We start from the raw sequence: 70,761 nt of genomic DNA on the forward strand, positions 1-70,761 counted from the left end.
TGTGTTATCAACATTATTCTAATCTTAAATCCCAAACACACCACCCTACCAGTGGCTAGGAGGAAAATTAACTCTATCCTAGCTGAAACCAGGACAAGTGAGCAGCTCCTTGGGTGTATTCCTGACACCAGCTTTGCAAGAAGCAGAGATGTGGCAGAGATGCCACTGCAGAGACAACTTTCACCAAGGTACACGAGACCTAAGGGCTTAGTGAAGTACAAGAGCTCAAGAGAACAACTTAGAAGCCAAAAGAGAGCAGCAGTGAAAAGGCCACATCCTGCTGCTGGCCATGGCTCCAGGGAAGCAGCAGCCCCAACCTGAAGGCGGCAGAAAGGCAGAGCCCAGCGGGCAGTGAGGGGCAGTCTCAAGGTCCACTGGGGCTGCTCCTCTGTGTGGCAGCAGCTCCAGAGGACATGGGAAGAGATAGCATCTGAGACCAATGAAGTTCTCGTGGATTCTTTATTCTCCTTTTCCACACAGGAAGCCAAGTTCTGTAGGTACATAAGATGATTGGGTGAAAGTAAATAAATTTAAAAAAAAATAGGATGCCATGAACAGAATTCAACCAAAATCACAATTTTAAGAGATAATATTAATAATAATAAAAGAATTGCAACCTACTGTACAAAGAGATTGTTCAGATAACCTGTGTGTCCATTTAATATTATAGGCACACTATTGATGCAAAAGAAGCATGTATCCAATGAGTTTCCACAAGGCGTGCTTGAGCTCCTGGTTCCTCATGCTGTAGATGAGGGGGTTCAGTGCTGGAGGCACCACCGAGTACAGAAATGACACCACCATATCCAGGGATGAGGAAGAGATGGAGGGGGGCTTCAGGTAGGCAACCAAGGCAGTGCTGAGAGTCAGAGAGACCACAGCTAGGTGAGGGAGGCATGTGGAAAAGGCTTTGTGCCGGCCCTGCTCAGAGGGCATCCTCAGCACTGCCCTCAAGATCTGCACATACGAGAAAAAAATGAAAACAAAACAACCACAGCCCAAAGAAACACTAAACACAAGTGCCCCAACTTCCCTCAGGTAGGCATCTGAGCAGGAGAACTTGATGATGTGGGGGACTTCACAGAAGAACTGGTCCACAGCATTGCCTTGGCAGAGGGGCAGGGAAAACGTGTTGGCCGTGTGCAGGACAGCATTGAGAAAGCCACTGCCCCAGGCAGCTTCTGCCATCTGGGCACAAGCTCTGCTGCCCACGAGGCTCCCGTAGTGCAGGGGCTTGCAGATGGCAACGTAGCGGTCGTAGGCCATGATGGTGAGAAGGGAATACTCTGCTCCAACCAAGAAGAAGAAAAAGAAGACCTGTGCAGCACAGCCTTGATAGGAGATGGTCCTGGTGTCCCAGAGGGCATTGGCCATGGCTTTGGGGACAGTGGTGGAGATGCAGCCCAGGTCGAGGAGAGTGAGGTTGAGCAGGAAGAAGTACATGGGGGTGTGCAGATGGTGATCGCAGGCTATGGCGGTGAGGATGAGGCCGTTGCCCAGGAGGGCAGCCAGGTAGATGCCCAGGAAGAGCGCGAAGTGCAGGAGCTGCAGCTCGCGCGTGTCTGTGAATGCCAGCAGGAGGAACTCACTCACAGAGCTGCTGTTGGGCATTTGCTGGTTCTGGACATGGACACTGCTAAATGAGAAAAAAGTAAAATAAAATAAATAGAGAGTGTTACGAGTAATGTCTCTGAGCAAAATTGAGAAAATTCACAATTAAATCCTTACATTCCCTGTTGCCAAGAAGACCTTTGCCTATATCCCTGTCTGGAGCCCTGCTTTCTGCTTGCTGAGTGTCCTGTACACTGCAGCCTCCTCTGCCCAGCAGCTCCCAGTGAGCCTGCTCTGCTCCATTCAAGGTTCCAAAAGGGAAGGTTCCTGGGCAGTGGCTCCCTCTGCTGAGAAACGGGTGTTTGGCTCTGTGCCTCTGTGTGCATCTTCCCTGTTCAATACCCAGGAGACAAAACCAGAAGGTGGATTGTGCGTGTCTGGCTGGAGAACAGGGAGCATCTCCTCCTGCTTCACCCTTCATGCACAGCACTCCCTGTCAGAATCAGGCACCACCAGCTGCCACGCTGGGCAAGGGAGAGAAGCAGGCATGGGCAGGCAGGGCGGACCCAACCCAGTGCAGAGGCTGTGGTGTCGGTGAGGTAGCGCCTGTCCTCACAGCCCTGTGCCATCTGCCCTGCACAGACAGCAGAGGGACAAGAGCTCTGGAGTGGAAGAAGAGTTTGGAATATGCTCCTTGTCATATGGTAGGAGTTTGGGAGTAAGACCTCTGTGGAGCCAGGAGCTGGACTCGATGATCCTTGTGGGTCCCTTCCAACTTGGGATATTCTATGATTCTGTGATTCTGTGCCTTCTTCCATGGAGGAAGGTGGAGGGGGCCTGCAGCAAATGTGTCTACTGACACAGAGATTTAGGGTTCAGACACCCCATATTCTCAGCCCCCCATATTATACAAGCCATGACAGAAGCTCTGAGGGGAAGAGAGGAGACCAGGGGCTGCTGCAAGGAAGGTGCCTGCACTGCAGGGGAAGGCAGGGAGGGAGCAGCTCCCTCTCACTGCCTGCCCATGTCCCTGCTGCCTGCAGTTGTCCCTGCCAGCAGCTCTTTCTCTGTCCCCACGGCTCCTCCTGTCCATGATCACAGCCCCCATCCCACCTGCCGTGTGCCCAGCTCTGCCCTGCAGAAACCTCCTGGGGATGGGGACAGCTCCGGGGACATCTCCCTGTCTGCAGCTCCTAAAGAACAGCTCAGAAAAGCCCTGGTGCAGTCTGTAAGCAGAGAGAAGGGAAGGGATATTTTGAGGATCTTCACTAACGTGTTCATGTCTCCGTTCAGTGCAATAGGAAGCTCAGTCACTTGTGCAAATCCAACTACACCGTTAACATAGAGCTGACACCACTATCAGGGCAGGAAGAGGCAGGCAGAGAGTAAAGAAAGTGCCTTTTCTTTGCAGGCAGCCCCTGCCCTTCCCTTCCTACGCCCAAGCCCCTGGGCTCCCTGGGCAGGCTGAGTGCTGAGCGTGGCAAGCAGCAGAGGCCCTGCCCTGGCACACAGCCCCTGGGGCACAGCAGGGACCCTGCTCTGCACCACAGCCCTGGACACCCCTGCCTGCACCAACAGCTTCTCCATCGCCCAGCAATTGCAGCTGCATTGCCCTCCAGCCAGAGACTTACCGGGTTCAGGGCTGGGAAGTGTTCTCCCCCAGTGAACTCTGTGCATCCTGCCACTTCTGCCTGCCTTTAAGCACTGTGTCTCTGCAGGCAGTGCCCCCAGCCCTGCTGTGCTGTGCAGAGGAGCTGCTCCTGGGCACAGCTGTCTCTCTGCACCAGGGCCCTCTTGCCACGAGCTCTCTCTGTCCCATGAGCCCGGCCCAGCTCAGCAGCACAGCACCAGCCCAAGGCACTGCAATCACCCCTCTGGGGGCTTGGCTGATGAGCCTATGAACCTCAGGCACTCAGAGACAATTGAAGACATCTCTCCAGAAGTCCAAGTAAGAGGCAAGTTTCCTGCAGAGTCCCCCTGAGGGCCAGCACTGACACAGCCTCCCTTGGAGCTCGTTAGAGCAGAACCCTGGAGGCAGTGAGGACAAGGAGACAAAGGCAATGTGAAGGTGACACTGATGTGTAGACAAACTGGATGTGTGTCACCAAGCACAAGGGCCAGGCCTTGACCCTGAACCTGTGGGAAGGGAGATCCTTTCTCTTCACACCTTGCTCAGGGCTCTTTGTGGGGCAGTAGGAGATGGGGATGTGCATGGCCAAGTACAGGAGAATGGTACGACCCCTGCCTGCTTCATGGGTGGGGGGTGAGGAGGCAATGAGGCCCTGGTGCTTTAATGATAAGCTGTCTCCTCATGGGCGTCAGTGGCAGATATAACAGTCATAGATATGAACACAAAGACCCGGTCCTGTTGGGACTTTCAGCCTTGTCACAGCCCTCTTTCTTGTCTATACATGGCTTTGCTAGGGACTCCCAGACCTCCACATCTTTCCTTTTTGGCTGCATACCATTATCTCTGTGGTGTCACAGCAGATCTGAAATGAGTCTGATAACTCAGATCTTCTTGGTGGCCATGCTCCTCGTAAGGCAGCTCTGTAGGAAGCTGGGCTGCTTCCTCGTGAGGAGGCACCACTGCTCGTATGGCATCCCTCGTTGTACCCAGGCCCTCCTCCTCCTGGCCACTACTCACTCAGCAGGGTCCCAGTCTGCCCTGATGTTTGGGGTTTCTCTCCCTCTGGTACAGGACTGGGCTCTTCTCCATGTGAAAGTCAAGAGTTTTCTGAAGTCAAAATCCTGCAGTTTCTCAAGGTGCACCCACAGTGATGCTCCATTCTATCAGCTGTTAGTGTCAGCAGTCAGATGGTTCAACCTTCATGTGACTGTGCTATCTCTGACCAGACATCAGCACAGCAAGAGTTGCAGGGAAACTTGCATAATTCAGGAGTAACAAGTTGAATGGAATTGCAGCACAATCACAGAAGGGTAGGGGATGGAAGGCTGTCAGGTTCCACATTTACTGCGCTTTCTTCTCATGCATGCTGTCAGTTTCTCTGGAATCGTGTCCTGAATGTTATGGGGCTGTGCAGCTCAAAATTAGACGGGCCAAAGCCCAGCTGGACCTCAATCCATCTATTACTGTCAAAGACAATAAAAATAAATAAATAAATAAATAAATAAATAAATAAATAAAAATACTTTAAATGAAGGAAGATTAGGGAGAATCATAATGCTTTATTGGAATTTGGGGGAAAAATCCTGGTGACAAGGGATGAGACACTTAATGTCTTCTTTGCCTCTGTCACTAGCAGCAAGACCAGTTGTTCCCCTGGATATTTCTTCCTCCTCATGGCCAGTGCCAATCTTCCAATGCAAGCTTTGTGGCAGTTTTTTCTCTCCTGCTCTTTCCTACGACCAAAGAAAGCTCCATCAGGGTGGAAACCACTCCTGAAGTAGGCATCCCAACCCAGCAGGCTCCTTGCAGCCTCTCAGCCAAGCAGACACAAGTCACCTCAGCAGCAGCTTCCAAGCCAGGGGCCTGCTGCTGGCCTTGCAGCTTCTTGGCTAGACACAGCCAAGCCTTGTGCCTCCTGCTTTCCAGTCATAGACTCAAGCAGAAGGGACAGGACAACCCATCTGGGGGCCTTCTTTCTGTCTGGGTCCTCCTGGCTCTGGAGGCAGAGGGGATCCCCCAGTCAGCATGCCAAGCAGGTGCCTTCTGCTGGCCTAGCAGGGCCACTGCCACATGTCAGCCCAAAAGTGCAGATCCCAGGTCTATGTCAAGACACAGAACTGTAACCTGACACCTCCAGATAGAAGTGACCTCCCAGTCCCTTTGCGTGACATGTTCCTGCTGCTGCCCTATCAAGTGCAGAGACAGAAGTGACCTCACAGTCCCTGCCACAGTCACATTCTTGCTGCTGGGGCAGGAGATGCTGAGGCAGAGCTGAGCTCTTTAGAGAATTCCCATCTATCTCCTCTTTGTGGCCCACAGGCTGATCAGATCCATGGCCCCTCACTATCAGCTTTGTATGCCATGTGACTGCAGAGCAACCTCATGGTTCCTACCCTGCATCATGGGCCAAGCACCTTAAGTGCTTAAGATAAGGGTTAGGAAAAGGGTTGGATGTGAAGAAGTGAATGCAAAGGAATCAGGGCTTTGATTGTTAGCCATCCATGTATGAGGTTAGGGACTAGGGTCAGCCAAGCAGACACAAGTCACCTCAGCAGCAGCTTCCAAGCCAGGGGCCTGCTGCTGGCCCTGCAGGTTCTTGGCTCGACACAGTCAAGCCTTGTGCCTCCTGCTGTCCAGTCATGGACTCAAGCAGAAGGGACAGGACAACCCATGTTGAGGCCTTCTTTCTGCCTGGGTCCCCCTGGCTCTGGAGGCAGAGGGGATCCCCCAGTCAGCATGCCAAGCAGGTGCCTTCTGCTGGCCTAGCAGGGCCACTGCCAGATGTCAGCCCAAAAGTGCAGCTCCCAGGGAGAAGTCAAGGCTGACTTGCCCCCTCCAGACACAAGTGGCCTCACAGTCCCTTTCTGTGACACGTTCCTGCTGCTGCCCTATCAAGGGCAGAGACAGAAGTGACCTCACAGCCTATGCCACAGTCACATTCCTCCTACTGGGGCTGGAGAACCTGAGGTAGAGCTGAGCTTTCTCTAGCCCCTTCGGTATCTCTTTTTCACTTTCTGGTTAGAGATTAAGCCAAGTTTTAGTAGGAGTTTTTGGTGTTCTGCTTGTGCTGTCACATCTGTGGTTAAGGTATGGACAAGCTGTGTTGTTTACGGGTGTTTTTTGTCTGTCAAGGAGTCTAGGGTTAAATAAGGCATTTTAATGTTAGCGTTAAGTGAAAGGATTATGGTTATCAAGAGAGAAAATTGATTTCTTTCAGTTTGTTGTAGTAGCATTTAGGTTTATTTAGCGTTAAATTTACTGGCTCAAGTAAGGTAAGGGCCATATATGACTGTTTTAAGTCAGTCTTACTGTACTACCAGCATTGCATGAATGCTCTTACCTGTATGAAATCATTAATTTCTTCTGGCCATGCTCCTCTTACCACTCCAAAATCTCACATCTCTTGTTCAGGCTGCTCCTCACCTCTCCATATTTTACTGGGATCAGCTTTCTGATGACATTTACCATCTCAGTGTATCTGTCTCACCTCTGTTGGCTCCTCCATTCCTGAGAAGGAAGTGGCATTGTGGTCGGGAGGGAAAAGGACACAAAAATCTTTAGGCGCATCCTGCGCAATGTGCCCATCAGCTCTGCACCTCCACAAAATCATGCTTCCGACCTACAAGTTTTGTTTCCCAAGTGGCTTCTGTGGATCCAGGGTTACTTTTCCCAGGCCCTCTCACATGTTTCAGTTTTGGATGTGTAGGGATGGGATAAGGAAAGCCAAGGCACAGATGGAATTCAGCTTATCTGAGGATGAAAAGCATAACAGGAAGAGATCCTATATGTACTTTGCTCAGAAAAGAAAGGCCAAGGAGAGCGTACCCCATCTGATGGATGAGAAGAGTGAACTGGTAATGACAGACATGGAGAAGACCAATGGACTCAACAACTTCTTTTCTTCAGTCTTCCCTGCCAGTCAGGCTTCCCAAGTCTTTCATTCCCTGAACCCATAGATAGAGGCTGGGGTGTGCAAATTCCCACCTGTTGTAAGTGAAGAGAAGGTTTGAGTCCACCTGAAGAAGGTCAAGAAGTACAAGTCTATGGGGCTTGATGACTTGCGTCCAGGGAGTGGAATGCTGTGGCTGAGGCTGTGGATGTTCCATCCTTGGGGGTGTTCAAGGCCATGTGAGATGAGGCCCTGAGCAACCTGATCTAGGGGGTGGTGTCCCTACCTATGGGGGGTTGGAACTACATGATCGTCAAGGTGCTTTCCAACTCAACAGTTGTATGATTCTCTGATTCTGTGATTGTGCTTGTTATAAATGGCTCAGGATTCAAATTAGGATTAAATAAAAAAAATAGGATTTATTAAAAGAATATAAAGGAATAGAGGTAAGCAAACAGCGCTGGGTGCACCGGGAGTCTCCGCTCCACCAGGACGCACAGCGGTTACATCAAGCAGCTGATTTTTATGCACCTAGACTAATACATATTCATTACTACTTCTAAAAAAAACAGGTTATTATAATTAGCATTTATAAGCATTTACAAATGCTTTCTCCTACTTTTACTGTTCCTGTTCAGTTTAAACAATATATACCTTTCTCTGATGAATGCAATTGCCACGGGTCCTCCTCCTCTTTCCAGAATTGTGTTCCATTATGAACTTCACTCAAATTACTAACCCACCACTTAGGTTCGACTGGGCCAGCTACCCAAGGCCAACTTTCAGCTCCTCCTGGTCCCCTACAAACCCAGCAATTGCTAAGATTAAAAACCTTACCCACTTCCTCCCCCAAAATGAAAAAATTATTTCCATGGCTCAATTGCCCTTGTAAGAATCGTACCAGGAAGTATAACATCCTTCTGCGTCGTCCAGAGAGTATCGTAAAGGTGTGAGAAATGCCTTGGGGTTGGATCCACCTCCAGAATCTATTTAAACTCGTGTCACTGTTCAGCCTTCGAGGGTGGTTCAGCTCCTGGAAAACTAATTACAATAGGTTAAAAAAACCAAAATTCTTACTATATACATACATTTTCCGTTTGCTCGTTTGTTTCTTTCTCTGGGACAGCTTGATTTCAGCGCGGGAGAAGTCCGGTAGAGGCCCTCACACTCGGCAGTCAATACCCGTGGGGGTTGCCTCCCTCGGTAGACTATACACACCACAGTGGAGAGTCCTGCCCCGGTCTTGCCTTCTCACTTTTCTTCATTGCAGGCTTGCTTGTCCCCTTCTTCTGGTATTTCATGTAGAGCGTGCCCTATTTCCGGAACATTAGTTCTTTTTAGTTTTAACTTCAGTTCCCCAGGAGCGGACTCAACCCTCCAAGTTTTGGTATTTATTGGTCCTTTTACTCTGGATGCATGGGTCCAACCCCTTTCTGCTGTTCTCACAGCTGTTTCAGTGGTAAGTAAAACAAGGTACGGTCCCTCCCACCGGGGCTGTAAAGATTCTTCTTTCCAAGTTTTTATTAAGACCTCATCCCCTGGTTGTATTTTATGGATGGCAAATCCTAAAGGTGGTGTTTGAACCAGTATTACAATTTCTCTTAGTTCTTGCAACCTTTTCCCAATAGTAATTATATATTTCTGGATACTACGATCCTCAGCTACATTGTCTCCCAGAGGCATTCCCTGTGAATAAGGCATACCATATAACATTTCATATGGCGATAATCCAGTCTCACTGTGTGATTTAGTTCTTATGTTTAAAAGTGCCAATGGTAAACATCGAGTCCAAGGCATTTGTGTCTCAACCATTAATTTAACCAATTGCTGTTTTATTGTTTGATTCATTCTCTCTACTTTCCCTGAGCTTTGTGGGTGCCACGGAGTATGATATTCCCACTGAATACGTAATGATTGACATAATAATTTTATTATTTTAGAAGTAAAATGTGTGCCTTGGTCAGAATCAATGTACTGGATTATCCCATATCTAGGTATCAGGTGTTCCAATAAAATTTTTGTCACCACTTGTGCCGTAGCTTGTGCCACAGGATAAGCTTCTACCCATTGTGTTAAATGATCCACAATTACCAATAAATACTTGATCCTCCCTACTTTAGGCAATTCGGTAAAATCAACTTGTACTCTCTCAAAAGGCCAATATGCTGTTTTTCTTCCTCCCGCTGCTGCCTGTTGGAATATTTTCTTATTTATTTTCTGACAAGTTAAACAACCTTGTGTGACTTGCTTTGCTATTTCAAAAACCCCTATACAACCAAATTGTTTAAGTAAATGATTACTTAATGCTCTTGTACCCCAGTGTGTTTGTGTATGCAAACGTTCCAATATTTGTCTTGCATAAGCCTTCGGTAACATCTCTCGCCCGTCTGGCAATGTCCATTTTCCTTGCTCTAATTAAGCACCTATTTTCTCCAGTTTTGTTTGTTCTTCAGGAGTGAACCTCTTTTCTTCTTCTTCTTTTTCTTCTTCTTGTCTTTCTTCTTCCTGTACTATATTAATTTTAGCAGCCTGAATTCTTAGAACTGCTTCCTGAGCTTCTTTGTCTGCTAGATTATTTCCCCTAGTGTGGTATTCCAATCCTTTCTGGTGCCCTCTTACATGTACTACTGCTATTTCTTTAGGTTCCCTTAATGCTTTTAAAATTTTCCTTATTAATTCTTGATGTATAAGATTCTTCCCTTGAGTATTAATTAAACCTCTTTCCTCCCAAATCTTTCCAAAGGTGTGAACCACTCCATATGCATATTTAGAATCTGTATATATAGTTCCACTTTTTCCCTTCAGTAATTCCAGGGCCCTGTGTAGGGCATACAGCTCGCAAGCCTGAGCTGACCATGATGGACTCAGGGGGCCTGATTCCACAGATTCCAGGTGTTTATTAATTATGGCATACCCTGATTTTCTTTTTCCCTCCACTACTCTGGAGGAACCATCTATGAATAGTATCTCCCCCTTCTCTAATTCAGTATCTCTCAAATCAGGTCTTACTTTAGTCTGGGTCTCGATTACCTCCAAACAATTATGTTGTAGTTCCTCTGATGGTTTTCCAAATAAAATTTGTGCTGGGCTCTGAGCAGAAGTTACCTTCAGTTCTAAATCAGGGGAGTCAATTAGTATAGCTTCATACTTTAGGATCCGACTGTCTGTTAACCATTTCTCCGCTCTCTGTTGTAAGACGCTTCTGACATTGTGTGGAGTGTACACTTTTAAGGGAGCACTGAAAGTAATCTTTCTCACTTCTTCTATTAATAATGCTGTAGCGACCAAAGCTTGAAGACAAGCAGGCCACCCCCTACTTACTGGATCAAGTAATTTAGAACAATACCCCATGGGTTTTTTAATTCCTGCCCAATCTTGAGTAAGGACTCCATATGCTGTCTGGTTTGATGTGTTCACAAAGAGATAAAAGGGTTTCTCTAGATCTGGGAGACTTAGTACAGGTGCTTGTATTAATGCTTTTTTTATTTCTTCAAATTTTTGGTCATCTTCTGTGGACCACTTAAATCGATCATCAATTAATTTCTCATATAAAAATTTAACTTTTTCACTGTAGCTTTCAAGCCACGGTCTACAATATCCTAATAATCCCAATGTTTGCCGAATTTCCTTTTTAGTTTGTGGGGGTCTTAAGGAGAGGATCCCTGATACCCTGTCAGGATCCAATTTCTTTTCTCCCCTGCTTAACCAGTGTCCTAAGTATTTTACCTCCTGTTCCACAAATCGTAACTTTGATCGAGACACCTTTAATCCCTTTTCCCCCAGGAAATTTAACAAATTAATAGCAGCTTTTTGGGTTCCTTCTTCAGTCTCTCCAGCTATTAATAAATCATCCACATATTGCAACAACTTTACCTCCCCAGGTAATGTAAAATCTTGTAAAACTTTTTCCAAAGTTTGACCAAATAGATTTGGTGACTCAGTAAAACCTTGTGGTAGCACGGTCCACCTTAATTGTTGTTTTCGTCCTGTTTCCGGGTCTTCCCACTCAAAAGCAAAATAATCCCTGGAATTTTCATCTAGAGGACAGGTCCAAAAGACATCTTTTAGATCTATTACGCTATACCAAGTATATTTGGGAGAGACGTGACTCAGCAGAGTGTAAGGATTTGCTACCACAGGGAATTTAGTGATTGTTCGCTGATTTACAGCTCTCAGATCCTGTACCATTCTGTACGACCCATCCGATTTCTTTACAGGGAGGATGGGTGTATTGTGAGGTGACATACATGGTTCTAAAGTCCCTTCTTCCAAAAGTCTATCAACTATGGGTTTTAATCCCCTTCGACCCTCCATTGGTATAGGGTATTGTTTAATTTGAATAGGACGATGTGGATCCATTATTTGCACATTTATGGGGTCCATTTTCATTTTTCCAATTTCCCCTTCCTTATACCACACTGAAGGGTTAATAACCTCTTCATCTTTTCGTGTTAAAGTGTATAATTTAGTTTGCAATTTATCCCCTTGACTTTGAATGCTTAAGTTTAATTTTAAAATCAGATCCCTTCCCAGTAAATTGTACTCCGCTTCAGGGAGCAGAAGTAAATCATTAAGACAAATCTTTTGATCAGTTTCTATTTCCACATCTTTTAAAACAGGAACCTTAAAAGGCTCTCCTTTTGCCCCTATTACAGACGTGTAATTTTTCCCTTCTTTTATTCCCTCTGGGAGTTTTTGAATAGTGGATCTTTCAGCTCCTGTGTCTACTAAAAATAGTACTTCTTCTTTTTGGGGACCAATTAATAATTTTATCAAGGGCTCTGTTGATGTTGAAGTCCCCAGAAGATATAGCCCCTGACACCCCTATTCTTCTTTAAACATTTTCTCGTCTTGTTCCCGCTTACGGCAATTCTTCTGCAAATGTCCCTTCTTTTGACAATAGTAACAAGCAGGGATCGCTGAATTCCCTTGAGACGGCTGACCTCTAGGGGCTTCTTCGATACTTCTTCTCTTCTCCCTCTCTCCTGACAAGGGCTTTTTCTGACTCTCTTTTATTGCTGCTACAAAGATCTTGGCTTTTGCTTTTTGTTTCTCCTCATCTCTCCTGACATATACTTTTTGCGCTTCTCTAAGTAACTCTTCTAATCCCCTCTCTTGCCAGTTTTCTAGCTTTTCTTATTTCCTTCTTATGTCCCCCCAGGATTTGGCTACGAATTGTGTTCTAAGGAGTGCGGTTCCAATTGCTGTATTCGGATCGATCCCTGAATACATTTGCAGGCTTTTCTTTAATCTCTCCAACCATTCTGTTGGAGATTCCTCTTTTCCTTGGTGTTCATTGAATGCTTTATTAATGTTTTTTCCTCGTGGAACCGCTTCTCTTATTCCTTGTATAATTATTGTTCTCAAATCTCTCATATTTTGTCTCCCCTGGGGTTGCTGGTGGTCCCAGTGGGGATCCACATTTGGCCATTTTTGATCTCCTGGGGGTCCTGCTTGATTTTGTCTTTCCCAAATTCTCATTCCAGCTTGCCTGATCATTCCCCTTTCCTCAGCAGTAAATAAGATGCCTAAAATGGATTGTATTTCTTCCCAGGTATAAGTGTTAGGACCCAGGAATTGATCTAGTTTTTCGGCTACTCCGAGGGGGTCATTTAACAGGGTCCCCATCTCTTTTCTAAAAGTTCTCACCTCTGTGGTGTTTAAAGGGACTGCCACAAACCCAATACCTCCCTGATTGCCTCCGAGAGGTACTTCTCTTAATGGATATAGAGAGGTTTCTTCAGATACGGCAGTCTTACTTCTTGTGCATGCAGCCGGAGGCAGATCTAATTCTGGTGCTGTTTGTAGTGGAGGCAGAGGCCTCGGGGGCCTTGGCCGCACTGCCGGAGATATTACCGGTACCGGAGGGGGAGCAGGGGGAGCCGGGAGGGTGCTATTAGGACCCAGAGGTAGTAAATTATCCAACGGCTCCCATTCATCATTCTTTTCTTTTTCCTGCTTTTCCTCTCCTCCAGAATCCTCCTTTGTTTTTGTTTTTAGTGCAAATATTGAGGCTGGACGTGAAGTCCTAATCCACAATTCTGCGTATTCACTTTCTTCCTGACAGAAAGGTTCTTTTAAATTAACGTATATATTCAAAGCCTGACAAATCCAATCATCAAAAGATCCAAAAACAGGCCAGAAAACATGTGGTCTTAAAGGTTTTTTTTGGCCATTCCATCATACAGTACTGAACCAATTTTACTTTATTTTTCCCTTTTCTGGGGCCCCTATTGTTCCAATTTCCAATCATTATTCCTAATGGACTTTCTGGTGGTATATCTGGTATTTCGCTCCCTTTATGGTCCTTGGTCTTCGATTTTATCTGACCCATCTGGGAATTTTACTAGTGGCAATTCCCACAGCCCTTGGTTGCCCAGTGAGAGTGTCTTGCAGGGGGTTTAGGACCTATCACCCACCCACGTATCCCTCTTCTCACCAGTCCAGCCCCCCCGACAGGAGATTAGAACCAGTGAGAAAACAAAAAGACCTCCACGCTGACTTTAGAAGTCTCAGTTACACTCTCACACACAAAAACTAGCAACCGTACCTTTAACCAACCGGACCGTATCTTACGAATCAGTCGTCTTCGTCCAGACTCCAATCGGACGGTATCCACCAGCGTCTCTGCTGTCTTCATCTGGGATCGAACCAGACGGAATCCAAACGACTGTCGTCTTCGTCCGGTTTGATCCCGGACACCGGAATCCCACCAGACAGTATCCAAACGACCCTGTCGTCTTTGTCCAGATCTTTGCGCGCAGAATTACGGGCAAAAAACAGCTGGCAACAAGGGAGCTCAAAAAAATATTAAATTCTTTGCTTACCTTTATTCAGGTTCAGGATGGCATTAGTCCCGATCTGACTCAAACAGGAGCCACCAAATGGTGGGGCACCTCTCCTAGATTAAATCAGAATTCAGGAACTATAGCTATCCCGGACGAGCCCCCAGATTGTTATAAATGGTTCAGGATTCAAATTAGGATTAAATGAAAAATAGGATTTATTAAAAGAATATAAAGGAATAGAGGTAAGCAAACAGCGCTGGGTGCACCGGGAGTCTCCACTCCACCAGGACGCACACCAGGTACATCAAGCAGCTGATTTTTATGCTCCTAGACTAATATATATTCATTACTACTTCCAAAAAAAATAGATAATTATAATTATAATTATAATTAATTATAATTATACCAGCTGATGTGATTTTTTTGGACTTCAGCAAGGCTTTTGACACGGTTTCCCATAGGATCCTACTGGACAAAATGTCCACCATACAGCTAAATAAAAACATCATACGATGGGTGAGCAATTGGCTAACGGGCAGGGCCCAAAGGGTTATGGTAAATGGGGCTGCGTCAGGCTGGCAGGCGGTCACCAGTGGGGTCCCTCAAGGCTCCATTTTAGGGCCGGTACTTTTCAATATTTTTATAAACGATCTGGATGTAGGAATAGAAGGCATTTTGAGCAAGTTTGCTGATGACACCAAACTTGGAGGAGTTGTGGACTCTGTTGAGGGTGGAAAGGCCTTGCAGAGGGATCTGGATAGGTTGGAGAGCTGGGAGATCGCCAACCGCATGAAGTTCAATAAGAGCAAGTGCCGGGTCCTGCACCTGGGACGGGGAAACCCTGGCTGCACGGACAGACTGGGCGATGAGACGCTGGAGAGCAGCCTAGAAGAGAGGGATCTGGGGGTGGTGGTAGACAGCAAGTTGAATATGAGCCAGCAGTGTGCCCTGGCAGCCAGGAGGGCCAACCGTGTCCTGGGGTGCATCAAGCACGGCATCGCTAGTAGGTCAAGGGAGGTGATTGTCCCGCTCTACTCTGCGCTGGTGCGGCCTCACCTCGAGTACTGTGTGCAGTTCTGGGCACCACAGTATAAAAAGGACATGAAACTGTTGGAGAGTGTCCAGAGGAGGGCTACGAAGATGGTGAAAGGCCTGGAGGGGAAGACGTACGAGGAACGGCTGAGGGCACTGGGCCTGTTCAGCCTGGAGAAGAGGAGGCTAAGGGGAGACCTCATCGCAGTCTACAACTTCCTCGTAAGGGGGTGTCGAGAGGCAGGAGACCTTTTCTCCATTAACACCAGCGACAGGACCCGCGGGAACGGAGTTAAGCTGAGGCAGGGGAAATTTAGGCTTGACATCAGGAGGGGGTTCTTCACAGAGAGGGTGGTTGCACACTGGAACAAGCTCCCCAGGGAAGTGGTCACTGCACCAAGCCTGTCTGAATTTAAGAAGAGATTGGACTGTGCACTTAGTCACATGGTCTGAACTTTTGGGTAGACCTGTGCGGTGTCAAGAGTTGGACTTGATGATCCTTAAGGGTCCCTTCCAACTCAGGATATTCTATGATTCTATGATTCTATAATTAATTATAATTTCTTCACAGAGAGAGTGGTTGCACACTGGAACAAGCTCCCCAGGGAAGTGGTCACTGCACCAAGCCTGTCTGAATTTAAGAAGAGATTGGACTGTGCACTTAGTCACATGGTCTGAACTTTTGGGTAGACCTGTGCGGTGTCAAGAGTTGGACTTGATGATCCTTAAGGGTCCCTTCCAACTCAGGATATTCTATGATTCTATGATTCTATAATTAGCTTCCGGGGTCCAGTCCCTCCTACTGGAGCATGCGTATCAGTCTCCTCTGGGGGTCTCTAGGGGTCTTTCATGATGAAGGCTCGTAGTCTTCCTCTCACCTTTGTACTCACTCGGCAGCATACCAAGTTTATAGAACATTTTCTGCAAGTCTTGTCTCCCAGCCGTCCTTCAGCTTCTTTTTCCTTCCTCTTAATCTCTCGGCCTCCTAGCCAGATACCAAAGATCCACATAGTATCCCATAACAGTCACTAGTTGTTATCAGTTGGTCTGAAACTCCCAGACATCAAACAGCTTTCTTATTTGACACTTCACGAGTAATTAAAACATTCTTCCCCAGCCATTCACAGACACATCTATAGCAGTGTTAAGTTAATCTCAAAGAAGACAGGAAAAAAGGCTGTAACTGTTAGAAATAGAAGTCCGGAATAACAAAAGCAAACAGGTTCATAAATTTAAGGAGTGTTTTCTGAAGACGTGATAAATTGAGTAGAATGAGGGGGAGACTGGGACACACTGCATCTGTGGTTCAAGAATTAAATTGCCAGTGCAGGGCCCAGAGGCAGACAGGACTGTTCTTTATGGACACGAATTGTTAACACATTCCTCACAAACCCCAAACATAAGGAATATCTAGTAACTCATCAATACCCACAAGCAGACCGCTGTGCTGCCAGTCTCTGAGAAACTGCTAGCTTGTCTTAGAAAGATGACGCCAATATTTACTGCTAAGCACCATGTTGTGTCCCATGTGGACTGTCTAGAGCTCAAGTGCTCAATCTGCTGTGAGCAGGCAGAGGAGAGCTCTGCAGCCCCTGTGCCACAGGCACCACAGCCCCCTCGCTCTGCAGAGCAGCACCACCAGTTGGGGTTCGGGCTGGGGCTGGGGCTGAGAGGGCGCTTCCCCTGAGTGCCTTCTATGCCACCTTTTGGCTCATGGCTTCTGGATACAAACAAGTTCTTCAGTCTGCACTAGGAGCTGAGAGACTGCCAACAGGCACGGGGCTGGAACATTGTCTGCAAGGTCCCTCCTGCCCTAGCACCTCAAAGGACTGGCATGGAACTGGCTCCTGTGTGTCAGAGAGGCTGGGAGCCCAACGGGTGTGCCATGAGCTTGGAGGATCACAACCAGATCACTTCTACCTGGGCAGGTCCGGGCCCAAAAAGGGGGTGTTTTTTAGGTGTGGTATTATAAGCTCAGTGGTGCCTCAGAAACACTAAGTCCAGCAGGAAGCGAATGGCTGTTAAATGGCCTGTGAGGTGAGCTCTTTCTGAAGTAGCTGACAGGTCACCCTTGACTCCTGGCTGGGATCTGTGCCTTTAGGCTCACATCTGCCAGTGTCCATGGTAAGGCAGCAGAAGGCACTTGCTGTGCATGTAGTTTCTGAGATCAGCTCCTTCTAAGTACCTGGTAGGCTGCATAGAGGAAGAGGTCTTGGATAGGGTTTGTCATGTCAGAGGTGTCAGCTTTTGCCAAGTCATCCTTTAGGACTGCTTTCAGTTTTTGACACAGAGGGGGCCACTGCCTCTAAGATGCTTGGGGCAAACTGCATAATGGTTCAAAAAAAGATAGCCTGGGTGCACAGAAACCATTCCATATCCAGAAGCTGAAATCAGGAAACAAAATTTTTGGGGTAGTACAAGAAATGCTGGGCATATTGTGCAGAGTTCGCCTACAGCCTTTGGGATACTTTTCATCCTGACTTAGGTGCCACGTCAGTCTCAAGAAAGGAGTAGCCAGCAGATATGAGACAGATACTCTGAGATCATGAAAGCCATCAGAAAGCTGTCCCTAGGAAGATGACTGATATGGGGAAGTCAGGAGAAGCCTGGCCAGGAGAGATGTGAGATTTGGGGGGGGGGAAAGGAGTTTGGCCAGGAGAAATTAATGATTTCTGTGAGTTTAGAACATTCAGACAATGTTGATTCTGCTGTAACACTGGTTTAAAACAGTCATGTAAAGCCTTTCCCTTATTTTAACAAGTGATATTAATCCCTAAACCTAAATGCTACTCTACAACCTGACAGGAATCCACTACTCTTATGCCTGACCTCAAAGTATCTCTTGAAGCCAAAACGCAGCCCATAGCCCCTTTCCCTTACCTTTACTCTCTTGCTCACCCTGATCTGATCAGCTTGTGGGCCAAAAGAAGGAGAAGGATGGGAATGCTGTGATGAGCACGGCTCTGCCTCAGGATCTCCTGCCCCAGCAGGAGCAATGTGACTGTGGCACTGACTGTGAGGTCACTTCTGTCTCTGCACTTGATAGGGCAGCAGCAGAAACATGTCACAGAAAGGGACTGTGAGGTCACTTGTGTCTGGAAGTGGCAGGTCAGCCTTACCTTCTCCCTGGGAACTGCACTTTTGGGCTGACATCTGGCAGTGGCCCTGCTAGGCCAGCAGAAGGCACCTGCTTGGCATGCTGACTGTTGGCATTGCTTCCTTGCAACAATGTGCAGGGCTGAGGAGGTGTCAAAATGAAGGTCTTCTAATAGCATCACAGTACCCACCACATCCCACAGACCCCAGGAAGAGCCCTGATCCAGACACGGGTGTGCAGGGTCTTCTCTCCCAGTGGCCGTGGTCAGGCCTTGGCTCTTCTGCTTCACTAAAACCAACCAAGATTTTTCTCAGCACAGTGCTTTGCCTGTCTGTAACCATGGCTTCCAATTATCTGCCCTAACAAAGCCCTGGGGAGGCTTTGTTAGTAACAGCCCTCAGTGGGGCCCATTAATACTCCAAGTCACTTCAAGTTTTCATTCTGACTTTAGCTTCTCAAGTGGTTACATCACTCTCCTATCAGTACCTGAGGAGGACAATCACCTCCCTAGCCCTGCTGGCCACACTGCTTCTTATACAAGCCAGGATGCTGTTGGTCTTCTTGGCCACCTGAGCACACTACTGGCCCATATTCAGCCAACTATCAACCAGTACTCCCAGGTCCTTCTCTGCCTGGCAGCTCTCCAACCACTCATCTCCCAGCCTGTAGCTCTGTTTGGGGTTATTGAGCCCCAGGTGAAGAACCCGGCACAAGAACCCCAGAAAAGCGAAGAGCAGGGAGCAACCTCTTGGCTGTATTCTTGGCAGCAGCTTTGGAGAGGTGTCCAGGGTTCTTGGTTTGCCCTGAGCCAGACCCTCCTGTTACTGTGGTGCTAGCAGGGAGGCAGCTGTGACCCAGGGCTGCACAGTGCCTGCTGCTGCCTGCAGCCACAGGGATGCCACTGCAGAGAGAACAGGACTGTCACCAAGACACATGAGATCTGATGGCTTATCCGAATAAAAAAGCACAGGAGAACACACGTAAAGCCAGAAGAGAGCAGCAGTGACAAGACCACGTCCTGCTGCTGGCCATGACCATGGCTCCAGAGAAGCAGCATCCCTGACCCAACTCCATGTAGCAGCTGGGCTCTTGGCCCAGAGACCCTCCTGTGTGCTGGAGCTGGTCCCCCACACAGGAGGAGATGGGAAGAGATTGCAGCAGATAACAAAGTAGATCTGATTTTTTTTTTTTTTTTTATTTATTATGTTTCTCTACATAACCTGCTTCTTTCGATAATTAGAGGACTGGGTCACTATAAATGAAAAAATATAAATAAGAAAATCAGGTAGCAGGTTAAGGATAATATAATTTAAATCAAAAGAAAAAAAAATGTGGAAAATATTTATAGAGAAATATAGTAACAAAATTTTTCCTCACAGTTCCTGAAATAATCAGGGAACTCACAAACATTAGTGATTGTAAAGAAGCATGTATCCAAACAGTTTCCTTACTGCATCCTTGAACTCCTGGTTCCTCATGCTGTAGATGAGGGGGTTCACTGATGAAGGAACAACTGAGTAGAGAACTGACACAATAAGATCCATGGATGGGGAAGAGATGGAGGGAGGCTTAAGGTAGGCAAACATGCCAGTGCTGATAAAGAGGGAGACCACGGCCAGGTGAGGGAGGCACATGGAAAAGGCTTTGTGCCGGCCCTGCTCAGAGGGAATCCTCAGCACTTCCCTGAGAATCTGCACATAGGATAACATGATGAAAACAAAGCAAAGAAAGGCTATAGAAACGCTAAAAACTAGTGCCCAAACTTCCCTGAGGTAGGCATCTGAGCAAGAGAGCTTGAGGATCTGGGGGATTTCACAGAAGAACTGGTCCACAACATTGCCGTGGCAGAGGGGCAGGGAAAATGTGTTGGCTGTGTGCAGGACAGCATTGAGAAAGCCACTGCCCCAGGCAGCTGCTGCCATCTGGGCACAAGCTCTGCTGCCCAGGAGGCTCCCGTAGTGCAGGGGCTTGCAGATGGCAACGTAGCGGTCATAGGCCATGACAGTGAGAAGGTAATACTCTGCTACAACCAAGAAAGCAAAGAGAAAGAGTTGGGCAGCACAGCCTTGATAGGAGATGACCCTGGTGTCCCAGAAGGCATTGGCCATGGCTTTGGGCAGAGTGGTGGAGATGCAGCCCAGGTCAAGGAGGGCAAGGTTGAGGAGGAAGAAGTACATGGGGGTGTGGAGGCGGTGGTTGCAGGCTACGGCGCTGAGGATGAGGCCGTTGCCCAGGAGGGCAGCCAGGTAGATGCCCAGGAAGAGCGTGAAGTGCAGGAGCTGCAGCTCGCGCGTGTCTGTGAATGCCAGCAGGAGGAACTCACTCACAGAGCTGACGTTGGGCATTTTCTGACATTGAACACTGTTTTCTGTAGAGAAGGAGAAGGCAGAAAAAGTTTAGAAGACAATTCTCTGAGGAAAACCTACTGCAAGCCTTAGAGCACTCTCATCTGTAGACACTCTTTTTGCAAAAGGAGCTTTCTGCAGCTCTATCGCTTGAGTCCCAGCTGATGCTGGGTGAGACTGGCACTGCAAACATGGATTGCTGGGGACTTTAGAGGTGTCCTTCTTTCTGTGTAGCAGTGAGAAAGCAGGAACAAGGGGGAAACTCAAGTTTAGTCCACTTACGAGATCCATAACTTTGCAGGATTGTTGCAAAAAACACTTCCAACCACACTGTAGAGCAAGTCAGATTTTATTATTCTTAGTAGAACAATCACACTCTTGTGTTTCCAAAGAAGTGGAGACAGCTTAAAGCAAAGAAGCCCCAACCCCAGTGCAGATGGACAAAATCCTCACCTTATCTGCAGGTGCATGAGCAGGATCTCAGCTTTTCCCTCTTCTGCAAGAGTGCAGAGGCCTCATTCCAGCTGCCCACAGACAGCCATCCAGCAGCACAGACATGGTTTTAGTACAGAGGTGTCTTCTCCTTGAGGTACCTGGATAACACAAGGAAGCCACAAGAGAGCTGCATCCTGCAGGAGAGAAGCCTGCAGCCCAGGACAATGCCCCACGGACAGAGCTGGATATTCGAAATCTGGGGTGTCCCAATACACAATCTGCATCCCCTGCAGTGTCCGGAGGAGACTTAGACACCCAACTCTTGGCTAAAAAGGGCAGCTGGGTTATGACACTCCAAGGGGCTTCTGCCAGACTTTCTCACCTCGCACTGCAACCCAGCAGGATTCTAAAAGCCTACTGCATTGCCCACTGCCCTCTCAGAAACAAGACCTAACAAGAGGAGACCCCTCAAGTACCTGCAGCTGCATGGCCCTGAAGCCAGACCCTTACCTTGTACAGGGCTGTGCAGGTTTCTCCTGCAGGCAGCTCTCAGCATCCTCCCACTGCCAACTGCCTCCAAGCCCTTTCTCCTTCTCTTCTCTCTGTGTGCCAGCTGCGGTCAGAGCCCCCAGCCCTGCTGCACTGTGCAGAGGAGCTGCTCCTGGGCACAGCTGGCTCTCTGCACCAGGGCCCTCTTGCCACGAGCTGTGCATGGCCAAGTGCAGGAGAATGGCCAAGTGCAGGAGAATGGTACGACTCCTGCCTGGTTCATGGGTGGGGGCGAGGGGGCAATGAGACCCTGGTGCTTTAACGATCAGCTGTCTCATCATAGGCCTCAGTGGCAAAGACAGCAGTCATAGCCATGGACACAAAGACCTGGGTCCTGTTGGGACTTTCAGCCTTGGTAGAGCCCTTGAACCTCTCCACACCAGGCTGTCCTAGGGACTCCTAGACCTGCACCTCTTTTCCTGCTGGCTGCAGACCCACTTCTATATAGTCTTACCCCAGATCTGAGCTGCGTCTGATAACTAGGATGTTCTTGGTGGCCATACTCCTCTTAAGGGAGCTCTGTAGGAAGCTGGCCTAGCTCTTGCTGAGCAGGCACCACTGCTCATATGGCATCCCTCGTGGTACCTAGGCCTTCCTGGGCACTGCTCACTCAGCAGGGTCCCAGTGTGCCCTCACGTGTGGGGTTCCTCTTCCTCTGTTTCAGGACTGGGCTCTTCTCCTTGTAAATGCCAAGAGGTTTCTGTAGGCAAAATCCTGCAGTTTCTCAAGGTTGCCCCACAATGATGCTCCATTCTGTCAGCTCTTCATGTCTACAGGCAGACAATTCAAACTTTGTGTGTGATTGTGCTATCTCTGAGAAGACAGCATCATCAGGACTTGCAGGAAAGTTTGGGTAATACAGGAATAACCAGTTGAATGGAATTGCAGAACAGAGTCACAGAAGAGAATGGAAAGCTGCCAGGTTCCACCTCTTCTGTGCTTCCTTCTCATGCATGCAGTCAGTTTGTCTGGAGCTGAGTCCTGAATGTTATGGGGCTGTGCAGGTCAAAATTAGAAGGGCCAAAGCCAAGCTGGAGCTCAATCTGTCTGTGACTCTCAAAGACAATGAAAAACTCTTTATAAAAATACTATAAATAAAGGAGGATTAAGGGGAACCATCATCCTTTATTAGATATGCGGGAAATCTGTTGAAGATCTCGATATAAGGTAAATAATGAGGCACTTAATGCCTTCTTTGCTTCAGACTCTAGCAGCAAGACCAGTTGTTCCCCTGGATATTTCTTCTTCCTTGTAGCCAGTGCCAACCATCCATGGTGCACTTTGTGGCAGATTTTTTTTTTTTTCCTGCTCTTTCCTACTACCAAAGGAAGCTCCATCAGGGTGGAAACCCCTCCTGAAGTAGGCATCCCAACCCAGCAGGCTCCTTGCGGCCTCTCAGCCAACCAGACGCAAGTCACCTTAGCAGAACCTTCCAAGCCAGGGCCCTGCTGCTGGCCTTGCAGCTTCTTGTGGAGACACAGCCAAGCCTTGTGCCTCCTGCTGCCTAGTCATGGACTCAAGCAGAAGGGACAGGACAACCCATGTTGGGGCCTTCTTTGTGCCTGGGTCCTCCTGGGTGTGGAGGCAGAGGGGATCCCCCAGTCAGCATGCCAAGCAGGTGCCTTCTGCTGGCCTAGCAGGGCCACTGCCAGATGTCAACCTAAAAGTCCAGATCCCAGATCTACGTCAAGGGTGACCTGCCACCTCCAGACTGAATTGACCTCACAGTCCCTTTCTGTGACACGTTCCTGCTGCTGCCCAATCAAGTGCAGAGACAGAAGTGACCTCACAGTCACTGCCACAGTCATATTCCTGCTGCTGGGGCAAGAGATCCTGAGGTAGAGCTGACCTCTCTGTTGTCCCCTACAGACTGGGACTTACCTTTCTGGTTTAGAGAGTAAACAATTTTTTAGTTGGAAGGTTTGGTGTTCTGTTTGTGGTGTCAGGTCTCTGGTTAGGGTATGGGCAAGCATTATGGCTTAGGGTTTTTTTAGGTTTGTGAAGAAGTCTATGGATAAATAGAGCATTTAATGTTAGTGTTAAGGGCAGGAATTAGGCTGAGCAAGAGAGGAAATGTAAGAAAAAGGGGCTCTGCGCTGAGTTTTTCTTCGGGTGATATTTTGAGTTCTGCTTTGCAATAGTGGATTCCTGTCAGGATGTTGGACTAACGTTTAAGTTGAGGGATTCTTTATAAAATAGTTTACAGGCCCTACACAACTGCTTGAAATCAGTTTTACAGCAGCATCAACATTACATGAACCCTCTTACCTCTACAAAGGTAAGCTTCTGAGCTCCTCTTCACTTCTTCTTCCCGTACCCCAATCTGACATCTCTCCTGGACAGGCTACTCCTGACCTCCCCATATCAGTCATCTAGCTGGGATCAGCTTTCTGATGGTTGTCATTATATCAGAGTACATGTCTCTCCTCTGTTGGCTACTCTATTCTGTGGTATTAGACTGCTCTAGACTCTATATTCCAGACTGTGTTGGCTATTCTAGTCTGTTACTATGAAAGCCTCGCATGGGAATTGTTGGGCAGATAATTGGAAGGCATAACTACAGACAGGCAAAGGCACTGTGCTGAGAACTCTTGGTTTGTTTTGGTGAATCAGAAGGTGAAGGCCTGACCCCAGCCACTGGAGGGGAGATCCTGCAACTCCAGCACCTCCATGTCTCACTCTTCCCGGGGTCTGTGGGATAGGGGGCAATGCCCATAATATCATTTGAAGGACATTGGTATGACACCTCCAGGTGTTTGCACAGGGTTGAAAGGAAAATTCATGGTCCCAATATCATGAGTAAAACACGTCTCCTCACAACCCATGGCCAAGGGGACAATGATGTCAATTTTGCTGCAGCCTTCCATTCTTGTCAGAGCCCTCTGTCTTCTCCTCTGCACGCTTTCCTGCGCTTTCCCACACTTCCCTGAAGGCTACAGACAGACACATTTCTTCCCCACCTTGCTCTCACTCTGCTGTTCCCATGATTTCACTGCTGCCTCTCCACTCTCACCAGCTGTTCCTTCAAACACAAGGGCATGGGCTGATCCAAACTCCCTCTGGGTGACCTCTGGACCCACAGCACCAGTTCCAGTGCCTCACCTCCAAGTCAAGAATTTCATCTGACTATCAAATCTAAATCTACCCAGTTTAAAACCATTCTCCTTGTCCAATGATAGAGTCATAGAAATCATAGAAACACAAATTTGGAAAGGACCTACAAGACCATTTATTCCAACCTTCCTATCACTAATACTACCCACTAAGCTACTAAGCCATATCTCCTAGCACCTTGTCCTGGTGGTTCTTGAACACTGAGGGTCAGTGACTCCACCACCTCCCTGAGCAGACCATTCCAGTTCCCGACTACTCTTTGAGAGAAATTTTTTTTGTAATATCTAATCTAAACATCACCAGGCACGACTTGTGGCCATTTCCTCGAGTCCTATCATTAGTTATCTGAGAGAAGAGGCTGACCGCCACCTCATCACAACCTCTCTTCAGGAAGTTGTAGAGTGCAATGAGGTCTCCCCTGAGCCTCCTCTTCGCCAGAGTAAATAATCTCAGTTCCCTCAGCCACTTCTCATAAGACCTGTGCTCCAGAACCCTCAACAGTTTGGTTACCCTTCTCTGGACATGTTCCAGGGCCTCCATGTCCTTCTTGTAATGAGGGGCCCAAAACTGAACACAGTGCTCGAGGTGTGGCCTCACCAGAGCCGAGTACAGAAGGACGATCACCTCCCTGCTCCTGCTGGCTGCACTATTTCTAATACAGGCCAGGATGCCCTTGGCCTTCTTGGCCACCTGGGAACACGGCTGGGTCATGTTCAGCCGAGCATCCATCAACACTCCCAGGTCCTTTTCCTCTTCACAGTCTTCTAGCCACTCTGCCCTAATCCTATAGCATTGCATGGAGTTATTGTGGCCAAAGTGCAGGACGCTGCACTTGGCCTTGTTGAACCTCATCCCATTCACCTCAACCCAGCAATCCAGCCTATCCAGATCCCTCCGAAAGGCCACCCTTCCCTCATGTGTATTGTCACTACCTCCCAACTGGGTGTCATCTGCAGATTTACTGAGGGTACACTCAATCCCCTCATCTAGGTCATCAATAAAGACATGAAACAAGATAGGTTGCCCTGGGGGACACCACTTGTAACAGGATGCCAGCTGGGCTAACCAAAAATCTTGGTTAAAATCTCTGAGGAGAGCCTTTACGGGCTTCACAAGGACAATGGTAGCAGTGTCACAGATAATCATAGAAACATGGGATCATAGAATGGTTTGGGTTGGAAGGGATCTTAAAGATCCTCTTATTCCAACCATCCTCCTGCTAGACCTGCTTGCTCAAAACTCATTTCAACCTCTCCTTGAACACTTCCAGGGATGGGACATTCACAGCTTTTCCAGGAAACCTGTTCCAGTGCCTCACCATGCTCAGAGGAAAGAATTTCTTCCATATACCTAATTTAAACCTGCCCTCTTCTAGTTTGAAGTCATTACTCCTTGTCCTATCACTCCACTCCCAGACAAAGACTGTCTCCCCAGCTTTCCTGTAAGTCCTCTCTAAGCACTGGAAGGTTGCTCTAAGGTTTCTCCGCTGCTGAGTAGTGCCAGTTCTCTCAGCGTGCCTTCATAGCAGAAGTGCTCCAGCCCCTTGATCACCTTTGTGGCTCTTCTCTGGACCTCTTCAAATAATTCGATGTACTCGAACTGCCGCGTTAAACCACAAGTCTTTTTGGTGCCCAGTGTGGGGCACGAAGGGTTGAGATAATGACAGATCTTACCACAGAGTGCTAAAGTTAAATTGTTATAAGCATTAGACCAGTTTAATAGTTGCTGATCACAAGGTCGACATTTTGGATCTCAAGTCTGTTGGGCTTGTTTTCAGAAATGTGTTGTATAGCACATTACTTGCTGCATATGTTCCTGTTGTGCTGTTTCTCATTTCTGGGGCTGTTTTAAAGTTATTTTTCTATGTTGTGTAGCACTGGCTTATGAGTCTATAAAATTACTGGCCATGTGACAAATCTGTTCTTTGTACTGAGCATTGCCATCACGTCCATTCCTCAGGAACCATCACTCAGAAAGTATTAAGAATTACACTCTTGGCCTTTTTGCTTTAAGGAGCCAATCTAGGGGGAGAAAAAGGAGGGACACTTCTCCACTTCTTCGCTCTCTCTTTCTCCTTCACCTCCCCCTTCTCCTCCAGGCTAATTACACTACCTCTACAAAGCTTTGGATATCCATGGGATAGTCCTACTGTGATGTCTCCTGAATGTGGTTCAACTTGTGTTTAAGGATAAACAACTCTTGAAGAATGCCCTCCAGAGACCTGTCCCAAGGCTGGAGAGTGAGGAGTGGCAGGGAGCATGGGAGGATCTGGGCAGGAACCTAGAGCAGTGGGCACCTCTGGTGCTTTGGAACTTCCCCTCTGAGCACGTGCAGAATCCTTAAAAACTGCAGAAGTGCTTGAAAAGGAGGGGTTATCACCTTGGCAATTCCAAAGGGAATTCCAAAGGGAGCCTCAGTCAGTGCCACTCCAAGCCCTGGGACAGGCTCTGCAGCTACTCCAACACCTCTGACATGTCCCGCAGCCACTCCAGACCCTGGGACAGGCCCCAGACTAGACCAGACCCCTGGTTCTGCTCTTGCTAGGCCAGAGCACCAACCTGTGCCAGGATCCGTTCCCTCTATATGCAGGAGAAAACAGAGGGTGTGAAAATCAGGCTCCTGAGAATGGAAGAGAACTACTGCCCAGAAAAGAAAGGAGGGAGAAGAATGTTTATCTATGAAACCTTGACATAAACTTCCCCACGAGAGGGTACTTCCAAGATCCAAAAGGGTACAGCTGGAGTTTCGGGATAGCTGCCTTCAAGAGAGAGGATGTTAAAGAGCTGTCTACCTTTCCCAGTCCCTGGGAGGACCCTTCCATTTGTGGACTTGTTGAAGGTCAAAGAAGAGCAGGTGCAGATGGTTAACGCAATGTTCTACCAGATGGGGACAGGCTGGAGATTAGTCAGTAATGAGCAATTGCACTGTGCATAGCTTGCTTTGTACATAACAATAATAGTAATAACAATAATTGCTACTATAATTCTTTCTCTACCATTTCAGTCCTTTAAACTGCGCTCACCTCAACCTATAAGAATTTGTGGGGGTTGGTGTGAGCTAACAGCTGCCTGGCAGGTTAAGCACATCATGTTTGACAACCACAGTCCAACAGTGCAAATCACACTTCTAAAAATCTTGTGTTCAGAGAGGAGCACTAAATGATCAGTTCAGTCTGCCTCAGTGAGCACACCCCAGCAGAGACCCTGCTGCCTTCGGGAGCTGTCAGCCCTGAGGTCTTGGGGACACCTTGAGGGAGCCCAAGGGCACAGAGCAAGTGATGCCATGGTCGGGTGCTGTGCTGCTGAGCTGGGCCGGGCTCCTGGGCCCAAGGGGAGCTCCTGGCAAGAGGACAGTGCTGCAGAGAGCCAGCTGTGCCCAGGAGCAGCTCCTCTGCACAGCGCAGCAGGGCTGGGGGCTCTGACCGCAGCTGGCACACAGAGAGGAGAGGAGAGAGGGCTTGGAGGCACTGAGGAGAGCAACAACAGAGGGCAGCGTGTGGCAGGACACATCTGCAGGCTCTTGACACCGTGAGGCTCTGGCAGCAGGGCCATGCAGGTGGGGTTGCCAGAGGGGTCTTCTACAGCTGGCACATCTGATATCTGATAGCATCTGTCAGGGTGGGTCTCTCTGTTTCTGCAGTGCTTTAGATAATGGCATTATGAGGGGCAATTCAGGAGGAAGATCGAGGCTTGGCTTATGTGAAGGGGAAGTCTTTTTCTGCAGTCTGTGCTTGCAGACTGCTGCAGTGGACGGGAGGCAGGTTTCATTTTCAGGATTGTACAGGAGACTGAGACTGCTGGAGCATTGCATTGAGAAATCAGTTACTCGGTGATCAAATTTGTAAAGTACCTTCCCAAACATCATCTGATTGACTGCACCAGCATCATCATAATGTGGTCCTCTCAGGTTTTATCCTAGCTGATCTTTACGAGCTGTAAGCTCCCCGATGCCCAGTGCTGGGGGATATCCCTGTCTTTGGGAGGTTTCTGCTGGCTTGAAGTGAGCACAGATCATTTGCAATGAGCATGAGCTGCCTCCTCTGTGTGCAGAGCTGTAGCACAGGAGGGTCTGCTGAGTGTCCGTCTGTCCCTCCCTGGCCTTGCCTCCCCTGGCAGCAGCACGCTGGCATTCCTCCTGGCTTCTCCAGCTGGCCGTGCTGCTGCTGGTCTTGTTCCCAGGCTGGCTGGGGATGGGGGTTTCACATGCCCATGGGGTGAGCCCTCAGTGTGCTTGAGGGAAGGGGAGTATGGGGACATGGTGATGGGACTGGAGATGGGCACTTTGAGCCTGGATTCCTCTGCTCTCAGCAGCGTCTTTGTTCTTTTCAGTCAAACATGTGTAGATCTTCCCTGCAGCTCTCACAGGGCATCCGAGACCGTACTTGGTGGACAGACTGTCTGTCCTCCCTAAAGAACACTGCGCACTAAAGTGACAGTCCCTTTTTCTCTGATAATGATCTGCAAGGATTCACTTTGAGTCCAGCAGAAATAGCCAGGATCTGTGGCTTGGAAACATTCCTCAGGAGTGGTGGGACAGCGGAAACAAAAACCTCAAAAAAAAAAAAATTAAATTAAATTAAAAAAAGCCTCCACAACTCTGCTCTGCAGTTTGGTGAACTGGGAGCAACACTGGGGAAAAACTCTCTGAGATCAGGAGGGAAGAGAAACTGACATTTCCCCATGTTCCTCTTCACCTCTTGCTGTAGGACAGGACTGACTCCTGCATTGCCGACAGTAGAGCCCCCTGTTCCAAGAGACAGCCTCAGGCAGAATGAATCAGGATGCATGAAAGGGATCTGCCAAATGTCTGCCACAAAGTACACAATATAGGCGATGATTTTAAATGAGAAACTGAATTTGTTTCCCTCTCATACATTTCTTGTACTTTATTCCTCTCATCCTCTTCTTTGTTCAGGATCACATCCCCAGAAAAGCAGATGTCCAACAGAAGCACCATCACTGAATTCTTGCTGCTGGCATTCACAGACATGCGCGAGCTGCAGCTCCTGCACTTCACGCTCTTCCTGGGCATCTACCTGGCTGCCCTCCTGGGCAACGGCCTCATCCTCAGCGCCGTAGCCTGCCACCACCGCCTCCACACCCCCATGTACTTCTTCCTCCTCAACCTCGCCCTCCTTGACCTGGGCTGCATCTCCACCACTCTGCCCAAAGCCATGGCCAATGCCCTCTGGGACACCAGGGCCATCTCCTATCAAGGATGTGCTGCTCAGGTCTTTTTCTTTCTCTTCTTTCTAGCAGCAGAGTACTCTATACTCACCGTCATGGCCTATGACCGCTACGTTGCCATCTGCAAGCCCCTGCACTACGGGAGCCTCCTGGGCAGCAGAGCTTGTGCCCAGATGGCAGCAGCTGCCTGGGGCAGTGGCTTTCTCAATGCTGTCCTGCACACAGCCAACACATTTTCCCTGCCCCTCTGCCAAGGCAATGCTGTGGACCAGTTCTTCTGTGAAATCCCCCAGATCCTCAAACTCTCCTGCTCAGATTCCTATCTCAGAGAAGTTTGGGCAATTCTGTTTAGCATTTTGTTAGCATTAGGTTGTTTTGGTTTTATTGCTCTGTCCTATGTGCAGATCTTCAGGGCAGTGCTGAGGATGCCTTCTTGTCAGGGCCGGCACAAAGCCTTTTCCACGTGTCTCCCTCACCTGGCCGTCGTCTCCCTGATGGTCAGCACTGCCATTTTTGCCTACCTGAAGCCCTCCTCCATCTCCTCCCCATCCCTGGACCTGGTGGTCACGCTTCTGTACACCGTGGTTCCTCCAGTAGCGAACCCCCTCATCTACAGCATGAGGAACCGGGAACTAAGGGATTCCGTCTGGACTCTACTTGAATACACACATCGTCAGTAAATTCACCTAAAATACTATGCATAATATTAGAAATCCAGGCTTTTCTAAGAAAGAAAATAGCATGATATCTTCTATTATTAAATGTCTGTATTATTATTTTCTCTTATTATTACACATTTGATTAAATATTATTCCTAGCCCCCTACAAGTCAATTATTTTTCTGTAGAAGATGGCTTCCTGTGTCGATAAACCTAATAAGAAAGCCATCAGGAATTCATGGCTCTGAGCTGCCATCTCTTCCTATCCCCTCTGGAGCTGGGGGAACAGCCCCAGCATGCAGGAGGGGCTCAGGGCCAAGAGCCCAGCTGCCACATGCAGGAGCAGCCCCACTTGTCCTTGGGGCTGCCCCTCACTGCCCGCTGGGCTCTGCCTCTCTGCTGCCTTCGGGTCGGGGCTGCTGCTTCCCTGGAGCCATGGCCATGGCCAGCAGCAGGACATGGCCTTTTCCCTGCTGCTCTCTTTTGGCTTCCACATTGTGCTTCTTTTTTTCTGTTGTCTCTACAGTGGCATCCCTGTGGCTGCAGGCAGCAGCAGGCACTGTGGAGCCCTGGGTCACAGCTGCTTCCCTGCTAGCACCACAGTAACAAGAAGGGCTGCTGAGAGCAAACCCAGAAGTCTGGACACCTCTTTGAAATGTGCTATCAGGAACACAGCCAAGGGGTTGCTCCCTGTTCTTCTCTATTCTGGGGGTTCGTCATAGAGTGAAGGACGCAGGATGAAAGTCTCAGGGTGGTCCCTGAGGAACCAAGGGCAGCACTCAGAGCTCCTGTTATGGCAGAACTTGCCTAAGGACATGACAGCTGATCTTAAACTTATCTGCATGGGACTACACCCCCTGCAGCAGGGTTGACAGCCAATGCCAACCTGGAGAGGAATCTGGAGCTGCCAGGAGAAGTCAGGGGATCTCCAGGGACAGGGTGCTCAGTGGGTAGTGATTAGAACCTCATAAAATGACCGTGCAAGGTAGTGTCTGGTAACAAACAAGGTGAATCTGAGGAGTGCATGGGCAACTCACACTGCTCAGGCTGGGTCAGCTGTCACTGCAGGTTCTCCTCCCAGCCTCTTGGTCTTTTTATACACCCCCTTTAAGTACTGAAAGGCCACAAAGATGTTACCCTGGAGCCTTCTTTTCTCCAGGTTGAACAGCCCCAGCTCTCTCAGCCTTTCTTCATATGAGACGTGCTCCAGCCCCTTGATCATTTTTTTGGCCCTCCTCTGGACCCATTCTAACAGATGCACATCCTTCCTCTGCTGGGTGTCCAAGTCCTGGATGCATCACTACAAGTGGGGCCTCGCAAGGGCAGAGGTCACTTCTGTCTCTGCACTTGATAGGGCAGCAGCAGGAACGTATCACAGAAAGGGACTGTGAGGTCACTTGTGTCTGGAGGGGACAGGTCAGCCTTGACTTCTCCCTGGGAGCTGCACTTTTGGGCTGACATCTGGCAGTGGCCCTGCTAGGCCAGCAGAAGGCACCTGCTTGGCATGCTGACTGGGGGATCCCCTCTGCCTCCAGACGCAGGAGGACCCAGGCAGAAAGAAGGCCCCAAGATGGGTTGTCCTGTCCCTTCTGCTTGAGTCCATGAGTAGGCAGCAGCAGGCACAAGGCTTGGCTGTGTGTAGCCAAGAAGCTGCAAGGCCAGCAGCAGGCCCCTGGCTTGGAAGCTGCTGCTGAGGTGACTTGTGTCTGGTTGGCTGAGAGGCCGCAAGGAGCCTGCTGGGTTGTGATGCCTACTTCAGGAGTGGTTTCCACCCTGATGGAGCTTTCTTTGGTAGTAGGAAAGAGCAGGAGAGAAAAAACTGCCACAAAATGCACCATGGAAGGTTGGCTCTTGTCACGAGGAGGAAGAAATATCCCTCAAAGGGTCCGTGCTGTGGTGCCCAAGGTCACCCAAAGAGTGTCTGTGCTCAGACCCTAGCTTTGTGTTTCAAGGAACAGCTGGTGAGCGTTGATGAGACACTGGTGAAATGATGGAAATGCCAGGATGAAAGCAAGGTGGTGAAAAGAGATAGGTGTCTGTAGACTTCAAGGAAATAGGATTAAGTGTGATACAGCATAGAGGAAAAAGAGGTGGGTGGTGGCAAGAATGGAAGGACACAACAGCCCGGACATTTTTGTCCCTTTGTCTAGAGCTTATGAGGAGACACATTATACTCATTGCGATGGTCCATCATTGCTTCCTTGCTACCCTGTGAAGAGGCTGGGAGGTGTCTTACCAGTGTTTGTCTCATGGCATCACACTGCCCACCACACCCCACAGATTCCCAGGAAAAGCCCAGAGCCAGGCATGGGGTACAGGATTTCCCCGCCAGTAGCTGGTGGCAGGCCTTGGCCCTTCTGCTTCATCAAAGCAAACCAAAACTTTTCTCAGGACAGTGTTTTGCCTGTCTGCAATCATGGCCTCCAATTATCTACCCTAACAAGTCCCTGGGGAGGTTTTGTTAGTAAAAGCCCTCAGTGGGGCTCATTAATACTCCAAGTCACTTCAACTTGTCCTCCTGACTTTACTTTCTCTAGCAGTTGCATCACTCTCCTCTCAGTAGCTGAACTTCATAGACTCAGCACCAAAATGCTCCATGGAACTCATTAAAATGCAGAAACTCCTAACATCCCCTCTATAGTTTTATTCACGGCTTCAAGACTTGTAGAGCTAATTGTAGAGCTTTCACGATTTAGTTAAGGAGGAATAGCACATAATAAAAATCTTGTCTCATCTTAAAGGATGCATTGAGTTGACTTTTTTTTTGGGGAGCGTTATTCCCTAATTGATATTGATCCAGAGTGTCTCCCTTGGAGAAGTGCGTGGGGAGGAAAAGCAGACTCTATAGGTCTGACACTGCATGGACAACCTTGCTCGTCACCACCCCAGCCCTGCCATTTCTCTCATTGGCCACCTGGCGCTTGCTGCTTATTTCCTTACACTAGACTTCACTCAAGGCTGCAGCTGGATGCTACAGCCCCTTTGCAGCAGCTTCTACCTGCTTTCCTAAGAGATGTGGCTGTACACAGGTACAGAAGGGTCTTTGTTATTTCTAACCAAAGAAAATGAAATCATGCAGCAATTTTTAAAATAAAATAAAATAAAATGAAATAAAATAAAATAAAATAAAATAAAATAAAATAAAATAAAATAAAATAAAATAAAATAAAATAAAATAAAATAAAATAAAATAAAATAAAATAAAATAAAAACCTCTTCATCTTCTATTCCTTCTCTGAGGTTTACCTTCCCAAAAGATTGAATGTACAAGAAGTATTTTATACTGATAGATATGAAATTATGAACAATAGTGTTAGCATTGATCCATACCATATTATTTCAGTGACGAAGTATGAGGTTCTTGCTAAAAGAAAAAAAAATATGGATTGCTGATAGATGGGCAAGTTGGGCTACTTCTACCTCATGCTCAAAGCAGCAGCTGTGTTGGTGAGAGCAGTGTGAATGATCAAAGAGTAAGAGGAGGGAAAACCAGAACCATGGGAAGTGCATAGGTGCAGATAGCTGGAAAAGCTGCATTCAGCATTGTCTGTTTAATCAAAACTTGTGGATGTGCCTGGAAGATGAGGGAGCACATTGTGACAGACTATGAGAGGACAGTGCAACTACAGATGAACACCAGTATTTCTTCTCCTGCGATGAAAATACATCCTGAAATTTCACATTTCTACATGGTAGAAACTACACTGTGTGACATTCCATGGAAGGGATTAAATCATTTGAAGTGATGAGTAGTTGTTCTATTAGTTAAGTACTAATGAAGTTACTGGGTATTGACACAGAACTTTTCTGTCTGACCATAAGCAATCAGGGAAAACCACCAGAGACCTGGTTGTATTTGAAGTAGTTCCCTGGATTTGCAGCTATCAGAAAGGGCATGCAGGAGACCAGAGCCCTTTGGGGGATTCAGTTGGAGCCAGGTGGAGTTCCCAGGGTACCTCTGCTACTGGCATTGGTCTCCCTGCAACTACAGTCCAGCCCAGCACAGAAAACCTCTTCAAAGACAACACCCCTTCTTCAGTGGATTCCTGAGAGTGACCTGAAGTTGAAATGGCCATTGGGAACCCAAGATACTCTCCTTTGTTCCTAGTAGACAGCTGAGCATCCATTTACGTCCAGGGACATCTGCAGCAAATTCATGTTGCAAGATTCAAGAACAGGAAATTTCAAATAGCAAGGATATAACCCATCAGCTTGCTTCGCTTTGGGAATCCATCCCCTTCCAACTATGGGAATTACAGTGGAAAATGTGAGATGACCCATCAAGTCAATGCACAGAGTAATGGAAAGTCATAGGTATTGTGCAGGAGTGGCAGAAGGCAAAAGGCATTGCATTGGGACTCAGACTAATCAAGGAGACGTAATCCAGTTCATCTCTGAAATAAAGCAAACACTTTAAGAATTGTGAAGGCCACTGAATCATGGCCTAACATGAAGAAGGATGTACATCACTGCTGAAGGAACTTTTTGTGCCATCAAAAAAAACAAAGAAACACTACAACACCTAAGGGTAACGTGTCCCACCCAAGGCAGTCTCATCCCACAGGGCACCGGTGAGGAAGCTGACAGTCAAGGGACGCATTTGGGTGTGGACAGTGGGGACCAGCACAGACAAGGAGTCAAGGCAGTGGGCTGGGGGAGGCCAGCAGAAGCCGCCCAAGGGGTGGTGCTGCTAGTGAGGACACGTTTGTGGCAGCAGCCTGAGTGGGCAGCAGCTGTGCACAGTCGAGGGGAGGCCAGGAAGCGCATGGCAAGAGCGCTGCTGCCAGCAGAGCCAAGGCCGGGGCCGAGCCCAAGGGCAGAGGCAGGCCCAGGGCAGGGGGCTGCAAGGGCCATGCTGAGCTCCCTGCCCCTGTAGCAGCCGCCCTGGCCCTCGGCCTCCTCTCCCCTGCCCCTGCAGCTCTGGGCTCCCTTGGTGCAGCCCTGGCTCTGCAGCACCAAGCCCTGCTGGGAGCCCTCCCCTGCATGCTGCCACCACTCCCTGACGCTGCTGTTGCCCTCTGCCGGGCACTGCCCAGCCCAGTCCAGCCCCTGCCCACCTCTCCCCACCTCCCTGCCCTCTCCCCAGCCCAGTCCATCCCAGCCCAGCTAAGTAGCTCAGGGTGGGCTGGCCCCAGGGCACTGCGCACCGCAGGCTGCTACAGGGCTCTGAGCACGGCCACCACAGCCCCAGCCCCTCGCAAGGCACCGCAGCTGCTGGCACAAAGGCAGCTCTGGGCCTCCCCAGCACCCCCCCACTCAGGAGAAGGAGGTCCATGAAGCTGCAGGAGCCCTGCTCTCTTGCCTGGCAGATCCCCAGCACACAGTGCCTGTGCCCCACAGGGCCAGTCCCGCTCCCCAGGCCAGCACAAGAAGCCTGGCCCAGTCACAGAGCAGCTCCAGATTCATCTCCAGCATGCCATTTGCCATCAGACTCAGCAACTTCAGGATACTCCCAGGCCAGTCAAGGCCAATTATTGTTTGATGAGCCATGGCCATCCAAGAAGGGAGTTCCCAGTCCAGCACTACACTGAAATTCTGATCCACGGTGAAGCCCAGAGAAGTACGGGGACCGTTCATGCAGCAGTTCCTTGGATATATTCCTACCACCAGCTTCGGAAGAGCTGTGCAAAGAAAGACTGTCAGCAATATACATGGAGTCACAAGACTTAGACAAATGCAAGAGCACAAGAGAAAAATGCGGAAGCCAAAAAAGAGCAGCAGTGAAAAGGCCACGTCCTGCTGCTGGCCATGGCCATGGCTCCACGGAAGCAGCAGCCCCGACCCGAAGGCAGCAGAGAGGCAGAGCCCAGCGGGCAGGGAGGGGCAGCCCCAAGGGCCACCAGGGCTGCTCCTGCATGTGGCAGCTGGGCTTTTGGTCCTGAGCCCCTCCTGCGTGCTGGGGCTGCTCCCCCAGCTCCAGTTGACACGGGACCTCCGACCAGTGACATTCTGAATGTATTTCAGATGCCTTCCTTATTGTCTTTATTCACAGAGGAAACCTAGCTCTACAGGTACATGAGATGATTGTGTTACAGTAAATAAATTAACATACTGCAGGTTAAAAATTCCATTATTCAAATAAAAATTGTATTGAAAAAAATGTTAAAACATAATAATAAAAATTCTCCTGTCAGTTTCCCAAATAACTTATCAGTCCAATTAGTGTTTTTATTTACCATTATGTATTATGACAGTGGTAATAATGACCACATCACTGATGCTTAAGAAGCATGTATAAAAACAGTTTTAATGAAAGTATTCTTGAGCTCCTGGTTCCTAATGCTATAGATGAGAGGATTCGCTGCTGGTGGCACCACTGAGTACAGAACTGCCACCACCAGGTCCAGGGATGGAGAGGAGATAGAAGGGGGCTTCAGGTAGGCAACTGTGGCTGTGCTAACAAACAGGGAGACCACAGCGAGGTGAGGGAGGCACGTGGAAAAGGCTTTGTGCCTGCCCTGACAAGAGGGCATCCTCAGCACTGCCCTGAAGATCTCCACATAGGACACCACAATGAAAACAAAACAACCAAGGACTAAAGAAACACTAAACACAAGTGCCCCAGCTTCCCTGAGGTAGTAGTCTGAGCAGGAGAGCTTGAGGATCTGGGGGATTTCACAGAAGAACTGGTCCACAGCATTGCCTTCGCAGAGGGGCAGGGAAAATGTAGTGGCTGTGTGCAGAACAGCAGTGAGAAAGCCACTGCCCCAGGCAGCTGCTGCCATCTGGGCACAAGCTCTGTTGCCCAGGAGGCTCCCGTAGTGCAGGGGCTTGCAGATGGCAACGTAGCGGTCGTAGGCCATGACAGTGAGAAGGGAATACTCTGCTACAAACAAGAAAGCAACGAAAAAGAGTTGGGCAGCACATCCTTGATAGGAGATGGCCTTGTTGTCCCAGAGGGCATTGGCCATGGCTTTGGGCAGAGTGGTGGAGATGCAGCCCAGGTCGAGGAGGGCGAGGTTGAGGAGGAAGAAGTACATGGGGGTGTGGAGGTGGTGGTGGCAGGCTACGGCGCTGAGGATGAGGCCGTTGCCCAGGAGGGCAGCCAGGTAGATGCCCAGGAAGAGCGTGAAGTGCAGGAGCTGCAGCTCGCGCGTGTCTGCGAATGCCAGCAGGAGGAACTCGCTCACAGAGCTGATGTTGGGCATTCTCTGACATTGGACACAGTTGTCTGTTGAAGACAGAAGACAGAACAAAGTTAGAAGAGGCTTCTCTGAGGAAAACCTATTGCAAGTTTTGGACCAACCCCCTGCCTGAGACTCTCTTTGCCGGAGAACCTTTCCACACCTCCCTTACTTGAGCTTGCAGACGAGTCCTTCCTGCTGTTCATCAGGGGGAAGCAGGGATATGGGGGAAACTCTAGTTCAGTCCACTGATCGGGACATTGAAATTCGCAATGCTTTTTCAAACAATGCATCTCAATGCAGAACAGAGCTTCATATGCCACTGCTGAACACTGCTGTTCTCAGATGCCCTGTGTCAGCCCTCTGTGACCTGCAGGACCAGCCCACTCAAGTGTTTCCCTGAGAAGAAACAGCAGACAGCTGAGAGCAGAGAACCCCCAGTCCAAGTGCAGCCGGACAGAAACCTTACCTTGTCTGTGCGTTGTGAGCAAGTTCTCAGCTCTTCCCTCCTACTAGGAGGTGTAGACGTCCTTTCACTTATTGCACCTCATTGCAGCTTCCCACAGACAGCCATCAGGACGCAAGGCCATGGTGTTAGCACAGAGGTATCTTCTCCTTGGGGCACCTGGATAACACAAGGATGCCACGAGAGAGCTGCATCCTGCTGGAGAGCAGCCTAAAGACCAGGAGGATGCCCCACAGACAGAGCTGGATATCTGAAAGCTGGAGTGTCCCATATCCCAGCTGCACTCCTGCAGGGTCTGGAGGAGGCTTGGCCACTCTGCTCATGGCTGACCAGGGGTACCTGCTTTAGGGCACTCCACGGGGCTTCTGCCAGACTCCCTCACCTCGCAGGGCAACCCAGCAGGACTCTCAAAGCCTACTGCATTGCCCACTGCCCTCCCAGAAACAAGACCCAGCAGGAGACCCTTCCAGGACCTGCAGCTGCATGGCCCTGCAGCCAGACCCTTACCTTGTCAAGGGCTGTGCAGGTTTCTCCTGCAAGCAGCTCTCAGCATCCTCCCACTGCCAGCTGCCTTCAGTCCCTCTCTCCTTTTCTTTTCTCTGTCTGCCTCCGTGTCTCTTTCCTGCTGCGCTGTGCAGAGGAGCTGCTCCTGGGCACAGCTGTCTTTCTGCACCAGGGCCCTCTTGCCACGAGCTCTCTCTGTCCCACGAGCCCGGCCCAGCTCAGTAGCACAGCACCAGCCCAAGGCACTGCAATCACCCCTCTGGGGGCTTTGCTGATGAGCCCACAAACCTCAGGCACTCAGAGACAATTGAAGACATCTCTCCAGAAGTCCAAGTCAGAGGCAAGTTTCCTGCAGTGTCCCCCTGAGGGCCAGCACTGACACAGCCTCCCTTGGAGCTCGTTAGAGCAGAACCCTGGAGGCAGTGAGGACAAGGAGACAAAGGCAATGTGAAGGTGACACTGATGTGGAGGAAAATTGGATGTGTGTCACCAAGCACACGGGCCAAGCCTTGATTCCCTACTCAAGGAACCCTTCACACCTTGCTCAGGGTTCTTCCGGGGGCAGTAGGAGATGGGGATGTGAATTGCCAAGTGCAGGAGAACGGTACGACCCCTGCCTGGTTCATGGGTGGGTGAGGAGTTAATTAGGCTCTGTTGCTTTAGTGATTAGCTTTCTCCTCAAAGGCTTTAGTGGCAGAGACAACAGCCATAGCCATGGACACAAATATCTCACAAGGCAACATTATAGGATGCTGGCCTTGTTCCTGGTGAGCAGGCGCCACTGCTCATAGGGCATCCTTCGTGGTGCTCCTCCTCCGGGCCACTGCTCACGCAGCAGGCTCCCAGTCTGCCCTGATGTGTGGGGTTGCTCTTCCTCTGGTGCAGAGCTGGGTTCTTCTCCTTCTAAATGTCAAGAGGTTTCTGTAGGCAAAATCCTGCAGCTTCTCGAGGTTCTCCCACACTGATGCTCCATTCTGTCAGCTCTTCATGTCTGCAGGCAGACAGTTCAACCTTCCTGTGATTGTGCTGTCTCTGAGAAGACAGCACAGGAGCTGCAGGAAAGTTTGGATAATGCAGGTGTAATCAGTTGAATGGAATTGCAGCACAGTCACAGAAGGGTAGAGGATGGAAGGCTGCCAGGTCCCACATTTGCTGCACTTCCTTCTCATGCATGCTGTCAGTTTGTCTGGAGCTGTGTCCTGAGTGTTACAGGGCTGTGCAGGTCAAAATTAGGAGGGCCAAAGCCCAGGTGGAGCTCAGTCTGTCTATGACTCTCAAAGACAATAAACACTGCTTATAGAAATACTTTAAATAAAAGAGGAATAAGGAGAAACATAATTCTTTATTCGGGGTGGGGGAAATCTGGTAATGATCTAGAGACAAGATAAAGGCTGAGTTAATTAATTCCTTCTTTTCCTCTGACCCTAGCAGATGGACCAGTTGTTCCCCTGGACGTTTCTTCCCCTTCATGGCCAGAGCCAACATTCCAGGGCACGCTTCGTGGGTGTTTCTCCTCTCCTGCTTTTTCCTACTACCACAGAAATCTTCATCAAGGTGGAAACCACTCCTGAAGTAGGCATCCCAACACAGCAGGCTCCTTGCGGCCTGTCAGCCAACCAGACACAAGTCACCTCAGCAGCAGCTTCCAAGCCAGGGGCCTGCTGCTGGCCTTGCAGCTTCTTGTGGAGACACAGCCAAGCCTTGTGCCTGCTGCTGTGCAGTCCTGGACTTAAGCAGAAGGGACAGGACAACCCATCTGGGGGCCTTCTTTCTGTTTGGGTCCTCCTGGGTCTGGAGGCAGAGGGGATCCCCCAGTCAGCATGCCAGGCAGGTGCCTTCTGCTGGCCTAGCAGGGCCACTGCCAGATGTCAGCCCAAAAGTGCAGCTCCCAGGGAGAAGTCAAGGGTGGCCTGCCACCTCCAGACACAAGTGACCTCACAGTCCCTTTCCGTGACACGTTTTCCTGCTGCTGCCCTATGAAGTGCAGAGACAGAAGTGACCTCACAGTCACTGCCACAGTCACATTCCTGCTGCTGGGGCAGCAGATGCTGAGGCAGAGCTGAGCTCCTCAGAGCATTCCCACCCATCTCCTCCTTGTGGCCCACAAATGATCAGGTCACAGAATTTCACAGAATCACAGAATTGTCTAGGTTGGAAGAGAGCTCAAGATCATTGAGTCCAACCTCTGACCTAACGCTAACAGTCCCCACTAAACCATATCCCTAAGCTCTACATCTAAACGTCTTTTAAAGACTTCCAGGGATGGTGACTCCACCACCTCCCTGGGCAGCCTGTTCCAATGTCTAACAACCCTTTCGGTAAAGAAGTTCTTCCTAACATCCAGCCTAAAACTCCCCTGGCGCAACTTTAGCCCATTCCCCCTTGTCCTGTCACCAGGCACGTGGGAGAACAGGCCAACCCCCACCTCACTACAGCCTCCTTTAAGGTATCTGTAGAGAGCGATAAGGTCGCCCCTGAGCCTCCTCTTCTCCAGGCTGAACAAGCCCACCTCCTTCAGCCACTCCTCGTAGGACTTGTTCTCCAGACCCCTCACCAGCTTCGTCGCCCTTCTCTGGACCCGCTCAAGCACCTCGATGTCCTTCTTGTAGCGAGGGGCCCAAAACTGAACACAGTACTCGAGGTGCGGCCTCACCAGAACCGAGTACAGGGGGATGATCACCTCCCTAGCCCTGCTGGTCACACTGTTTCTGATACAAGCCAGGATGCCATCGGCCTTCTTGGCCACCTGAGCACACTGCTGGCTCATATTCAGCCGACTGTCCACCATCACTCCCAGGTCCTTCTCTGCCTGGCAGCTCTCCAACCACTCATCTCCCAGCCTGTAGCTCTGCTTGGGGTAATTGCGTCCCAGGTGCAGGACCCGGCACTTGGCCTTGTTAAACTTCATGCAGTTGACCTCAGCCCATCGGTGCAGCCTATCCAGATCCTCCTGCAGAGCTTTCCTACCCTTGAGCAGATCGACACACACACATAGCTTGGTGTCATCTGTAAACTTACTGAGGGTGCACTCAATGCCCTCGTCCAGATCATTGATGAAGATATTAAAGAGGACCGGCCCCAGCACCAAGCCCTGGGGGACGCCACAAGTGACTGGCCTCCAACTGGACTTGACTCCATTTACCACGACTCTTTGGGCCCGGCTATCCAACCAGTTTCTAACCAAACGAAGCATGCGCCAGTCCAAGTCAAGAGCAGCCAGTTTCTTGAGGAGAATGCTGTGGGAGACGGTGTCATTTCTTCTGCTTTGTCCTCCTGCTTCCAAGATGGCCCAACACTGGAGAGACCTGCCTCATGTTCTTCTTCCTCTTTTATTGTCTGGGTAGGGGTTTCCTACCATTCTAAAGAAAAACTGAGTTTCACACCCATTTTTTCCTCTTGCATGTAGAGTCAACAGATGCTGGCTTAGGTTCATTCTCTAGCCCAGTGACGTGTCCCATTGCAGGGGCTGGAGTGGCTGCAGGGCCCATCACAGGAGTTGTTCTGGCTGTGAGGCCTTTCATAGGAATTGGAGTGGCTGCAGTGTCTATTGCAGGTTTGGGAGCTGTTATAGGGCCTATTATAAGGATGTGTTTAACCTTAAGCCCGTTGCAGGAGCTGGAGTGCCTGTAGGGCCTGTTGCAGTGTTTGGAGTGGCTTTGGACAGGCTCTGGGCCTGTCAAAGGGGCTGGAGTGTGCCTGCAGGAAAAGTCACAGGGGTGGGAGAGGTGTGGACTGTAGCTTCATAAGCATAACTTAACCACCAGCATATTGCAGTGTTTTGTGTCTCTTTGGAATTGCCGGGGTGATGACACGCTTAAGCATTTCACAGTTTTGTTTAAGATTGCACTTGCTCAGAGGTGAAGTTCCAAAGCATTAGACATGTCCACTGCTGTAGGTGCCTGCCCAGATCTTCGAACTCTTCCTGCCACTCCTAGCTTTCCTGCTTCTGGACAGATCTCTGGATGGCACGTTTAAGTTGTTGTTTAAACTTAAACAAAACCTGAATGGCATTGAGGAGACCTAAAAATAGGAACATGCTGGTTTGACCATCGCAAGGATATTCAAAGCTTTGAAGAGCTATTGTAATTACCCTGGAGGAGAAGCATGAGGTGGAGGAGAAAGGGAGAGTGAAGAAGTGGGGAAAAGCATCCCCCTCCACCCTGCATAGATTTAATCCCTGAGGAGAAAAGGCAAAGACTTTAATTCTTCATAGTTTCCAAGAGATGAAGAGATGGTTCCTCAGGTATTGAGGGGTCAATAATTTGATCCTATCAGAAGTCAGTGTTATCCACTACAGCAAGGCAGTAACCTTAAACCAGCCCCCAGAACTGATAAACAGCATGACATGGAAGTTACTAATGTGCTATACAACACAGTTCTGAAAAGAAGCACAACAGACCCCAGATCAAAAAGATCAATATTGTGATCAGCAACTGTTAAACTCGTCTAATGCTTATAACAATTTATTTTTAAAACGTTGTGGTCAGATCTGGCATCTCAACCTCTGTGCTCCACGCTAGGCACCAAGAAGACTTGCTGTGGTTTGACCCTGCAGGCAGCTCAGCACTACAAATCTATTCATCCAATGGGACGGAGTAGAGAACTGAGAGGAAAAAAAAAAAAAAAAAGTTCATGCATTGAGATAAAGGCAATTTAATAGAACGCAAAAGGAATTATTATTATTACTATTATTATTGACACCAATCGACTAAGGTCATGACATTTTTGTGTTCATATCAAAAGACAGGAAAGGTGGTGGTGATTAATCAGAAATTGACAGAGCTGAGCATGACATAGATTGTATGGATTAAGTGCTGGATATTGTCTTAGTTTTGTCTGAGACAGAGTTATTTTTTCTTCCTAGTAGCTGGTATGGTGCTGTGTTTCAAATGTACAGAATCACAGAATAGTTCGGGTAGGAAAAGACCTTACAGATCACATAATTCCAACTCACCACCCATGGACAGGGACACCTTCCACTAGACCAGATTGATGAAAGTCCATCCAACCTGGCCTTGAATGCATCACAGGATGGGGCACAGATCTAATAGATCCATATCCTTACACAGGGAGCCCCAGAGCTGAATGCAGTCCTTGAGGTGTGGCCTCACCAGGGCCAAGTACAGAAGGACTATCACTTCCCTACATCTGTTGACCACAGTATCCTTGGTACAAGGCAGGCCTTCTTGGCCAACTTAGCACACTGATGGCTCATATTAGGCCGACTATCCACCAATATCCCCAGGTCCTTTTCCCCTGGGCAGCTGTCCAGCCACCCTTCCCACAGCATTGCATGGAGTTGTTGTGCCCCAAGTGCAGGACCCAGCACTTGGCCTTGTTGAACTTCATGCAGTTGGCCTCAGCCCATGGGTGCAGCAATCAACAAGACAGAAGTCACCTCATGAGCATTTTTAAAGAAATGGGCTGGCTGCTGCTCTTGCAGCTTCTTGGCAAGACACAGCCAAGCTATGAGCCTCCTGCTCTCCAGTCATGGACTCAAGCTGAAGGGACAAGATGACCCATATGGGGGCCTTCTTTCTGTCTGGGTTCTCCTGGGTCTGGAGGCAGAAGGGATCCCCCAGTCAGCATGCCAAGCAGGTGCTCTCTGCTGGCCTAGCAGGGCCACTGCCAGATGTCAGCCCAGAAGTTCAGATCCCAGGTCTATGTCAAGGGTGACCTGCCACCTACAGACAGAAGTGACCTCGCAGTCCCTTTCTGTGACATGTTCCTGCTGCTGCCCTATCCACTGCAGAGACAGAAGTGACCTCACAGTCCCTGCCACAGACACATTCCTGCTGCTGCGGCAGGAGATCCTGAGGTAGAGCTGACTTCTCTAGTCCCTTAGAGACAAGGGTTCACTTTTCTGGATTAGAAATTTAGCAGATGGGCTGTTCTGTTTAGGGTGTCAGGTCTGTGGTTAGGTTATGGGCAAACTTTGTGGAACAGTTTTTTGTTTTACATCTGACTAGAAGTCTAGGTTTAATGGAGCATGTTAATGCTAGTATTGAAGGCAGGGATTAGGGTGAGCCCAAGAGTAAAGGCAAGGGCAAAGGACTATGGGCTGAGTTTTGCTTCATGGAATACTTTGAGTTCAAGCATTAGAATAGGGGATTCTTGTCAGGGTGTTGGAGTGGCATTTAGGTTTAGGGATTACTCTTTAAAACTCTTCAAACGTGGGTTTTCTTTAAAACTGGTTACTCTTTAAAATTGGCTAACGGCCTTACATCAATGTTTTAATTCTGTGTTAAAGCAGCATCAACATTACCTGAAGCCTCTTACCTCTACGAAATTGTTGTAGAGGTTCACTCACCCTTCTCCCTCCCTCTCTAGGGATGTCCAGATCAGCCCCTGGCTTTGTGTTTCATGGATTACTGAGGGCAGATGGAGAGACATCAGTCAAGGCAGGGAGGTGCTCAGCGCAAGGTGAGAGCAAGGTGGGGAAGCAAGGTGGGTATCTAAGTCCTGCAGGGAAACAGGTGCAGACCTGACAGCATAGGACAGCGTGTGGTGGTTATGGTCAAGGATCTTTTGCAAGATGAAAGCCTTGACAGAGCCAACAGCTTTGTCTGCTGGGCTCTGGCTCTTGTCTCCGTCAGTGATGCCTATGAGGAGACACCTCATCCTTACAGCAGTAGGGCCTCGATGCCTCCTCATCCCCCTCCAGGAGCCTGGGAGATGTCCTCCTGTAGCCTTGTACTTGGCACTGCCCTTACCCACTGTGTATTGACCCAGGAAGAGCCCTAAACTCCGCTGGAGGGACAGCATCTCCCTTCCCAGAGGCTGGGGTCAGGGCCCGACTGTTGGACTTCATGGGACACATCAAGGTTTCCTCAGCATCAGGGCCACCTTTCCTGGGCCTTGGTCTCCCCGTCATCACTGCCTGCCCTTTTCTGCTCTAACAAGTCCATGGGGAGGCCTTGACAGTAATGTCCCTCAGTGGGACCGTTAGCACTGCGAGAGGCTTTGGAGTTTGCACCAGACTTGGACTACTTGAGAAGCTGCTTCAGCCACCCAGATCAAGCTCCTCTGCCAGGCACAGCATTGCTGGGGGCACTGCGTGCAGCTGGCATGGGGAGAGGAGAGAAGGGGTAGAGAGGTTCAGGGCAGCATAGGGTGGGGGGAAGGCAGGGGAGAGCTGGCAGAGGGAGAAATCTTCCCAGGCACCTCCCCATGGTAAGTCTCTGGGTGCAGGGCAATGCTGCTGCACACCCTGCGAGGATCTCCTGGAGCTGGCCCAGCCCTCAGCTGATGGGAGCTGTCAGGAGGACGCTCGGTGTCGGAGTTGAAGGGCATGCAGGGCTTGTGTGCTGCAGGGTCAGCATGCAGGGAGCGAGGGCTCCCTTCTCTTGGCGCCGGATGCAGGCTGTGAAGCCGGGGATGCAGGCAGGGGTGGCCAGGGCTGTGGTGCAGAGCAGGGTCCCTGCTGTGCCCCAGAGGCTGTGTGCCGCGGCAGGGCCTCTGCCACCTGCCAGGCTCAGCACTCAGCCTGCCCGGGGAGCTGCCCAGGGGCTGCAGGGAGAAGCTGCAGGTGGAAGGAGCCCCCCTGGTACCGCAGGGCAGGACAGGGCAGGGTCCTGCTGCTGCCCAGAGCCTGCTGCCTGGGGCAGGCTGCTCACAGCCCCACACCTCCCCAGGGCACTGCACTGCAGAACTGCCTGGCAAGAGCTACCTGAAGGCAGTGCACTTTTTAGAATCTGCTTCATTTTCCTGCCCATGTGCTGAGGCAGAAGGATGGTAATGGAGTAGGAGCATCTGTAGTAGAGACTAAGGCTTCTTGAGCATTGCTGTTGCTCTGAGGCACCTCACACACCTCAGCATACAGACATTACTGGCATTAGCTTTGTTGTTTCTTAGGGAATTATTTGACCTTTTCCATTCCTGCAGACAGGGAGATGTCTTTTGCATGTGGCTATCTTGGCTCCCTTGCTCAGAGGCAATAAATATGTTACAGCAGCTCCATCACTTAGTTCCTCCTTCTGGCATTTATAGACACATGTGAGCTACAGCTCCTGCAATTTGGGCTCTTTCTGGGCATCTACCTGGCTGCCCTCCTGGGCAATAGCCTCATCCTCACAATTGTAGTCTCACACACCTCCACATACAGAGAGTACCGGCATCACTTTTGTTGTTTCTTAGGGAATTATTTGACCTTCTCCTCACGTCCCACCAACAGGGACATGTCCCTGGCCTGTGCACTTCTCAGATCACTGCAGATTTCCTTTTACCTGTTGCTGTAGACCAGGACTGACTGCTGCAGAGCCCACAGCACAGCCCCCTGCTTCTTGTGGCACCCTCAGAGCACCAAGCAGAGGTAAGCCAAGCAGCTGCAGAAAGCTCTTCCTGTGAAAGGAATGGGAAAGAATGTGTTCTGTGTGACTGTTCTATGAGACGTACAAAGTATTTTGGTCAGAGAAGTCCTTACATTTTACAATGTCATTTCTTCTTCTGGACAGACTACGTTGCCCAGGGGCAATAAATGTGTAACAGCAGCTCCATCACCGAGTTACTCCCGCTGGCATTCGCAGGACCCCATGCTCAGAATGAGCAAATGCCCAACAGCAGCTCTGTGAGCGAGTTCCTCCTGCTGGCATTTGCAGATACGCGCGAGCTGCAGCTCCTGCACTTCGCGCTCTTCCTGGGCATCAACCTGGCTGCCCTCCTGGGCAACGGACTCATCCTCACTGCTGTAACCTGTGACCACCGCCTGCACACCCCCATGTACTTCTTCCTCCTCAACCTCGCCCTCCTCGATCTGGGCTCCATCTCCACTTCTGTCCCCAAAGCCATGGCCAATTTCCTCTGGGATGCCAGGGTCATTTCCTACCCAGGATGTGCTGCACAGGTCTTTTTGCTAGTCTTCCTGATTTCATCAGAACTATCTCTTCTCACCGTCATGGCTTACGACCGTTACATCGCCATCTGTCAGCCCCTGTACTACAGGACCCTCCTGAGCAGCAGAGCCTGTGCCAACATGGCAGCAGCTGCCTGGGGCAGTGGCTTTCTCCATGCTGTGCTGCATACTGCCAATACATTTTCACTGCCTCTCTGCAATGGCAATACCCTCAACCAGTTCTTCTGTGAAATCCCCCAGATCCTCAAGCTCTCCTGCTCAGACTCCTACATAAGGGAAGTTCAACTTTGTACGGTTACTGCTTTTCTATTTGGGGGTTGTTTTGTTTTCATTGCTCTGTCCTATGTGCAGATCTTCAGGGCTGTGCTGAGGATTCCCTCGCAGCAGGGACGGCACAAAGCCTTTTCCACGTGCCTCCCTCACCTGGCTGTGGTCTCCCTCTTTATGAGCACTATCATGTTTGCCCAACTGAAGCCCCCATCCATCTCTTCCCCATCCCTGGACCTGGTGCTCGCAGTCCTGTATGCAGTTGTGCCTCCAGCAGTGAACCCCCTCATCTACAGCATAAGGAGCCAGGAGCTCAAGAATGCCATATGGAAACTAATGGCCAGGTGTTTTTCATAACCAACAACATTCTTGCCTCTCTTCTTCTGAAAACAACTGAAAATGTTACTCACGATAGGCCATGCCAATTCTTTAATCTTGTGTTGCTGTTAGTTTCCACTAATATTCTGAGTAATTTTGTTCACTTAGAAGTAACATTCTTCATTTTTGTTCATTATTCTATTTCCCTCTTAAAAGAGCTATGCCTAAAACTCACATCTGCTTTCAGAGTTGCCGTCACATTAGAACGTGCTCAAAGAGAGTCCCAAAGGCTCCCTGGGACATAGGAAGTGCTGGGTGTAGTGGGTTTATATGGCAAGGTTTTGGTAGCAGGGGGCCAGAGGGGTGGCTTCTGTGAGAAGGACCTAGAAGCTGCCCCATGTTAGGTAAGGACCCTATTGCTGACCAGAGCTGAGCCAATAAGTGATGTTGTTTTGCACCTCTGTGAGAGCATGTTTAAGGCATGGAAAAAAAAATGCTGTGCCACATAACAGCTGGGAGAGTGAGAGGAGTGATGAACAGTCTTGCAGGCACCAAAGTCACTAAAGAAGGAGGCGTAGAGGTGCTCCAGGCTCCGGAGCAGAAGTCCCCTGCAGCCTGTGGTGAGGACCATGGTGAAGCAGGCTGTCCCCCTGCAGCCCATGGAGCAGCACGGTGGAGCAGGGTTCCACACTGCAGCCCGTGGAGGAGACCACAGTCGAGCAGGTGGACCTGCACTGAGGGAGGCTGCAGCCTGTGGAAGACTCCTGCTGGAGCAGATTCCGGGCCGGACCTGTAGCCCGTGGAGAGGAGACCACGCAGGAGCAGGTGACCTGGCAGGAGCTGCTGCCTATGGGGGAGCCAGGTTGGAGCAGTTTTCTCCTGAGGGATGGACTCCGTGGTACAGACCCATATCTGGAGCAGTTCTGGAAGAGTTGCTGCCTCTGGGCAGCTCATGCCAGATCCGTTCAGCAAGGAATGCATCCCGTGGGAGGGACCCCACGGCACAGGGGATGAGAGTGATTGAGAAGGAGCGACAGAGAAGAAGCGCTATAGACTGACCATAAGCCCCGCTCCCCCATTCCCCTGCACCACTCAGGGGGATGAGGTGGAAGTGGCTGGTTGGGGAAAGGTGCTTTTGGTTTCTTTCCTTTGTTTCTCACTTCTATAGCTTATTAGTAATAAGTACTATCTCCCTATGCCGAGTCTGTTTTGCCCATCACAATAATTACTGTGCAATCTCCTCATCCTTTTCTCAACCCTTGAGCTCTCTTCATCATATTTTCTCCCCGTTCCTCTTTGAGGAGGGGGAGTGAGAGAGCAGTTGTGGTGGAGCTCAGCTGCCCACCCAAGTAAAACCACCACAAGTCACAACCCTTTTGTAACAGCACAGAAGCATCCTCCTGGAGAACACCAGGAGCTTTGTGGTGCACCCAGACCTTCCCAAGCATCCAAACAATCCCTTCGTGCTCCAAAGCACATCACTTGACATGCAAGATTCAAGCCAGGGAACCCAAGCACCTCCTGAATCATCATGACAGGGCTCAAAAGCATCTCCTTGGAGACATCAAGCCCCTACCTAGAGCATTCAAGAGTCTACCCTAAATAAGAATATCCTTCACGCATCTAAGCATCTCCATATTTCTCTCTAATACCTTCTTGGAAGACCCAAGCACCTCTCTGTGGAAGAGTAGCATCAACTGTGAGCACCCAAGCATCTCCATGGGGCACCCAAGAAAATCCTTGCAGGACCCAAGCATCTGCACACAGCAATGAAGTACTTCCTTGGGGACACCACACAAGCATCTCTCTGGGGAACACAAGCACCTTCCTGAAGGACCCAAGGATCTCTCTGGAATCCCCAAGCATTTTTCCAGGGCACGCTAGCATCTCCTCGCTTGAGCCAAGCAACCTTCCTTAAGCACACAGGCATCTCTCTGGAGCACCCAAGCATCACCCCAGAGTATCCATGCACTTTTGTGAGACACTCAGGTTCCTGCCATTGATGACAAACATGTCCCAGGGCACACAAGCACTATTTTGGACACCCAAGTAATTCCCAGATCACATAAGCATCTCCCAGAGGCACCCAAGTAGATTCTGAGAATACCCAACCCTCTATTTGGAGCAATAAAGCACTCACTGGGTCACCCAGGCATGTCCCTGGAGCACCCACATGTGCCCCCGGGCACCCAGGCATATCCTTTGAGCATTGTAACATCTCCCCAGGGCGCACAAGCACCTCAAGGGACAGCCGAGATCCCCCATCGGCACCTCCAGCCCCTCCCCATGGTTCACAAACACCTCCCTGGGGTACAGAGATATGTCTCTGGAAACACAACACATCTCCATAGAGCACCCAAGGCTTTCTCTGGAGCACTAGGAACCTCCCTGGGGTGTAAGAGGGGCAACCAAGAACCTCCCTAAGGCACATAAGCATAGCCCTGGGGCATACTAACATCTCCCTGGTGCACCTGGTTCTGTCCTGATCATGCCATGGTCACCCAAGCTCCTCCCTGGAGTCCCCAAGAATCTCCCCACTGCACTCCAACATCTGAGTGGAAAACCCAGGCATCTCCTCAGGGCTCCAAAACAACACCTGGAGCACCAGTCTTCTCATGGGAGCTTATCGGCCACTTCCTGCAGTAGCCAAGCATCTCACAAGGGTACCCAAGCACACTGCATCACCCAAAATACTCTCCGGAGAAACAAACAAAAAAGAGGGCCTCATTTGCTTGCTCCTCCTGATCAGGTGGCCTGTAGCAGACCCCCACTCCAATGCCCCTGTCCATGCCCTCCTATAACCCTGACCCATCAGCTCCCTGTCAGCTCCTCACCCATCCCCAGGCAGAGCTGCAGGCACTCCAGCTGCTCCTTGACAGGGCGGGCGATGCCCACTCCTCATGTCCCCAGCCTGTCCTTCCTAAAGAGCCCACGTCCTTCCATTCCAACATGCCATTCATGGGAGTCATCCCCTCACATCTCCTCAGTGCCAAAGCAGTCATTTCATAGCAACAAGCACAGATGGGGCTGAGGGACTCCATGCCTTCTTTTTCCTTAGTCTTTGCCAAAAATCTCCCTCTCCTCTGTGCTCAGGGATATGGGAGAGAATCAGAAAATGGAAAGAAATTGTCGGTTAATGTAAAAACAGTTGAAGAGGACAGAAAAGGAAGGAAGGATAATAACAAAGGAATTGTAACCAGCAAGGACAGCCAGCAGTGTACTGGGCTGTGTGAGCTGGGAATGGCCAGGGGATGCAGGGAAGGCGTGATCCAGAAGACGGCTCCTGATTTTCAGGTCTCCAGGACAGGAGGGATGTCAGCAAGTTGCAGCAGGTTTAGCACAGGCTCCCCAAGATGCTCTGGAGAACTCTGCCTGTGAGGAGAGGCTGAGGGTGCTGGGCTTGTCCAGCCTGGGGAAGGGCAGGGCAAGGGGGACCTCCTCTGGCTGTATCTCTGGGGGGGTTGTGGAGGATGCGGAGCCAGGATCTTCAGCTGGGTTCAGGGTGGGAGGACAAAAGACAACAGCTGTGAAGGTGAAAGAGGAGAGCTTCAGGCTGGAGAGAAGGTAAAAAGCCTTCTCACCATGAGCTCAGCCAGGAGTCACCCAGAGGCTGTGCAGTCTCCGTCTTTGCTGGTTTTGCAAAATGCAACAGGATCAAGCCCTGAAAAGCCTGTTCTGACCGTGCTTATGACAGCTTGGGCTGCAGGCCTCCTGAGGTCCCTGCCAACATGCCTTATGGTCCTTTGACCTCAGGCCCAGTTTCTGGTGGTGACAGAGGAGATGCTGTGGGGCCTGAATCCTCCTGTGTTGTAGGGGACCGCCAGGCAGGTGAACATCTCCTCTTCTCCCTTGGCTGTAACTGTAGCCTGGGAGGCACTGCCTCAGCCATCTCTGCATTACACCTCCAGCTCCTGTCTTCCAGCCGTAAGCACCTGAAAGTCCATTGCCTGGATGTGCTCTGAGGTGTGGGAAGAGATCTGGGCTTTTCTGGGGTGTTAGTTCTCTCCCTCTGCACACTGCTCCTCTCAGAGACGGTCTCATTTTTCATTTTCTTTCCTACCTGGAGGGAAACGCATACTCTGTCCTGGCCATAAAGCTAAGCATGTTTACTACTTTTGCCACACTACCACATCTCCTGGACCTGTAACCTGGAAAAGTGAATATTTCATGCATGTTCGTGGCCCTGCTTTCTTCCATCTGTGCAGCAAGGTCCACATCTCAGTGTTATGTACTTTTTTGTAAAGACTGTGAATTGTCATGGATATGATAAGATTCTTTGGGGGGGGGGGGGGGAGGGATAGGGCACAGGGCTTTGTACAAGATGCAGAATGATCTTAATGGTGTTGGCCTAACAATACTAGAAATGTTTTGAAAATGTCAATAAAAATAAAAAAGAAAACAAAACTAAACAGAAATAAAGTCAAACTTCTAAAGCATTGATAATTTATGGATGCACATTTACAACTTTTACAAACTTTGGTGATTCTGCTTTCCTTTTTTTTCATAGTTAAAAATGGCCAATATTGATGCTTTGACACACTGCCCAGCCTCCACCTGCAGCTCCTGAGGGCCTCTGGTCTCCCACAGCTCCTCTTGACAGCTGCTAGCCCCAGGCAAACACCTCCAGTACAGAGGGGCCCCTGAACCTAGCAAGGTCTGCCTGGAAAGGTGAACAAATTATTCCAACATAGGAAAGAAAATATAAATAAATAAATAAAAGAGCATGTGTTCATCACTTCAAACACTCTGCCTAGAACAGTCCTTGTATGGCCATCCCTTGGGGAAGGTGAACCTCATTAGCTGCAGCTTGCACTGGGCACACAGCTGAGGAGAGTGTTTTACTGTTTACTGAACTGCACCACACTTAACTTTGGTTGGTTTTCAATGGGGAGCAGTCCTTCTGTGCCTGCGTGCAGGCAGTTCTGTGGGGAAAAAGGCTGGTAGTTGGTGCAAAGGAGCTGTAACATGCAGCTGCAGCCCTGGCTGGAGAAGTCTGATGGGAGGAGAAGTGCTGCAAGTCCCAGGTGGCTCCTGAGAGAAATGGTGGGGCTGGGGAGGTGAGGAGGCAAGGTTGCCCACAAAGTGCCTGGCCTCAAGGGACTGCCTTTCCAAGCTGACCAGGCCTTCTTAGGAGACCCTCTGGATCAATAGCAAAGGAAGAGGGCAGGGATTTGAAATAAATCAATAAAGAATCCAGCTTGAAGGGAAAGCTCCCTTATTATCAACTGCTCATTGAAATCTGCTTCATTCACTAGCTTTCTGAAATCTCCCCAATTAGACGTAAAAACCTTGAAGCCTTGAATGAACTGCTGGGCAGAAAGAGGGCACAGGAGGGCTCTCCGCATTGTGCTGAGCCCCAGGGTGTATTTGGTGCTGAGTCCATGCACCTCTGATGCTGAGAGGAGATAGCGCAGGCTGTTCAAGAGGTTAAGGCCAGGAGAAATGCTGAAGATTCTGGGAGTGTTAATTGGTCCCTCTGGGGGCCATTACCACCACAGCTCCCCCATGGACTTGTTAGCAAAGGAAATGGGAGGCAGTGATGATAGGCAGGCAAAGGCAAAGTAAAGGTGGCCCTGATGGCAAGGAAACCTTGATGTGTTTTATCAAAGCAATCACCAAGGCCTGACACCCAGCTCTGGTAAGAGAGTTTCTGTCCCTCATGCTGCTCTTCAAGGGGCAGTGGGATCTGGGGTGTGTGATGGCAACTAAAGGACAACAGTACAACTCCAGTGCACAGGACTGCAAGGAGGCCACATGGTTCCAGTGCCAGGAGCACCATGTGTCATCTCATAGGCCCCAGTGGTAGAGACAACAGCCAGAGCCATGGGGACAAAGACTTCTGCTGTGTCAGGGCCTTCCAGCCCTGCCAGTGCCCTTGGACATCTCCCCACAGGTTGTCCTACCCTGTTGCATGCCTGAACCATTTTCCCTGTGGCCTGGAGACATCCAACCTGCTTCCCCACCACAGCATCTCCCTACCCATACTAGGGACTCCTTATGCTTACTGCCTCTGACTTGAAACACAAGCCATGGGCTGAAGCAGACACCCTCTGAGTCACCACAGCACTGCCCTTGGAGTGGCATTTCTTTCTCCTCATCACCACTCTGGACCTCCAAAACAGCCAAATTATGGTGGATTTCCTTTCTCATGCTCTTTACCCCTACCCAAAATGTGCCATCATCTCTGAAAGCAGATTTCCATCTGTCAGGAGCTCCTGCAGTCTGGTCTAAGCCTGCTGTGATGTATGGAGCTGTGCTGCCCCTGATGCAGAGCAGAGCATCACAAGATGGGAAAGAGAGGCTCTCTTCTCCTTGGAAAACTGAATGAGAATTATTCACCAAATCCCAGTGTTTCACAAGGTCGTCTGCAGGGAACACTTACCGTCGATGGACAAGTCTCAGGTTAGGAACCATGTAAGGAAACTGGGAACCATGAGCATGGTGGCCCCGAGCCCTGCCTGCCCTCCTCCTGCCACGCGCCATCAGGCGGCTGCAGCAGAGAGGACCCACAGCCAGCCCCTGGCTGGGATCTGCCACCCGCCTCTCCAGTGCCACCCCTGCTGCCTTGGGGTGCTCTGTGAGGCGCTGAGTGACCTCACAAGGCCTGCTGGCCAGCACGTCTTCTGCAGGGCAACCAGCAATGCAGCAGGGACCTCACCATGGCCCTTCCATTCCCCTCTCTCCCCTCATCCTCGGCCTTGTCTCTGGTGACATGAGCAGCCTTGGGAGGGGCTTCCTGGCCTCCCCTTGATACTGAGCTGAAAGGAAAAATGGTCTCTTCCTTGAAAGAACAATGGCTTCAAATTTGAAAAGCTTCATTAGGAGATAGGTGAAACTTTTACTAGGTTCTGTTAGAGAGAAGGAAATTTAGAAGCATTCACCCCTGATGTTACTTTAGTCACTGATTAGTCAGCTTTATCTATAAGAGCCTACAGACTTGTATCTCAGACTGAGGGCAAGGTGACCCAGGCCTAGAGCATGTGTCAGAAGATTAGGTGAGAAATTCATGCTATGCATATATCCTTGGATGTGTAACCACCTAAGCTTTGTATGCACACCTGAGATGAAAGAATAAGATAAGAAAGATTTCAATGGCTTGAGCATGGTCAAGAACTGGATTCAACTAACGAACATAGTGAGGAAGACTACTGATGACCACCAGAGACCCCTGAGAGACAGTGGAAACAAATGTGCATGTGTCAGCGACACTTACTGATTTTAATGAGTTACAGGAAGTGGTATGAATATATTTTGGGGAAATGTGATTAACATGTATGTTTTGCTTGTATATAAGCCCTATAGCTCAAACAGTTCTGTAAGCACTGGAGTGATCCCCTGTGTGTCCAGCACCTCCGTAAAAGAACGCCTGTTTTCTAAAACTCCAAACTGAGTCTTAGAGAGTTACTTTGACTGGCTTTTACAGTATCACCCTCGCCTCTTGCCAGCTGCTGCCCACTCAGGCTCCTCGTACAAACGTGGCCCTGCACCAACACCACTGCTCGTGCTGCCTTTGCTGCCTCGCCCTGTCCTCTCCTTCGACTCCTTGTCTCTGCCGGGCCCCACGTTCCACACCCAAATGTATCCCTTTGCTGTTGTCACCCTCAAGTCTGCCCAGCGGGATGGCAGAGCCAGGGCAGGACATGGTAGTGTTAGGCCGTGTAGCACCCATGCAAAGCGCTTGTGGCAAAGTGGGAGCTGAGACTGGGTTCTGTGGTGCAGAGGAGGCCCCATGCAGAAAAGATGAGGTTAAAAAGCAACTTTCGGGGGGGGGTGGGGTGGGGGGGGTGGGGGGAGGGCGGAGTTCTGTCGTGGTTTGGCATGGGAGGCTTCTGGCCACGAAGGAGCAAGGGGTGGGTTGACACAACTTCTCTGGGCAACCTGTTCCATTGACCACCACCCCCAAAGGAGAGAATGTCTTCCTTATACCTAATTTTAAAGCACCCTCTTTTAGGCCCCCTTTAGGCCAACTGCAGTTGGCTTTCTGGGCTGCAAACTCACGTTGCCGGCACAGGTTGAGCTTCTCATCCACCAGTACCCCAGGTCCTTCTCCTCAGAGCTGCTCTCTACCCATTCTCCACCCAGCCGGTATTTGTACTTGGGATTGCCCCAGTCCAGCTGCAGGACCTTGCACTTGGCCTTTGTGAACCTCAAGAGGTTCCCACAGGAAAATCTCTCAAGCCTGTCCAGGTCCATCTGCATATCATCCCTTCCCTTCAGTGTATTGACTGCACCACCCAGCTTGGTGTCATCAGCACACTCACTGAGACTGCACTCAGTCACACTGTCCATGTCACTGACAAAGTGTTAAACAGTGCTGGCCCCAATACTTACCTCTGAGGAACACCACTCTTTACTGACCTCCACTTGGACATTGAGCTGTAGACTCCAGCTCCTTGAGGGTGACCATCCAGACAATTCCCTACCCACCAGGTGATCCATCCATCACATCCATGTGTCTCCAATCGAGAGACAAGGCTATCGTGTGGGACAGTGTCAAATGATTTGCACAAGTCAAAGTTCACGATGTGAGGTGCTCTTCCCCTCTCCACCAATGCTGTAAGCCCATCGTAGAAGGCCACCAAGTTTGTCAGGCACAATCTGCCCTGTGTGAAGCCATGTTGGCTGTCACCAACAGCCACCAGTTTGCTGTCACCACCAGTCCAAAAGGCAGAGTAGCGTGAGAGAAGCATTTGCAATGAACCTGTGCAAGGAGGGAGACAAAAATTTCATGGGAACACTGGGGGTAATTACTGGAATTCTACACAGAGAAATGGTCAAGGCTCTGTGAGGAGCCCATATCTGAGCTGGCCTCGTGCACTGCTCATCCACACTGGGCTGCACAGAGACACGAGTCCCTGCCTTGCACACACACAGTGCACTGCAGCACTTGCAGGGTCCCTCTGGCTCCTGCAGCCACTGCCAGTGGCTGGTAGGCACCTCAGCCCTGTGGTGGGTGTATCGCCTTGCTCTGTCCTCCTCTGAGATGCCCCACAGCATGAGGAATGGGCACAGAGACCTTGAGGGTTCAAGGAAACACATTGCAGAGCTGCATTCAAGTCTCGCACTTTGGACTAGACGGTCTCTGAAGGTGCCTTCCCCCTGGACTATTCTCTGCTATTCAGGCAGATGCCCCATGGTTGTTATACTCGGGATAAAGGGACCTGAAGACACTCTGCCCCACTGGCCTTCATGACACCCCTAGGGATAGCTGATGGCCTTTGTGCTTGCTCTTGTTCCTCCCTCCATGTGCGTACGATGTGCCTGCAGGTAGCAGCAGCTGCAAAGGGTTTCTGTTCCTGTGTCTCTCCTGCACCTGGACAGGCCCTGCTCTTCTCCCAGCACATCCTATGTGTCAGGGAGCCTTTGGGACTCTCTTTGAGAACGTTCTGATGTGACAGCAACTCCGAAAGATGACGTGAGCCTTCAGGCATGGCCCTTTTAGGAGGGAAATGCTGTTCTGGAGGCCAGCTGTGTCACTCATGTGCCCACTGCCTGTCTATGCCTGCAGTCCCAGCACAGCCTCACAGCAGCACTGGCACCAAGCTACAGAAGCAGCCAGGCCTTACTCCGCCAGCAGGGCTCAGCAGGAGAGGGTGTCAGTGGCAGGAGAGCAGCTCTGCATGGACCAAGCACTGGTGCTCTCGGGTTTGAATGCTGGGCCATGACTCTTTTCCCCTCCACCTCTGCACACAGGCACTGACTCTGCAGCCACAGGAAACGTCTCAGAGGAAGGATATAAGACAAAAAAGGCACTTTAATTCATTTAAATACTCAGCAAAATGAAAAATTATATTTCTTTTGGAAAATATTTGATAAAATAAAATGGAGGAAAAAAAAAAACAGAACACCAATAACAACACAAGAACATAATACCCACTGGCTTTGCCTATCATGAATAACATTACAAGTGATTTACAGAAGAAGGCAGGTAATATACTGCTCAAGAAAACCACCCAGTCATCACTTTCCACATGGCAACCTTGATCTCCTTGTTCCTCATGCTGTAGATGAAGCGGTTCACTACTGGAGGCACCACCAAGTACAGAAATGCCAGAACAACATCCAGGGAAGGGGAGGAAATAGATGGGGGCTTCAGGTGGGCAAAGATAACTGTGCTGAGAAAGAGGGAGACCACAGCCAGGTGAGGGAGGCATGTGGAAAATGCTTTTTGCCGTCCCTGCTGTGAGGGGATCCTCAGCACAGCCCTGAAGATCTGCACATAGGACAGAGCAATGAAAACAAAACACCCCAACAATAGAAAAGCAGTAACAGTAGTCAGTTGAACTTCCCTTATGTACGAGTCTGAGCAAGAGAGCTTGAGGATCTGGGGGATTTCACAGAAGAACTGGCTGAGGGAATTGCCACAGCAGAGAGGCAGTGAAAATATATTGGCAATGTGCAGCACAGCTTGGAAAAAGCCACTGCCCCAGGCAGCTGCTGCCATCTGGGCACAAGCTCTACACCCCAGGAGGCTCCCGTAGTGCAGGGGCTGGCATATGGCAACGTAGCGGTCATAGGCCATGACAGTGAGAAGAGAAAGTTCTGCTAAATTCAAAAAGATTATAAGAAAGAGCTGTGCAACACATCCTGAATAGGGAATGGCCTTGGTGTCCCAGAGCAAATTGGTCATGGCTTTTGGCAGAGTAGTGGAGATGCAGCCCAAGTCATTGAGGGCAAGGTTGAGGAGGAAGAAATACATGGGGGTGTGGAGGCGGTGGTCGCAGGCTATGGCAGTGAGGATGAGGCCGTTGCCCAGGAGGGCAGCCAGGTAGATGCCCAGGAAGAGCCCAAAGTGTAGGAGCTGCAGCTCCCGTGTGTCTGTGAATGCCAGTAGGAGGAACTCAGTGATGGAGCTTCTGTTACACATTTATTGCAAGGTAGTCTGTCCAAAAGAAGAAGTGACATTGTAAAATTTAAGGAATTCTCTGACAAAATACTTTGTACGTCTCATAGAACAGTCACACAGAACACATTCTTTCCCATTCCTTTCACAGGAAGAGCTTTCTGCAGCTGCTTGGCTTACCTCTGCTTGGTGCTCTGAGGGTGCCACAAGAAGCAGGGGTCTGTGCTGTGGGCTCTGCAGCAGTCAGTCCTAGTCTGCAGCAACAGGTAAAAGGGAACCCTAAGTGATCTGAGAAGTCCACTGGGCAAGGTCATCTCCCTGTCTACAGGAATGGAGAATGTCAAATACCTCCTTAAGAAACAACAAAGGTAGGTAGGTAGCAGAGGCCCTGCCACGGCACACAGCCCCTGGGGCACAGCAGGGACCCTGCTCTGCACCACAACCCTGGACACCCCTGCCTGCATCCCCGGCTGCACAGCCTGCAGCCGGCCCCAAGAGAAGGGAGCCCTTGGGCCCTGCACGCTGACCCTGCAGCACACGAGCCCTGCATGCCCTTCAACTCCAACACCGAGCGTCCTCCTGACAGCTCCCATCAGCTGAGGGCTGGGCCAGCTCCATGAGAGCGTGGCAGGGTGTGCAGTGGCATTGCCCTGCAGCCAGAGACTTACCATGGGGAGGTGCCTGGGAAGATTTCTCCCTCTGCCAGTTCTCCCCTGCCTTTCTATCCCAGGCTGCCCTGAACTTCTCTCCCCCTTCTCTCCTCTCCCCATGCCAGCTGCACGCAGTGCCCCCAGCAATGCTGTGCCTGGCAGAGGAGCTTGATCTGGGTGGCTGAAGCAGCTTCTCAAGTAGTCCAAATCTGATGCAAACTCCAAAGCCTCTCACAGTGCTAACGGTCCCACTGAGGGACATTACTGTCAAGGCCTCCCCATGGACTTGTTAGAGCAGAAAAGGGCAGGCAGTGATGACGGGGAGACCAAGGCCCAGGAAAGGTGGCCCTGATGCTGAGGAAACCATGATGTGTCCCATGAAGTCCAACAGTCGGGCCCTGACCCCAGCCTCTGGGAAGGGAGATGCTGTCCCTCCAGTGGGGTTTAGGGCTCTTCCTGGGTCAATACACAGTGGGTAAGGGCAGTGCCAAGTACAAGGCTACAGGAGGACATCTCCCAGGCTCCTGGAGGGGGATGAGGAGGCATTGAGGCCCTACTGCTGTAAGGATGAGGTGTCTCCTCATAGGCATCACTGACGGAGACAAGAGCCAGAGCCCAGCAGACAAAGCTGTTGGCTCTGTCAAGGCTTTCATCTTGCAAAAGATCCTTGACCATAACCACCACACGCTGTCCTATGCTGTCAGGTCTGCACCTGTTTCCCTGCAGGACTTAGATACCCACCTTGCTTCCCCACCTTGCTCTCACCTTGCTCTGAGCACCTCCCTGCCTTGACTGATGTCTCTCCATCTGCCCTCAGTAATCCATGAAACACAAAGCCAGGGGCTGATCTGGACATCCCTAGAGAGGGAGGGAGAAGGGTGAGTGAACCTCTACAACAATTTCGTAGAGGTAAGAGGCTTCAGGTAATGTTGATGCTGCTTTAACACAGAATTAAAACATTGATGTAAGGCCGTTAGCCAATTTTAAAGAGTAACCAGTTTTAAAGAAAACCCACGTTTGAAGAGTTTTAAAGAGTAATCCCTAAACCTAAATGCCACTCCAACACCCTGACAAGAATCCCCTATTCTAATGCTTGAACTCAAAGTATTCCATGAAGCAAAACTCAGCCCATAGTCCTTTGCCCTTGCCTTTACTCTTGGGCTCACCCTAATCCCTGCCTTCAATACTAGCATTAACATGCTCCATTAAACCTAGACTTCTAGTCAGATGTAAAACAAAAAACTGTTCCACAAAGTTTGCCCATAACCTAACCACAGACCTGACACCCTAAACAGAACAGCCCATCTGCTAAATTTCTAACCCAGAAAAGTGAACCCTTGTCTCTAAGGGACTAGAGAAGTCAGCTCTACCTCAGGATCTCCTGCCGCAGCAGCAGGAATGTGTCTGTGGCAGGGACTGTGAGGTCACTTCTGTCTCTGCAGTGGATAGGGCAGCAGCAGGAACATGTCACAGAAAGGGACTGCGAGGTCACTTCTGTCTGTAGGTGGCAGGTCACCCTTGACATAGACCTGGGATCTGAACTTCTGGGCTGACATCTGGCAGTGGCCCTGCTAGGCCAGCAGAGAGCACCTGCTTGGCATGCTGACTGGGGGATCCCTTCTGCCTCCAGACCCAGGAGAACCCAGACAGAAAGAAGGCCCCCATATGGGTCATCTTGTCCCTTCAGCTTGAGTCCATGACTGGAGAGCAGGAGGCTCATAGCTTGGCTGTGTCTTGCCAAGAAGCTGCAAGAGCAGCAGCCAGCCCATTTCTTTAAAAATGCTCATGAGGTGACTTCTGTCTTGTTGATTGCTGCACCCATGGGCTGAGGCCAACTGCATGAAGTTCAACAAGGCCAAGTGCTGGGTCCTGCACTTGGGGCACAACAACTCCATGCAATGCTGTGGGAAGGGTGGCTGGACAGCTGCCCAGGGGAAAAGGACCTGGGGATATTGGTGGATAGTCGGCCTAATATGAGCCATCAGTGTGCTAAGTTGGCCAAGAAGGCCTGCCTTGTACCAAGGATACTGTGGTCAACAGATGTAGGGAAGTGATAGTCCTTCTGTACTTGGCCCTGGTGAGGCCACACCTCAAGGACTGCATTCAGCTCTGGGGCTCCCTGTGTAAGAAGGATATGGATCTATTAGATCTGTGCCCCATCCCGTGATGCATTCAAGGCCAGGTTGGATGGGCTTTCAGCAACCTGGTCTAGTGGAAGGTGCCCCTGCTTATGGGAGGTGAGTTGGAATTATGTGATCTATAAGGTCTTTTCCTACCTGAACTATTCTGTGATTCTGTAAATTTGAAACACAGCTCCATACCAGCTACTAGGAAGAAAAAATAACTCTATCTCAGACAAAACTAAGACAATATCCAGCACGTATTTCATACAATCTATGTCATGCTCAGCTCTGTCAATTTCTGATTAATCACCACCACCTTTCCTGTCTTTTGATATGAACACAAAAATGTCATGACCTTAGTCGATTGGTGTCAATAATAATAGTAATAATAATAATTCCTTTTGCGTTCTATTAAATTGCCTTTATCTCAATGCATGAACTTTTTTTTTTTTTTCCTCTGAGTTCTCTCCATCCCATTGGATGAATAGATTTGTAGTGCTGAGTTGCCTGCAGGGTCAAACCACAGCAAGTCTTCTTGGTGCCTAGCGTGGAGCACAGAGGTTGAGATGCCAGATCTGACCACAGCGTTTTAAAAATAAATTGTTATAAGCATTAGATGAGTTTAACAGTTGCTGATCACAATATTGATCTTTTTGATCTGGGGTCTGTTGTGCTTCTTTTCAGAACTGTGTTGTATAGCACATTAGTAGCTTCCATGCCATGCTGTTTATCAGTTCTGGGGGCTGGTTTAAGGTTACTGCCTTGCTGTAGTGGATAACACTCACTTCTGATAGGATCAAATTATTGCCCCCTCAATACCTCAGGAACCATCTCTAAATCTCTTGGAAACTATTAAGAATTACAGGCTTTGCCTTTTCTCCTCAGGGATTAAATCTATGCAGGGTGGTGGAGGATGCTTTTTCCCACTTCTTCACTCTCCCTTTCTCCTCCACCTCATGCTTCTCCTCCAGGCTAATTACAATAGCTCTTCAAAGCTTTGAATATCCTTGGGATGGTCAACCCAGCATGTTCCTACTTTTAGTTCTCCTGAATGCCATTCAGGTTTTGTTTAAGTTTAAACAATTACTTAAACGTGCCATCCGGAGATCTGTACAGAGGCAGGAAAGCTAGGAGTGGCAGGGAGAGTTCGAAGATCTGGGCAGGCACCTAGAGCAGTGGACACGTCCAGTGCTTTGGAATTTCACCTCTGAGCAAGTGCAATCTTAAACAAAACTGTGAAATGCTTAAGCGTGTCATCACCCCGGCAATTCCAAAGAGACACAAAACACTGCAATATGCTGGTGGTTAAGGTATGCTTATGAAGCTACAGTCCACGCCTCTCCAACACCCATGACTTTTCCTGCAGGCACACTCCAGCCCCTTTGACAGGCCTAGAGCCTGTCCAAAGCCACTCCAAACCCTGCAACAGGCCCTACAGGCACTCCAGCTCCTGCAATGGGCTTAAGGTTAAACACATCCTTATAATAGGCCCTATAGCAACTCCCAAACCTGCAATAAGCCCTGCAGCCACTCCAATTCCTATGAAAGGCTTCACAGCCAGAACAACTCCTGTGATGGGCCCTGCAGCCACTCTAGCCCCTGCAATAGGACACGTCACTGGGCTAGAGAATGAACCTAAGCCAGCATCTGTTGACTCTACATGCAAGAGGAAAAAATGAGTCTGAAACTCAGTTTTTCTTTAGAATGGAAGGAAATCTCTACCCAGAAAATAAAAGAGGAAGAAGAAGATGAGACAGGTTTCTCCAAAGTTGGGCCATCTTGGAAGCAGGAGGACAAAGCAGAAGAAATGACACCGTCTCCCACAGCATTCTCCTCAAGAAACTGGCTGCTCTTGACTTGGACTGGCTCATGCTTCGTTGGGTTAGAAACTGGCTGGATAGCCGGGCCCAAAGAGTCGTGGTAAATGGAGTAAAGTCCAGTTGGAGGCCAGTCACTAGTGGCGTCCCCCAGGGCTCAGTGCTGGGGCCGGTCCTCTTTAACATCTTCATCAATTATCTGGACGAGGGCATTCAGTGCACCCTCAGTAAGTTTACAGATGACACCAAGCTATGCGCGTGTGTCGATCTGCTTGAGAGTAGGAAGGCTCTGCAGGAGGATCTGGATAGGCTGCACCGATGGGCTGAGGTCAACTGCATGAAGTTTAACAAGGCCAAGTGCCGGGTCCTGCACCTGGGGCGCAATAACCCCAAGCAGAGCTACAGGCTGGGAGATGAGTGGTTGGAGAGCTGCCAGGCAGAGAAGGACCTGGGAGTGATGGTGGTGTGTTGAATATGAGCCAGCAGTGTGCTCAGGTGGCCAAGAAGGCCAACGGCATCCTGGCTTGGATCAGAAACAGTGTGACTAGCAGGGCTAGGGAGGTGATCGTCCCCCTGTACTCGGCTCTGGTGAGGCCGCACCTCGAGTACTGTGTTCAGTTTTGGGCCCCTCGTTACAAGAAGGACATCGAGGTGCTTGAGCGGGTCCAGAGAAGGGCAACAAAGCTGGTGAGGGGCCTGGAGAACAAGTCCTACGAGGAGCGGCTGAGGGAGCTGGGCTTGTTCAGCCTGGAGAAGAGGAAGCTCAGGGGCGACCTTATTGCTCTTTACAGATAACTTAAAGGAGGCTGTAGTGAGGTGGGGGTTGGCCTGTTCTCCCACATGTCTGCTGACAGGACGAGGGGGAATGGGCTGAAGTTGTGCCAGGGGAGTTTTAGGTTAGATGTTTGGAAGAACTTCTTTACTGAAAGGGTTGTTAGATATTGGAACAGGCTGCCCAGGGAAGTGGTGGAGTCACCATCCCTGGAGGTCTTTAAAAGACGTTTAGATGTAGAGCTTAGGGATCTGGTTTAGTGGGGACTGTTAGAGTTAGGTCAGAGGTTGGACTTGATGATCTTGATGTCTCTCCCAACCTAGAAAATTCTGTGTGGTCTGTGCGTGATCTGTGAACTCAGTGTTGCACGTTCTCTCTGCAGCTCCCCTGACATCTCCTGGCAGCTCCAGATTCTCTCCAGGCTTACAGTGGCCATGAGCCCCACTGCAGGGGGGCAGTGCCATGCAGATGAGTCCAAGACCAGTTGTTCTCAGGAGCTGCCATAAAGCTCTTGGTCAGGCCCTTGGTCCCTCACAGACTGTCCTTGCACTTTAAGTGTATGTTCTTCACTCCAGGAAGTCCCAAATAAAACCCCATTTGTAACTGTGGTGCTGCAAGGGAGGCAGCTGTGACCCAGGGCTGCACAGTGCCTGCTGCTGCCTGCAGCCACAGGGATGTCACTGTAGAGACAACAGGACTGTCACCAAGGTACACGAGATATCAGGACTTACCCGGAAAAAAGGAAGTACAATGTGGAAGCCAAAAGAGAGCAGCAGTGAAAAGGCCACGTCCTGATGCTGGCCATGGCCATGGCTCCAGGGAAGCAGCAGCCCCGACCCAAAGGCAGCAGAGAGGCAGAGCCCAGCGGGCAGGGAGGGGCAGCCCCGAGGGCCACCGGGGCTGCTCCTGCATGTGGCAGCTGGGCTCTTGGCCCTGAGCCCCTCCTGTGTGCTGGGGCTGCTCCCCCAGCTCCAGAGGAGATGGGAAGAGAGGGATACTGAGAGCACTGAACTTATGCTGTCTTCTTGATTGTCTATACCTACAGAGGAAGCCTAGTTCAATACGTTGAATAGAAGATGTAGTCAAAGTAAATAATTACTTTATAAATTAAACCAATATCAAAAGTTATGAAAATAATAAAAATGAAAAATGAAATGAAAATCTCTCATGTCAGTTTCTCAAATAGAACAGTAGTGTTTAAAGGATTATTATTATTATTACAATATGATAATAATAGTAAGTATAAAAATGACATGATACAAATCACAAGAATGTTAACAGCACTGATGTTTAAGAAGCACATATAGAAACAGTTTCCTCACTGCAACCTTGAGCTCCTGGTTCCTCATGCTGTAGATGCGGGGGTTCAGTGCTGGAGGTACCACTGAATACAAAAGTGACACCACCAAGTCCAGAGATGGGGAAGAGATGGAAGCGGGCTTCAGGTAGGCAAACACGGCAGTGCCGACCATCAGGGAGACCACGGCCAGGTGAGGGAGGCACGTGGAAAAGGCTTTGTGCCGGCCCTGCTCAGAGGGCATCCTCAGCACTGCCCTGAAGATCTGCACATAGGACACCACAATGAAAACAAAACAAACAAATGCTAAAGAAAGACTAAACAGAACTGCCCAAACTTCTCTGAAATAGGCATGTGAGCAGGAGAGCTTGAGGATCTGGGGGATTTCACAGAAGAACTGGTCCACAGCATTGCCATGGCAGAGGGGCAGGGAAAATGTGTTGGCCGTGTGCAGGACAGCATTGAGAAAGCCACTGCCCCAGGCAGCTGCTGCCATCTGGGCACAAGCTCTGTTGCCCAGGAGGCTCCCATAGTGCAGGGGCTTGCAGATGGCAACGTAGCGGTCGTAGGCCATGACGGTGAGAAGGGAATACTCTGCTCCAACCAAGAAAGCAAAGAGAAAGAGTTGGACAGCACATCCTTGATAGGAGATGGCCCTGGTGTCCCAGAGGGCATTGGCCATGGCTTTGGGCAGAGTGGTGGAGATGCAGCCCAGGTCGAGGAGGGCGAGGTTGAGGAGGAAGAAGTACATGGGGGTGTGGAGGCGGTGGTGGCAGGCTACGGCGCTGAGGATGAGGCCGTTGCCCAGGAGGGCAGCCAGGTAGATGCCCAGGAAGAGCACGAAGTGCAGGAGCTGCAGCTCATGCGTGTCTGCGAATGCCAGCAGGAGGAACTCGCTCACAGAGCTGATGTTGGGCATTCTCTCACTGGACAAAGTTGTCTGTTGAAGAGGAGAAGGCAGAGCAACGTTAGAACAGAATGGTCTGAGGCAAACCTGTTGTAAGTCTTAGAACATTCCCAGCCCAAAACTCTCTTGTTGCAGGAGAACCTTTCTGCTTTTCTCTTGCTCTCAGACTTCCTCACCTCACACTGCAACCCAGCAGGACTCTCAAAGCCTACTGCATTGCCCACTGCCCTCCCAGAAACAAGACCCAACAAGAGCAGACCCCTCAAGTACCTGCAGCTGCATGACCCTGCAGCCAGACCCTTACCTTGTCAAGGGCTGTGCAGGTTTCTCCTGCAGGCAGCTCTCAGCATCCTCCCACTGCCAGCTGCCTTCAGCCCCTCTCTCCTTTTCTTTTCTCTGTGTCTGTGCCTCTGTGTCTCTTTCCTGCTGTGCTGTGCAGAGGAGCTGCTCCTGGGCACAGCTGTCTCTCTGCACTACGGCCCTCTTGCCACGAGCTCTCTCTGTCCCACGAGCCCGGCCCAGCTCAGCAGCACAGCACCAGCCCAAGGCACTGCAATCACCCCTCTGGGGGCTTTGCTGATGAGCCCACAAACCTCAGGCACTCAGAGACAATTGAAGACATCTCTCCAGAAGTCCAAGTCAGAAGCAAGTTTCCTGCAGTGTGCCCCTGGGGGCCAGCACTGACACAGCCTCCCTTGGAGCTCGTTAGAGCAGAACCCTGGAGGCAGTGAGGACAAGGAGACAAAGGCAATGTGAAAGTGACCCTGATGTGGAGGAAAACTGGATGTGTGTCAGCAAGTACAAGGGCCAGGCCTTGACCTCCAGTTCCCCTGGAAGGGAGATCCTTTTCTTCCACTCCTTGCTCAAGGCTCTTTGTGGGGCAGTAGGAGATGGGATGTGCATGGCCAAGTGCAGGAGCATGGTACGATACCTGCCTGCTTCACGGTTAGGAGCGAGGAGGCAATGAGGCCCTGGTGCTTTCACAAATAGCTTTCTCCTCATAGGCCTCAGTGACAGTGACAAAAGCCATAACCATGGACACAAAGACCTGGGTCCTGTTGGGACTTTTAGTCATGCCATCATCATTGCTCCTTTCCACATGAGGATGTCCTAGTGACTCTCAGACCTGCACCTCTTTACAAGCTAGTTTTTGGCACTTGTTCGTGTGGTGTCTCAGGGGATCTGAGCTGAGTCTGATAACTCAGACCTTCTTGGTGGCCATACTCCTCATAAGGCAGCTCTGTAGGAAACTGGCCTGGTTCCTGGTGTTAGGAATGTTTTAACAATCCGTGTCAATAAAGAACAGTCCTGTCTGCCTCTGGGCCCTGCACTGTCAATTTAATTCTTGAACCACAGATGCAGTGTGTCCCAGTCTCCCCCTCATTCTAGTCAATTTATCAAGTCTTCAGAAAATGCTCCCCAGACTTATGAACCTGTTTGCTTTTGTTATTCCGGACTTCTGTTTCTAACAGTTACAGCCTTTTTTTTTGTCTTTTTCGAGATTAACTTAACACTGCCATAGGTGTGACTGTCCCTGTGAATGGCTGGTGAGGAATGTTTTAATTACTCGTGAAGTGTCAATAAGAAAGCTATTTGTGTTTGTACAAAGTCTTTGATGCCTGGGGGTTTCAGAACAACTGATAACAACTAGTGAGTGTTTTGAGATACCATGCAGGCTTCTGATATCTGGCCAGGTGGCCAAGATATTAAGAAGAGAAAAAAAAGAAGCTGAAGGACGGCTGGGAGACAAGACCTGCAGGGGATGTTCTATAAACTTGATACGGTGCCAAAGGAGTACAAAGGGGAAGGATGAGAAAAAAACTTGGAGAGGAAGACTACAAGCCTTCAGCATGAAAGACCCCTAGAGACCCCCAGAGGGATCACCAGAGACTGATGTGCATGCTCCAGTAGGAAGGACTGGACCCCGGAAGCTAATTATAATAGCCTATTTTTTTAGAAGTAGTATGTATTAGTCTAGGAGTATAAAAATCAGCTACTTGATGTAACTGGTGTGCGTCCTGGTGGAGCGGAGACTCCCGTTGCACCCAGCACTGTTTACTTACCTCTATTCTTTTAATAAATCCTATTTTTTTATTTAATCCTATTTTGAAGGCTGAGCCATTTCTAACACTGGTGAGCAGGCACCACTGCTCGTATGGCATCCCTCATGCTGCCCAGGCCCTCCTCCTTCTGGGCACTGCTCACTCAGCAGGGTCCCAGTCTGCCCCCATGTGTGGGGTTGCTCTTCCTCTGCTGCAGTACTGGGTTCTTCTCCTTTTAAATGTCAAGAGATATCTGTAGGCAAAATCCTGCAGCTTCTCGAGGTTCACCCACACTGATGCTCCATTCTGTCAGCTCTTCATGTCTGTAGGCAGACAGTTCAACCTTCATGTGATTGTGCTGTCTCTGAGAAGACAGCAGCATCAAGAGCTGCAGGAAAGTTTGGATAACGCAGGTGTAATCAGTTGAATGGAATTCTAGCACAGGAACAGAGAAGGGTAGGGGATGGAAGGCTGCCAGGTCCCACATTTGCTGCGCTTCCTTCTCATGCATGCTGCCAGTTTTTCTGGAGCTGTGTCCTGATGTTATGGGGCTGTGCAGGTCAAAATTAGAAGGACCAAAGCCCACCTGGAGCTCAATCAGTCTATGACTCTCAAAGACAATAAACACTGCTTATAGAAATACTTTAAATAAAGGAGGATTAATGAGAATCATAATTCTTTATTGGATGTGGGCGAAATCTGGTAATGATCTAGAGACAAGATAAAGGCTGAGGTAATTAATTCCTTCTTTACCTCTGACTCTAGCAGATGGACCAGTTGTTCCCCTTGATGTTTCTTCCTCCTCATGGCCAGTGTCAACATTCCAGGGAACGCTTCATGGGTGTTTCTCCTTTCCTGCTCTTTCCTACTACCACAGAAAGCTCCATCAGGGTGGAGACCCCTCCTGAAGTAGGCATCCCAACCCAGCAGGCTATTTCTGGCCTGTCAGCCAAGCTGACACAAGTCACCTCAGCAGCAGCTTCCGAGCCATGGGCCTGTTGCTGGCCTTGCAGCTTCTTGGCTAGACACAGCCAAGCCTTGTGCCTGCTGCTGCCCAGTCATGGACTCAAGCAGAAGGGACAGGACAACCCATCTGGGGGCCTTCTTTGTGTCTGGGTCCTCCTGGGTCTGGAGGCAGAGGGGATCCCCCAGTCAGCATGCCAAGCAGGTGCCTTCTGCTGGCCTAGCAGGGCCACTGCCAGATGTCAGCCCAAAAGTGCAGCTCCCAGGTCTATGTCAAGAGTGACCTGCCACCTCCAGACAGAAGTGACCTCCCAGTCCCTTTGCGTGACACGTTCCTGCTGCTGGCCTATCAAGTGCAGAGACAGAAGTGGCCTCACAGTCCCTGCCACAGTCACATTGCTCCTGCTTGGCCATGACATACTGAGGCAGAGCTGAGCTTTCTCTAGCCCGCTTGGTATCTCTTTTTGGTTTCTGGGTTAGAGATTAAGCAATGTTTTAGTGGGAGTGTTTGGTGTTCTGCTTTTGCTGTCAGGTCTTTGGTTATGATATGGACAAGCTCTATGTGTTTGTTTTTTTTTTTTTGTTTTTTTTTTTTTCTGCCAAGGTTTCTAAGGTTAAATAGAGCATTTTAATGTAAGTGTTAAGGGATTAGATTGGAGTTATCAAGAGAGAAAATTGATTTCTTTCAGTTTGTTGTAGTAACATTTAGGTATATTTAACGTTAAAATTACTGGCTCACGTAAGGTAAGGGCCATATATGACTGTTTTAAGTCAGTGTTACTGCAATACCGGCATTGCATGAATGCTCTTACCTCTATGAAATTATTAATTTCTTCTGGCCATGCTCCTCTTAGCACCCCAAAATCTCACATGCCTCTTGTTCAGGCTGCTCCTGACCTCCCTATATCTTATTGGGATCAGCTTTTTGTCCCGCTCTACTCTGCGCTGGTGCGGCCTCACCTCGAGTACTGTGTGCAGTTCTGGGCACCACAGTATAAAAAGGACATGAAACTGTTGGAGAGTGTCCAGAGGAGGGCTACGAAGATGGTGAAAGGCCTGGAGGGGAAGACGTACGAGGAACGGCTGAGGGCACTGGGCCTGTTCAGCCTGGAGAAGAGGAGGCTGAGGGGAGACCTCATCGCAGTCTACAACTTCCTCGTAAGGGGGTGTCGAGAGGCAGGAGACCTTTTCTCCCTTAACATCAGCGACAGGACCCGCGGGAACGGGGTTAAGCTGAGGCAGGGGAAGTTTAGGCTTGACATCAGGAGGAAGTTCTTCACAGAGAGAGTGGTTGCACACTGGAACAGGCTCCCCAGGGAAGTGGTCACTGCACCGAGCCTGACTGAATTTAAGAAGAGATTGGACTGTGCGCTTAGTCACATGGTCTGAACTTTTGGGTAGACCTGTGCGGTGTCAAGAGTTGGACTTGATGATCCTTAAGGGTCCCTTCCAACTCAGGATATTCTATGATTCTATGATCTAAGTGTCTCTGTCTCACCTCTGTTGGCTCCTCCATTCTGAGAAGGAAGTAGCATTGTAGTC

The 70,761-nt window shown here is 49.8% G+C and overlaps 3 protein-coding genes across 3 annotated transcripts; 1 reads left to right on the plus strand and 2 right to left on the minus strand.

Moving 5' to 3' along the window:
• Window positions 1-675: 675 nt before the first annotated feature.
• On the minus strand, window positions 676-1,611 carry LOC140000010 (olfactory receptor 14C36-like). The gene has a single exon (XM_072029697.1). The coding sequence runs from the start codon at window positions 1,609-1,611 to the stop codon at window positions 676-678; it is 936 nt and encodes a 311-aa protein (XP_071885798.1).
• A 17,785-nt stretch (window positions 1,612-19,396) lies between these two features.
• LOC140000011 (olfactory receptor 14J1-like) lies at window positions 19,397-20,332 on the minus strand. The gene has a single exon (XM_072029698.1). It carries the CDS (start codon window positions 20,330-20,332, stop codon window positions 19,397-19,399), a length of 936 nt encoding a protein of 311 aa, XP_071885799.1.
• Window positions 20,333-29,366: 9,034 nt separating this feature from the next.
• On the plus strand, window positions 29,367-30,296 carry LOC140000012 (olfactory receptor 14A16-like). Its single transcript, XM_072029699.1, has one exon. It carries the CDS (start codon window positions 29,367-29,369, stop codon window positions 30,294-30,296), a length of 930 nt encoding a protein of 309 aa, XP_071885800.1.
• Window positions 30,297-70,761: the final 40,465 nt, after the last annotated feature.

Source organism: Anas platyrhynchos, chromosome 31 (genome assembly GCF_047663525.1).
Source record: "Anas platyrhynchos isolate ZD024472 breed Pekin duck chromosome 31, IASCAAS_PekinDuck_T2T, whole genome shotgun sequence".
Taxonomy (NCBI): domain Eukaryota; kingdom Metazoa; phylum Chordata; class Aves; order Anseriformes; family Anatidae; genus Anas; species Anas platyrhynchos.

Bases quoted from the DNA above. Each gene is read 5' to 3' on its own strand.
- LOC140000011 (XM_072029698.1), bottom strand. From the start codon at position 20,332: ATGCCCAACGTCAGCTCTGTGAGTGAGTTCCTCCTGCTGGCATTCACA.
- LOC140000010 (XM_072029697.1), bottom strand. From the start codon at position 1,611: ATGCCCAACAGCAGCTCTGTGAGTGAGTTCCTCCTGCTGGCATTCACA.
- LOC140000012 (XM_072029699.1), top strand. From the start codon at position 29,367: ATGTCCAACAGAAGCACCATCACTGAATTCTTGCTGCTGGCATTCACA.